Source organism: Bombina bombina, chromosome 1, assembly GCF_027579735.1.
Source record: "Bombina bombina isolate aBomBom1 chromosome 1, aBomBom1.pri, whole genome shotgun sequence".
NCBI classification, from domain to species: Eukaryota; Metazoa; Chordata; class Amphibia; order Anura; family Bombinatoridae; genus Bombina; species Bombina bombina.
In genome coordinates, this window is record NC_069499.1 from 607,907,261 (window position 1) to 607,968,208 (window position 60,948).

General features: G+C 41.2%; 1 protein-coding gene across 1 annotated transcript; it reads left to right on the forward strand.

The window, feature by feature from the left end:
* The first annotated feature begins 24,474 nt into the window (after positions 1–24,474).
* LOC128645757 (Krueppel-like factor 5) lies at positions 24,475–60,443 on the forward strand. The gene is made up of 4 exons (XM_053698981.1): positions 24,475–24,756; positions 36,420–37,302; positions 38,150–38,209; positions 56,229–60,443. The coding sequence occupies exons 1-4, from the start codon at positions 24,565–24,567 to the stop codon at positions 56,405–56,407; spliced, it is 1,314 nt and encodes a 437-aa protein (XP_053554956.1). The 5' UTR covers positions 24,475–24,564; the 3' UTR covers positions 56,408–60,443.
* The last annotated feature ends 505 nt before the right edge of the window (positions 60,444–60,948 follow it).

Below are 60,948 nucleotides of genomic sequence, written 5' to 3' on the forward strand. Positions count from 1 at the left end.
CAATTTGCTTAATCTTTTGCAGGGAGTACTAGGCGCAGTTGACTAAACATCAGCCAAGGCAGTCGACAGCGGTCCCCTCGAGTACACCTGTGGATACAGCCCCCCCCAAGCACATCCAGGGAGCAGCCAGAAACTTCCACAATGGTAGCAGTACCCCATCCTAAATCTCCACCGGATGCTGGTTTGTCAGGACAGAGCCATCCGGTTACCCACAGTGAGATTAATGTATTTACTCATGATCAGCAAGACTCTTCTGACTCCTCACCCACGGATACTGACACTGACAGTGACATGTCATTAGGTTTGCAAGGAAAGGGTCAAAAGAAAATGTTTCGCATGAACAAAAATTTTTGGAGAGTGGGCGCAGGCGGTTCAAAACAGAAAGTTAGTTTGGAACAGGCCCAACCCCCTCCCAGGGATAACTTGGTACATACTATGGTAGATTTTCCCCCTGCCAGAGCAATTTCAGAGAGAAGGGCAGCTTTATACAGCGATGCAAGCCCAGGAAAAATTTATTCTTTACACGCCCATTTGCGACATAAAATTGTTAAAAGAATACATCACGACAGACTAGGACCTCAGGTATAAAAACATTTATACCCCAAAAGCGCTCAGTGAGGGTCACACATCACACTAGATAACTAACATATTCACGACTAAATGAACGCAACCTAAGTATTCCTCCATACACGTACCCACACCCACTTACGCTGTAACCCACTGCTGAAACATTCCTATTAGTCCACTTCTTTTATAACATTTACTTTTCTGAATCTATCTCTAAAAGATACAGCTTAGGATCTCATTCCCCACAATTTTTTAATCACCACAAACACTGCTACAGATTAAGTCTGGTGACTGTGTTTAGAATATATGGTGATTGCGATACTCCCTGAGGGAGAACAATTAAATAAGAACAGATAGGAGAAGGGGGGCACACTACTGTGTTTCTCATACTGACAAATAACTTCCCCAATACCTTTTTTCCTCTTTTTTGTTTTTTTTTCTTGCTGACATCACGTTAGCTAGAACATTAGAAAGCCGGTGGCCGATTTAGACCCAGGTTAACACCCTCCCATTTCCCTTCACCCATCTTCCCCACCCCTCCTCCCAAGCCATACAGGAAAACAAACGCTATAACATGCAAATTAAATTCTTAGGGACGTGTCTTCTGGCTGGCATACTTATCATGCTCGGCGAGGGGTCAGCGCACCCTGTAACTTTTACCACGGTAAATGTGAAGGGCCTCAACTCCCCGCATAAACGAAACATCATTCTATCTGATCTGTATAAACTGAAAAGTGCTATAATACTGTTGCAAGAAACACATTTCAAGAAGGGTAGAGAATCTAAACAATTACACCACAAGTACCCCACAACTTTCCTCTCCTCAGGACCTACTAAAAAAAATGGAGTTTGCATACTCATCAGACATGACATACCATTTCAAACATTGCACATAGAAAAGGACTCTGAGGGCAGAATGCTTCTGGTATCGGGCTTAATGTATGGTAGACCAATAACCATAGTAAATGTCTACTTTCCAAACTTGGCACAGAAAAAATTTATGAGAGGTTTATCAAACACAATACTAGATCATAGAAAGGGAATATTGCTGTTGGGGGGAGACCTCAACTTACCATTAGACCCTAGAGTTGACACATATGGGGGATCGTCCTCAATCCCTAAAAGAGACATCAAAAATATTAACAAACAAATATCAGATTTGGCCTTGTTGGACGCCTGGCGCGTCATGCACCCTGATAAGTCTGACTTCACTTTCTATTCACACCCCCACAATACCTACTCGAGGATCGATTACATCCTGACAGATGCTATGTGCCTCTCCTTAATTAAAAACATAACCATACACCCCATTGTCTGGTCGGACCATGCACCCATCTCCTGTCTTATTAACTGGCCAGATATACCAATAACCCCATTTCAATGGAGATTAGATGACACACTATTGGACCAAATGACGGTAGGGACCGAAATAGAACAGGTTATAAAAGAATATTTCCACTTCAACGACAGCACTGATCCCAAATACACCAATATCTGGGAGGCACACAAGTGCGTGATTAGGGGGGAACTTTTAAAACATAAAGCTAAATTGGCTAAGCAATCTAGACTAACATATGACTCTCTTATTAAGGAGTTACAAACATTAGAACATGCCCATAAAGACACCCCTGACGACATGGCCCTACTAACAAAACTCAAAGACACTAGAAAAGAACTCAACAAATACTTACAATATAAACAACAAAAACAAGCTTTCTTTTTACAACAACGCTACTATGAGCAAGGGAATAAATCAGGTAGGCTTCTGGCTAGAGCACTTCGACGCAGACAACTCAAACAACATATTCACACAATCAGAACCAGATCAGGACAGACTAAGCGAGACAGTATATCTATAGCAAAAACCTTCCGAGCCTATTATGCCTCACTCTACAATCTACTGGGGACAACTGCCCAACCCAACAATAAAGACACTAGAATAAGAGACATTAATCAGTATTTAGACCAATTAGAGATCCCTAGCATAACTGATGAGCAGTCACAGAAACTAGACTCCCCCATTGAAAGTAAAGAGATCTTACAGGCAATTCAGGACCTGCCACCGGGCAAGAGCCCGGGGCCAGATAGTTATGGAGCCAAATATTACAAGAAATTTGTGCACATCCTAGTACCTAAGTTGACAAGGTTATTTCATTCACTAGAGGATTCAGGGGGGTTTAGCAGAGCAATGCTAGAGGCCTATATAGCTGTTCTGCCAAAACACCAGACGTTCCACAAAATTTTCGCCCCATATCCCTGCTAAACACGGACGTGAAAATATTTGCAAAAGTCCTCGCAGACAGGCTCAACCCTTTGATTGGCTTGGTAGTCTCCCCAGACCAACTGGGATTCATCCCTGGCAGGGAGGCCAGGGATAACACCCTAAAGGTCCTGCAGCTCATATCCTATACACAAAACAACAAAATTCCACTCTCCCTGATCTCCACAGATGCGGAGAAAGCCTTTGACAGGGTGGACTGGGATTTTCTCAGGGCCACGCTGTCGAGGCTGAATATAGGGCAGGCTTTTATAAACAAGATATTCGCACTATACTCAGATCCCACGGCTAAGGTCAGGGTGAACTCAATCCTGTCAGTCTTTTGAAATCAAGAATGGTACAAGGCAGGGTTGCCCACTGTCACCCATTCTTTTTGCTCTCACCATCGAAATACTGGCACAAAAAATTAGACTTCATCCACAGATTAAGGGCGTTAGGATAAACACATCGGAATATAAAGCGGCAATGTACGCCGATGATATCTTGCTCACAATCACTGATATAGAATCCTCACTACAACCAATTCTAGACACTTTCACAGAATATAGTAAACACTCGAATTTTCACTTGAACCTGAACTAAATCGGAGATCCCCTTATTGAATACACCTAGCCTAGTAGTAGAGAAGATCCAACGCATATGCCCCTTGAGAGTACAACCAACTCAATTAAAATACTTAGGGATAACCATGTCAGGCGACTTTGATCAAATGTACAGCAAGAACTATAAGACTTTACAAACCAACATCGTTAGGGACTTATCCTGCTGGAGAAGCAAGCCCATCTCATGGATAGGCAGGGTCCACGTGATTAAAAGGAATGTCCTACCCCGAATTCTTTATCTCCTCCAGACCCTGCCAATACCCATACCTAAAACTTACTTTAACCAGCTAAAACCGACTTTAGAGCAATATATATGGGGTGGGGTGAAGCCGAGAGTACCAAGACAGACGTTATATAGGCCCAGAGATAAAGGGGGCTTAAGAGTTCCAGACATCATAAGGTATAGATTGACGACCATTATACAGAGACAAATCGACTGGAGCCACAACTCTGCAGACAAAAGGTGGATACAACTGGATAGGGACATTTTTCAGGTACATAACTTGGGATGGTTGGGTTGGATGGGCCCGGCACACAGACCACCCTCTGTGCTGACCTACCCTCTTATTAACAAATTTCTCTCTCATTGGGACAAGCTACTGGCAACTAGCACACACATATCATCTAGACCCTCCCCTCTAACACCTCTGCAAAATAATCCAGAAATAACGTCTCTCCCCCCCCTAAAATTCACTTCAAACTACGCCCCAAAACTCCCCAAACACACCTGGAAAAATATCTTAGACCAGGGAAAGATAGTCTCGGCTCAGCAGATATTGGAGAGTGAGGATGGCCTTACAATTAATTGGCTCACACACATGCAATTATCCCACTACCTAGATAAGCACAGACTAAGCCGCCACATTACGAGACCACTCACAAAACTGGAGACACTATGTACGACACCTAAACCCCCCAGACACACAATCTCAGTAGTGTACGAGCTGTTACTAGATACAGGACCGGAGTCTCTCCCTTCTTTATGTCTCAAATGGCAATCGGAATTAGAAATATCTATCACTGACAAAGAATGGCAAAAAAATTTCAACCATCACAAAAAGGCCTCTATTTCAGCAAGGGTTCAGGAGATGAACTATAAGTTCCTCTCCCGTTGGTATTTAACCCCATTAAGACTCAAAAAAAATATATAAGCATGCCAACGACAAATGTTGGCGTGATTGTGATGAGGTAGCAGGACTGCTACACATCTGGTGGTCTTGCCCCAAGCTAGGAACATTCTGGGATGAGGTCATATTGCACATAAATAAAACGCTAGCCTCCCAACTTCCTAAATCTCCAGGTATCTTGCTCTTCCACAAAATTCCAAACCTTAAAGACGACACTAAGACTGCACTATTATACATTATGATTAATAGTGCTAAAATACTGATCCCACAAAGGTGGAAAACACAGGACACCCCTACATTGGCTAAGTGGAAAGAGCAGGTGGAAGAGATGCTAGACCTAGAAAGATATCATTTTTATAAAATCGGCTGGATAGATAAACACGAATACATGCTCATGAGATGGAATGCTGCCAAGATTTGAGGTCCTCTGCACCCCCTTTCCACTCGAATTGGCTAGGGCACCCACCCTCCCCCTTGCCTCCTCTACCCCATCCCTATCCCTCTTCACTTACCCCATATGCGCCTCACACCCCTGCCCCCCCCGGGTCTGTCGGCCACTGGCTGATGCTTTATGAAACTCTACAACAACCCATGGCATGGCATGACCTCCCTCGATACTATGCAACATGTGAAAACAGAATACTATTTCAAATTACCGCAGGTTATTGGTTGCCACGTATATATATATATATATATATATATATATATACATATACACACATCTGTATGTTTATTTCATGATTTTGTCTAATGATTTTACTATCTTTCCATGTATAAAAATACAGGAATTTAAAGGACTGTTATGTTTTATGCTTGGAATTGTACCGGAAAATGATGCACTGATTACCGTGTTGTCACACGGATTGGTTGGGGGATCTGTGTGTTATACCTTCTATGTTATTTTCAATAAAGCATTTGAAAAAAAAAAAAAAAAATACATCACGGAAAGTTTATTAAGATTTTTGATTTGTCTGTTGAGGCATATAGGCAAAAAGAAAAAAGTGCTGAGGGGACAGGACCCAAGAAATGTAAACACCCTGACTCCTTTGACAAGTGGCTACAGTGTTTTAGGGTTTTCTCTTCATGCTATCTTGAGAAGTACCCTTCTCAAAACATAGCTATATTGAAAGACACAGACACTATACACTGGATACAGCATAATCGTAGTGAGGGTGTTTGGAGGGAATACAACTCCGAGTTTCAGAGAAAAATGGCAGGTAATCCTACACTAACTTTTGACTCTACTGATAACCAGCTGTGGCAGCGTATGGACCACCATGGCGATGCCACCACTGCCTCCGCTACTTTAAATCCACAGCCCTTTCGTAACAATAGATTTAGAAAAAGGGGAGGCACATGTTGGGCATTCCAGGAAAAAAAGTGTAACAGAGGCATCACGTGCACAGAAACGCCGGTGAAGGTCCACGTGCTTGAACCCTGGTTGCTGGTCTATCCAGACCAGGACAGAGACAGAATGTTATGGGAGGGTTTTTCCTATGGTTTTAGAATTCCCATTTCTCAATCTATCAAGGGCGCGCACTTTAACAGAAACTTAATTTCAGCATACCAACACCCTGAAGCGGTATTGGATAAAATATGCAAGGAACTGTCCCTGGGCTGCATGGCTGGACCATTTTCTTCCCTTCCACTTCCAAATTTGGTAATTTCACCACTAGGGGTAGTTCCCAAGAAGGACTCTGGTAAATTTAGACTGATACAGCACCTCTCATACCCAAAAGGTAGCTCAGTTAATGACGCTATTGATCCTCAACTTAGCTCAGTGCGATACCAATAATTTGATAGTGCATTAGACCTGGTCTGATGGGCAGGGAGGGGTGCACTATTGGCAAAATTGGACATCGAGTCAGCTTTCCGGTTATTACCGCTTCATCAGTCAGTTTTCCCACTTATGGGGTGCAAATTTCAGGGAGTGTATTATGTGGATCGTTGTTTGCCTATGGGCTACTCCCTGTCATGCGCCCTCTTAGAGGCCTTTAGCACCTTTTTGCACTAGGCAGTGGCCAGTAGTGTCGGCAGCGATTCGGTAGCACACTGCCTTGATTATTTCCTACTGGTTGGGAGGGCTGAATCGGGAGAATGTTTACATTTAATGAACAGCATGCGCAGTATTATGTCCCATTTTGGGGTTCCCCTAGCAGAGGATTCTCCTAGCAGAGGGTCCCACTTCGTGCCTGTTTTTTCTAGGCATTGAACCCAGGGTCCCACTTTGTGCCTGGTTTTTCTAGGCATTGAAATTGACACTGTAGCAATGATTTGTAGATTGCCCGCCTACAAAATTCAGGCCATGTTGGAAGCGGTTCGAGCAGTTGTTTCCGCAAAGTTTCTGCTATTGAAGCAGTTAAAATCCCTTCTAGGGCTGCTCAATTTTGCCTGTAGAGTCATCCCCATGGGTAGAGTCTTTAACTGTAGGCTAGAAAGACAGCTCAGTGGCAGAGTTAAACCTACTCACATTATTATACTCACAGCAGATCTTCTTGCGGATCTGGCAGTTTGGGAGAATTTTCTTCGTCACTTTAATGGGGTGCGAGTCTGGCGCTCGGAACCAATCTCCAGTCAATTATTGCACCTCTTCACGGATGCTATGGGGTCACATGGCTATGGGGCTTACTTGCAGGGGGAGTGGAGTGCGGAGCGCTGGCCAGGTACTTGGGCCGAGTTGGGCCTTACCCGCAATGTAACCCTCCTTGAACTTTTTCCCATCATCCTGTCCATTGAACGCTGGGGTAACAAATTTTCAAACAAGACAGTTGTTTTCTGGACGAACAACACCAGTGTTATATATACAATTAATAACTTGTCAGCCACTTTCTGGGTGGTAGTGACTTTGCTGCGTCACTTGGTGCTGCACTGTCTAGAATTCAACATCCAGTTCCAAGCAAGGCATGTCCCTGGAGTTAATAATGTAGTGGCAGATGCTCTGTCAAGATCCGAGTGGGGGACTTTTTAGACGTGCATCCACAGTTGGTTTACATTGTCCTTATTTCCTTTGGAAGCTTGTCGTTCCTGGATAGCTTTGTTGCCATTGGTGCGCTCCTCCTTAGCCCCATCCAGGTGGCACACTTATGTAAGACTTTGGAACCAGTTCTGTCTGTCCAGGGGTGTGGAAGCTACTCGAGGGCATCAGGCAACCTTGTGCGACTGGTTGGTGAGTCTGCACACATTAGGCACACGTCAGGGAGCCATCCTAAATTGGCTGCTTTGTCATTCTTTTATTGGGCATTGGCCTTACCCGACCCCACAAACTAATTTTTCATTATGCTGGTGGTTAAAGGGTGGGGAAGAGCTCAGCCACGGAATGTTGACGCTCGCGAACCCATCACTGAAGAGCATCTTGACAAGCTGGTACAAGCACTTGATAGCACCTGCTCCTCCCCATTTGAGGCCCTTATGTTTTAAACCGTGTTTGTGCTGGCTTTTTCTGCAGCACTTCGAGTTAGTGAGCTAGTCACCCCCTCGAAACAGACAATAGGTTCGGGGGTTCAACTTGACCACGTTAGAGCCGCTGTCGATTCCCTATTTATTCCATGCTCAAAAATGGACCAGTCGGGTAAGGGCGCTTGGCTCTCCATTCTACCTAAGCCGGGCAGGCCTTCCTGTCCTATAGCCGTAGTCAACGCATACTTGTCTTGCAGGCCCCAGGTGTCAGGTCAGTTCTTAATACACGCTGATGGGAAATCCCTATCCAAATTCCAATTTAGCTGGGTATTGAAACAAGCAGCAATCAAGGCAGGCCTAGATAACAAAAAAAATGCACCACACTCATTTTGCATCAGGGCAGCTACGCAAGCGGCAATCATAGGCTCTTCAGGCGAGAATATTAAGCACCTGGGGCGGTGGCGTTCCAATTGCTTTAAAAAATATGTCTGCCCGCTTGTTTAATTTCACATGTGCTTGTCTCCAAATACTAAACTTTTTGTCTTCACAAAAGTTAACCCCGGAGTGAAGCGGATCTGGATTGGGTCACTCCTTCATTCACTGGGCCTCCATTTGATGCTCCTTCCTTCCGTCTGGCCAGAATTTAGGGTTCCCCTAACACAAAGCCTCCATTAGATGGTTAGGGAATAGGGGAATGTGCTGGCCTCAACTAGGTGATCTCTGGGGCCCTCTTAAGATGGGGGAAACCTCATTTCCTTATCCTTCATCTGGGGGGTAGCAATGTGAGGACTGTCCCGGTACTCCAATTGATTAAGATTATGCAGTCAGATATCTGCTGGCTCCACACGCGTATCCCTGGAGTAGTTATTTGGTGGTCCAACGTAGTCCCCCGCCTTCATTGGAGGCATATGTCAGCCCATACGGCGGCATATAGAATTAGTAAAAGAATGAATGCATCAGTTGCAGAAACCGTTACAGGGTCTGGTGGCTTCGTGGTACGGCACAAAGCCATCTCAGCCGACAGAATATAACTTTATAGGAAGGACAAGGTTCATTTATCAGATGTGGGGCTAGATTTGTTTATTAGCGACATTCAGAGAGCTATTTCCCCCTTCCTGTTAGTCAGGTTGTGGTGGTTGCGGCAAGAGCATTGGTAATGCTTCCTTGTGGAGGGAGGTCTCAGCCCTGTTGCGCAGGAAAAGGTCGCTAGGGGTGAGTGATGATCAGAAAGGGGAAGGGCGGTAGGCCTCATGTGCACGTGAGGTAACCCCCCTCTCTTCCCCTTGGGGATGGTCACGTGATCTCTGCAACCCCTCAGTGTCATTTCCTTTTGAGCAGAGACCCCTCTGCTGCTGTTTCCGTTTGGCCGTTGATCTCCTTGCTGTTCTTTATCTCTTTGTCGCCATATTGTTTCTGTTGGCTAAAAAAAGTAGTTAATAAAGTTAAAAGTTTAAAAAAAAAAATGACCCGTGACGGTCAAAATTTTACCCACTACGAAGTTGTCTGTCTTTATTTATTATTGCACATGTTTATAAGTTATAGTTATAGGTAAGTAAGTTAAGTTAAGAGTGTGTCCCCTTCTCTCCTGGACACATAAGCATTTAATCCCTTAAATTAGTGTAGGGCCCAGCATGGGCCTGGAGCAGGCTAAGGGTTAAGGCTGTAGGGAAGTGGGATAGGAGATAGAGGGTTGGTTCTAGGTGCAACAATGTTGCAGGTTTGGGAAGGCCCCTCCTTACCAGGTAAAAAGCTGATGCTTCCCTTCCAACTTCCTCTTCTCCATCGGATCCAGGCTGAGAAGTGTTTTCCCTCCCTCCCAACCCCCTTTTTGTCCTTGGTGGCTCACATGCGAATGGCAGGGCTATGGCTAATCAACCTAGGCCTGGATAAGTTCATAGCGGTAAGGTTTAGGATCTCCCATCTCCGACTATTCAGTTCAAGCGGCTTGGTAGCGGAGAATCCTTATCCCAGATGGAGATCAAATTACACCCTGGTGGTGGGAGAAAAGGTCGCTAGCTGTGAGTGATGACCAGAAAGGGGAGGGGCGGTAGGCCTCATGTGCACGTGAGGTAACTCCCCTCTCTCCCCCTTGGGGGATGGTCACGTGATCTCTGCAACCCCTTAGCGTTATTTCCTTTTGAGCAGAGACCCCTCTGCTGCTGTTTCTATTGGGCCATTGATCTCCTTGCTGTTCTGGGACTTATTAATCTCTTTGCAGCCATATTGTTTCTGTTGGCTAAAAAAAGTAGTTAATAAAGTTAAAAGTTTAATAAAAATTTGACCTGTGATGGTCAAAATTTTACCCACTACGAAGTTGTCTGTCTTTATTTATTATTGCACATGTTTATAAGTTATAGTTAAGTAGTATAGTTAAGAGTGTATCCCCTTCTCTCCTGGAAATGCCCCAGTAAGCATTTAATCCCTTATGTCCTGTGTATCCTGTGTATGCAGCTCCCTGTGCAGAATGTCCTGTGTGCAGCTCCCTGTGCAGAATGTCCTGTGTATACTGTGTGTGCAGCTCTCTGTGCAGAATGTCCTGTGTGCCCTGTGTGTGCAGCTCCCTGTGCAGAATGTCCTGTGTGCCCAGTGTGTGCAGCTCTCTGTGCAGAATGTCCTGTATATCCCTTGTGTGCAGCTTTCTGTGCAGAATGTCCTGTGTATCCTGTGTGTGCAGCTCTCTGTGCAGAATGTCCTGTATATCCCTTGTGTGCAGCTTTCTGTGCAGAATGTCCTGTGTATCCTGTGTGTGCAGCTCCCTGTGCAGAATGTCCTGTGTGCCCTGTGTGTGCAGCTCCCTGTTCAGAATGTCCTGTGTGCCCTGTGTGTGCAGCTCCCTGTGCAGAATGCCCTGTGTATCCTGTGTGTGCAGCTCTCTGTGCAGAATGTCTTGTGTATCCTGTTTGTGCAGCTCTCTGTGCAGAATGTCTTGTGTATCCTGTGTGTGCAGCTCTCTGTGCAGAATGTCCTGTGTATCCTGTGTGTGCAGCTCTCTGTGCAGAATGCCCTGTGTATCCTGTGTGTGCAGATCTCTGTGCAGAATGTCCTGTGTATCCTGTGTGTGCCGCTCTCTGTGCAGAATGCCCTGTGTATCCTGTGTGTGCAGCTCTCTGTGCAGAATGCCCTGTGTATCCTGTGTGTGCAGCTCTCTGTGCAGAATGTCCTGTGTATCCTGTGTGTGCAGCTCTCTGTGCAGAATGTCCTGTGTATCCTGTGTGTGCAGCTCTCTGTGCAGAATGTCCTGTGTATCCTGTGTGTGCAGCTCTCTGTGCAGAATGTCCTGTGTATCCTGTGTGCGCAGCTCTCTGTGCAGAATGTCCTGTGTATCCTGTGTGTGCAGCTCTCTGTGCAGAATGTCCTGTGTATCCTGTGTGTGCAGCTCCCTGTGCAGAATGTCCTGTGTATCCTGTGTGTGCAGCTCCCTGTGCAGAATGTCCTGTGTATCCTGTGTGTGCAGCTCCCTGTGCAGAATGTCCTGTGTATCCTGGGTGTGCAGCTCTCTGTGCAGAATGTCCTGTGTATCCTGTGTGTGCAGCTCTCTGTGCAGAATGTCCTGTGTATCCTGTGTGTGCAGCTCTCTGTGCAGAATGTCCTGTGTATCTTGTGTGTGCAGCTCTCTGTGCTGCTTGTCTTGTGTATCCTGTGAGTGCAGCTCTCTGTGCAGCTTGTCTTGTGTATCCTGTGAGTGCAGCTCTCTGTGCAGCTTGTCTTGTGTATCCTGTGAGTGCAGCTTGTCTTGTGTATCCTGTGAGTGCAGCTCTTTGTGCAGCTTGTCTTGTGTATCCTGTGAGTGCAGCTCTCTGTGCAGAATGTCCTGTGTATCCTGTGTGTGCAGCTCTCTGTGCAGAATGTCCTGTGTGTGCAGTTTCCTATGCAGAATGTCCTGTGTGTGTAGCTCCCTGCACATAATTAATTGTGTATCATGTGTGTGCATAAAACCATACATACAAAACCCTACATATCCTTCCTGCAATACCTTGTGCAAAATGCCCATCATGCGTGCACCTCTCCCTGTGTACATACTGTACATTATGTTCCACATAAGTGGTGTGTTCAGTCTGTGCAGAAAGCCCTGTGTATGATGTATGTACAGCTCTATGTGTACAGTATGTGCAGAATGTCCATTGTATGTTGTGTGTACAGTTCTCTGTGTACAATGTCCTGTGTTTGCTGTGTGTACAGCTCTATATGTACATTCTGTGCAGAATGTCCTGTATAATATGCTGTGTATACAGCTCTCTGTGTACAATGTCCTGTATAATATGCTGTGTATACAGCTCTCTGTGTACAATGTCCTGTATAATATGCTGTGTATACAGCTCTCTGTGTACAATGTCCTGTGTTTGCTGTGTGTACAGCTCTCTGTGTACAGTCCGTGCAGAATGTCCTGTGTATGCTGTGTGTACAGCTTTATGTGTACATTCTGTGCAGAATGTCCTGTATAATATGCTGTGTATACAGCTCTCTGTGTACAGTCTGTGCAGAATGTCCTTTGTATGCTGTGTGTACAGCTCTATGTGTACAGTATGTGCAGAATGTCCTGTGTATGCTGTGTGTACAGCTCTCTGTGTACGCTGTGTGTACAGCTCTATTTGTACATTCTGTGCAAAATGTCCTGTCTCGCCTTGTGCAAAATGCCCATCATGCATGCACCTCTCCCTGTGTACATTCTGTACATTATGTTCCACGCAAGCAGTGTGTACAGTTTGTGCAGAAAGCCATGTGTAAGATGTATGTACAGCAAAAAGCCTTGTGTATGCTGTGTGTAGCTTTCTGTGTACAGCCTGTGTACAATGCCCTGTGTATGCTGTGTGTACATTTCTGTGTACAATGCCCTGTGTATAGCTTTCTGTGTACAGCCTGTGTACAATGCCCTGTGTATGCTGTGTGAAGCTGTGTACACTGCCCTGTGTATGCTGTGTGTACATTTCTGTGTACAGCCTGTGTACAATGCCCTGTGTATGCTGTGTGTAGCTTTCTGTTTACAGCCCGTGTACAATGCCCTGTGTATGCTGTGTGAAGCTTTCTGTTTACAGCCCGTGTACAATGCCCTGTGTATGCTGTGTGAAGCTTTCTGTGTAAAGCATGTGCAGAATGCCCTGTGTATATGGCAGAATACCCTGTGCATGTTATGTGTATAGCTCTCTGTGTACAGTTTGTGCAGAATGGCCTATGTATGTGTGTGTGCAGCTCTCTGTGTACAGTGTGTCAGTGTGTGCTGTGTGTACAGCACTCTGTGTACAGTTTGTGCAGAATGTCCTGTGTATGCTCTATGTGTATATTCTGTGCAGAATTTCCTGTGTATGCTGTGTATACAGCTCTCTGTGTACAATGAAAGTGGAAGGCTGCCTGTCAGCCTGAAACAAATTAAGGGCCTGACCACTACAGGCAATGAGTGTTAGGTTGGGTAGTGCAACATTGTTGCAATGTTAGGGGTGGGGAATAAGCTTACCTATTTAAGCTGCGGTGGCCATTTTCTCTCCCTCTTTTCCTGGTGGCTGTCGTGGTGAAATTTTTTCCTGTGCAGCTATGAACCGGTCGCGTCGTTCATCTCTTCCTCCTCTCAGGTTCAGGGATGGTGTGGATGATGCTCCGCGGGAAGGGTTGCCTGCAAGAGAGCAGATAAGTATTGAGGATGCGGATTTTGTACCTTCTAGTCAGGAGGTGGTGTAGGGGCCTTTGCGGCAGGGCAGGTTAGGTCAGGCTTCCCCCCCCTGCTTGTCAGTCAGGGGAGCGGGTGGTAGTGGGGGGCCGGGAGGGTTTGAGGCCTATAGGGGAGTCTCCAGGGAGCAGCGCAGCGATGGCGGGTGTATCTTCAAAAAGAGGTTTCACTGCAAGGAAAACAGAAACAGAGGCGCCACATGTGTAGATCAATCAAAACAGACAATATCCAAGTTAGATGAGATACAGGATACTCACAAACGTGAAGGCACTCTCTTGTGCCTGTAGGAGCGGGCTGGTATTTAAACAGCAAACCAGCTAGCTGTACCAAGGGATCCCCGTCAGGATATCCTCGCAACAGTAATCCTTCACTAGATTGATTCCAGCAAAAAGGAAAAAATGTTCAGAGGGGAGGAAGGCTAAACAGCCTTATGGTTACTGGCAAGGGAAATGCCACACGAACACCAGATTTGTTTAAAAAGTATCAAGTATTTTATTTTACAAAAGATAAAAAATACCATCAATAACAAATTACAGCTTGGTGTATTTAATGGCAAATCTCCTTGTATATAGAGATAATAGCGACGCGTTTCTCAGGGAAGACCCTGTTTCATCAGGCTTGTATGGCGGGTGGTAGCGCTAGTGTGGATGCGGAGGTTAGGCGTGGGGAAGGGAGGCCTGGTGGGTCAAGGGATTTGGCTGGGGGTGGAGGCGGTGGGGCGACTGGTAGCCCAGAGGGAGTTTTGAACTTACTCCCACCCGAGGCCTTGGCGGCGATCCTCACGCTGGTAAGGACTTTCGCCGACAACCCCGGTATCATGGCCGCCGTCAGTGGTGGTTCCGGTGGTGTTGAAGGCCGGGAGGTGCGTTCGCGCCAAACTATAGCGCAGGCTGCACCGGATGCTGGGCCCTCAAGGATGGCGTCGGGCGGAGGCGTGGTGGTGCTTGGGGCTGCAGGTCCTCCGGGTGACGTCACTTCCGGTCCTCCGGGTGACGTCACTTCCGGTCCTCCGGGTGACGTCATTTCCGGTCCAGCGGCGAAAGGGGACGCAGCTGCGCAGAGAGGCAGGGAGCGTCAGAGGCAGGTCCAGGGTAGGAGCGGGCAGGAGCGCAGGGTCCTAGCGCGCAGACGTCCGGAGCAGGGAGGTGATTCACCGGCGGTGAAAAGGCCTGCAGGTGAGGTGGGGGCACCCAGGCAGGGTTCAGGTGCGGATCGGTCACGGCGGGTGGTGAGGGGGGCTGCTTTACTACTAAGGGGAAAAGGCAGGAAGCAGGCTAGTACCGGCAAAGTGCGAAAGTTAGCGGGAGGTAGCAGAGGAGAGGTGTTCAGGGAGGGGGCAAGTGGTAGCAGGCATGAGGCAAGGGGAAGGTCTGGGGAGGTTGGGAGAGCAACCGGGCAGGGGCCCAGTGGGGGGATTGGGGGTCACTATGATGGATATCAGAGCATACAAAGTCAGGACCCTCCAGGGGCAGTTAGCAAAAGGGGGGTTTGCAGTCATTGCAGATGCACAAGCAGTGGGGGTCCAGTGGCGCCGGTTTCAATGGCTGGTAGTCAGCAGAGGGATGTGACGGCTGCGGGTGCCAGCGGGTCCGGAGTGGGGGCAAGTGTGAGTGGTGTTGGGACTCGTGTTCTGGGTGCTCCCATCTCTTTTTTGTCTCCCTCGCAGGTTCGGGCAATGGAGTCAGCGGGCAGTGGGGTTCCTGCTGCTGGGAACTCGTTGGTGGCGGTGGCAGCATCGGATGCCCCGAGGAGTCAGCCTGGGCCATCGGGAAGTTCAGGGCCATCTGGGATTTCGGGCCAACCTGGGCCATCTGGGAATTCGGGGACATCTGGGATTTCGGGTGCAGGTGAGACAGCTCCTGGAGCGCTTCCACATGCATTGGCACGCACTACACACACTACACTGTTAGACAGTAGCGAGTCAGACTCAGACGGGGAGCGTGCTTTGGGGCTAAATAGTAAAGGGCAGCGTAAGATGTACAGGATGATGAGGCGCATGCTTGCGCTTCAGTCAGGGATGCCAGTGGCAGGCGTAGGCAGGAGCTGCAGCCCAGCAGTGGCTGGGGTGTTGCCGGTTACGCCCCAGGGGACACCTGGGGGGCTGAGGGGTGTCCAGTTAGATGGGGGAGTTGAGGCCGGAGTGTCAGCCAGGAAGGTGGCGGTGCATGGGGATACCTACCCATGCATTGTCCATTCGCTGCATGCACATCTGAAGCCAAAGACTGTAGCAAAAATTAGGGAAGGCAGGTATGTTAACGTCTTTGAGCTGTCTATGGAGGCTCATAGGGACAGGGAGAGGAGTGAGGACGGTACGGGCCCCAAAAACGTCAAGCGGCCCGAGACGTTTGATGAGTGGCGCCGGTGCTTTAAGGTCTTGGCGTCTTGCTATATTGAGCAGTGGCCGGATAGGGCGCTAGATGTCTTGAAGTATACAGACATAATCGAGCAAATTTTTAGGAAGTACCCGGAAGGGGCCTGGAGGTCTTATGACTCTGAGTTCCGTAGAAAGATGGCGGGGAATCCCATTCTGACGTTTGGGATGAAGGATGTGGATCTGTGGACGAGTCTGGATGCAGATAAGTCGAATCAAGGGGGCGCAGTGCAGAAAGGGGTTGGGCAGGCATCGTCCACTGGGTTTCGGAAGAAAGGGCGGGAATGTTGGCGGTTTAATGACCGTCAGTGCGACAAGGGAACGAATTGTTCCTTTCGGCACATCTGCCTTTACTGTGGGGGTCCCCACCCAGGGGTTGAATGTCAGAGGAAGAGGGATGGGGGAGCTGGCAGGGGCGCAGGAAGGGGCGCGGTTGCTGGAAAGGGCTCCCACGCCTCTGAACCTGGCCACCATGGGGCCATGGCTGGCGGCCTACCCGGATAGGGTGGCCGCTGGCACACTTCTCATGGGGGTCAGGGACGGGTTTAAGATTCCGGTTACATCTGTGGTGGTGGGGTCCGCCACTCACAGGAATCTTAAATCAGCATACCAGTTTCCCGAGGTGGTTAAGGAAAAGTTGGCCAAGGAGCTGGCTTTGGGAAGGATTGCGGGCCCCTTCCGGGTGCCCCCGGTTCCGGGATTGGCAGTGTCCCCTCTGGGGGTCGTGCCCAAGAAGGAACCGGGGAAGTTTCGGCTGATCCAACATTTGTCCTACCCTAAAGGGAGGTCCGTTAATGACGCTATCGATCCGGCAATCAGCTCGGTGAGATATCAGTCTTTTGAGGAGGCCTTAGACTTGGTCAGGGGGGCTGGGTTTGGGGCGATGTTGGCGAAGCTGGATATTGAATCAGCGTTTCGCCTCCTTCCTATTCATCAGGAATCCTTCAGGTTGATGGGTTTTCGTTTTGAGGAAGGGTTCTATGTGGATAAATGCCTTCCCATGGGCTGCTCCATATCGTGTGCCTATTTTGAACTGTTTAGTTCATTTTTGCACTGGGCAGTAGAAACAGCGGCCGGGGGCGGGCTGATAGCGCATTATCTCGATGATTTCCTGTTGGTGGGGAGGCAGGGGTCTGGGGAATGCGCAAGGCTGATGGCTGTTATGCGGTCTTTGCTGCGGGAGTTTGGGGTTCCGCTGGCGGAAGAGAAGACTGAGAGACCGTGCACGCGGCTGGTGTTCCTAGGTATTGAGATTGACACGGTCGAGCGGGTGTGCCGCTTGCCCAGGGACAAGGTGGCGCGTCTGCTTTTGGCAGTGCGGGAGGCTGCGGGGGTGGCTGAGCTTACCCTTACGCAGGTTCAATCGTTGCTGGGCCTCTTGAATTTTGCCTGTCGGGTGATACCCATGGGGAGGGTGTTTAACCGGCGGCTAGAGGGTCTCCTGCAAGGGGGATTAGCTCGCAGGAGGAGAGTTCGCATTACAAGAGTAATGAAGGATGATCTTGCGGTGTGGGAGAAGTTTCTATTGCACTTTAATGGAGTGCTACTGTGGAGAGAGCCAGTGGTTTCCAGCCAGGCCCTCCACTTGTTTACAGATGCGGCAGGAGCGTCGGGGTACGGGGCGTACTTGGAAGGGGCTTGGAGCGCGGAGCCCTGGCCGGTGTCGTGGGTCGAGGCAGGTCTAGTACGGAATCTCACATTGCTGGAGCTATTCCCAATAGTGGTGGCAGTGGAGTTGTGGGGTTCGAAGTTGCGGAATCGCTCTGTGCTCTTTTGGTAAGACAACCTTAGCGTAGTCTACGCAGTGAACCGGCTTTCAGCAGCTTCTCCAGTGGTGGTGTCCTATTTGAGACACCTGGTTTTGAGATGCATGCAGCTTAATTTGCAGTTTGAAGCTAGGCATGTGCCAGGGGTTAACAATGTGGTGGCCGACGCTTTGTCGCGCTTTCAGTGGGGTCAGTTTAGGCGTTTAGTGCCATCAGCGGATGTTGATGGTGTACCATGTCCGATCTTTCTTTGGCAGATAGCAGGCCTTTAGAGGCACTTCTTCCTCTGGTGCGGGCTTCGTTAGCTCCAAAGACGTGGCAGGCCTACAGTAGACATTGGAAGGAGTGGGAGGATTTCTGTCAGCTGCGCCGGCAGGCACCGGCCGAAGGTACACAGGTGTTAGTAGTTGAATGGCTGCTTAGCTTGCGTGCGCGGGGTGTGTCTGCTGGGGTTGCTCAGGGTAAGGTTGCAGCCTTGTCATTCTTTAACAAGCTGTATGGTTTTAATGATTTTGGTAGCTCCTTTTTAGTTAGAAAGTCGCTGAAAGGTTGGGGTAGATTGAAACCCCGTGGAACTGATCAGAGGGAGCCTGTTATGGCCCTGCGCTTGGGGGTTATAGTGGCAGGACTCGTTCAAGTGTGTGCCTCAGAATATGAGGTTGCATTGTTTAGTTGCGCCTTTGCGTTGGCTTTTTATGGGGCGCTAAGAGTAGGGGAATTGGTGGCTCCATCTCGTACGAAGGTGGGGTTTGGGCTAATGGCTAGACACGTGCGGATATCTGAGCAGTCTGTGTTGCTGTTCGTGTCGCGTTCCAAAACCGACCAAGAAGGAAGAGGGGCTTGGCTTTCCCTGTCGGCGGCGGGAGACGGAGCAGTTTGCCCGGTAGCGCTGACAAGGGCATATATGGCCATGCGCCCTGAGACAGCTATCCAGTTCCTGGTCCATAAGGACGGACTTTCGCTGTCTAGATTTCAATTTAGGAAGGTACTCGAGGGCGTGGCAAAAGCAGCTGGGCTAGATGCGGAAAAAATTGCACCTCATTCTTTTAGGATCGGCGCGGCGACCAGCGCAGCGGCGTTAGGCTGGTCGGGGGAGGCAATTAAGAGACTGGGTAGGTGGAAATCTAGGCGTTATCAATCCTATGTGCGCCCGGTGCTTAATGGCTAGTATGCGTGAGGCGCAGGTAGTAAAAGGGGGGGGGGAACAAAAGGGGCGCGTAAGTTAGGACAGTCGTTTATATTCAATTTATGTTTGTTTTCAGGGTTGGAGAGTCGCCCCAAGCGTCTATGGATCGTGGGGCACTCTTACGTGCATTGGGCCTTTCTTAGGGCCCTGGCAGTGCCTGGAGGTTCACAGCTGGGTTTTCGCCCGTCCCGGGTTTCGCTGCGATGGCTTGGGCGCAGAGGCATGACATGGCCAGAGCTGCCTTCAGTATTGGTGGACGCTTGTCACCGGTGGGGGAAGCCAGACATTATCCTTTTGCATTTAGGGGGTAATGATATGGGGCAGCTTCCGGCTTTGGACTTAATCAATGTTATGAAGTCTGACGTGCGGTGGTTGCACGCCTTACTGCCAGGCTTAAAACTAGGGTGGTCAAATTTGGTGGCGCGGCTTTGCTGGCGTTCATTTCCATCCCCGAGGGCAGCTTATAGAGTGCGCAAAAAGATTAACCGAGAGCTGGGGAAGGCGGTCATGGTTGCGGGAGGTTTTGTGGTGCGCCACGATGGCTTATCGGCTGATAAGCGTCATTTGTATCGCCCGGATGGGGTGCATCTGACAGAAGAGGGCCTTGATATATTCTTGACTGATGTTAAGGAGGCATTGGCTAAGCTGCTTTAGGGTGGCGGCAAGAGTCCTTTTCTGTTATAAGGTCTCTTGTGGCGGGAGGACGGGGCCTGTTTTGTTGGTGCAGAGTCCAGAGGGGGCTGGGGGTCGAGCTAATGGGTGTGGTGATGTCCCTGGGTCGTGACCTAGGGGTGCCACACCCCGCGGGCCTGCTGACCTTTCAGGCCCCTAGGGTGTCTGTAGCCGTTCCGCAGGGGCGGAGCCACCGATGGCTCCCCCACCTGAAAATCTTACCTTTTGGCCCCGCCCTCTCCCCGTTTGGGGTTTCTGTGTTTTAGGGACTCCATTGGCCGCCACCGTTCGAGGATGACTACTTAAAATGGTAGTCATGTTTAATTGTTATAAATAAACGCGACCATGTTGGTCTTAACCTCCAGTTCTCGTCTGGTCTCTTTATTTCTGTGGGTAAAGAATGTCTGTTTAGGGGTTTTAGCCCTTATGTCCTGTGTATACAGTCTGTGCAGAATGCCCTGTGTGTACATTATGTGCAGAATGTCCTGGGTATGCTGTGTGTATAGCTGTCTGTGTACAGTCTGTGCAGAATGTCCTCTGTATGCTGTGTGTAAAGCTCTCTGTGCACAATGTCCTGTGTATGCTGTGCGTACAGCATGTGTAGAATGTCCTGTGTATGCTGTGTGTAAAGCTCTCTGTGCACAATGTCCTGTGTATGCTGTTCGTACAGCATGTGCAGAATGTCCTGTGTATGCTGTGTGTACAGTTTTCTGTGTACAGTCTGTGCAGAATGTCCTGTGTATGCTGTGTGTAAAGCACTATGTACATTCTGTGCAGAATGTCCTGTGTATGCTGTGTGTAAAGCACTATGTACATTCTGTGCAGAATGTCCTGTGTATGCTGTGTGTGCAGCTCTATGTGTACATTATGTGTACAATGTCCCGTGTATGAGGTGTGTACAGCTCTCTGTGTACAGTCTGTGCAGCAGGCCCTGTGTATGCTGTGAGTACAGAATGGCTTGTGTGTACAGCTGTCTGTGTACAGTCTGTACAGAATTTCCTGTGTTTCCTTTATGTGTAGCATCCTGTGTGTGCAGCTCTCCATGCAGAATGTCTCATTTATCCTGTATGCACAGCTCTCTGTGTACAGTCCGTGCAGAATGTCCTGTGTATGCTTTGTGTACAGCTTTCTGTGTGCAATGTCCTGTGTATGATGTGTGTACAGCTCTCTGTGTACAGTCTGTGCAGAATTTCCTTTGTATGCTGTGTGTACAGCTCTCTGTTTACAGTCTGTTCAGAATGGCTTGTGTATTCTGTTTGTACAGCTGTCTGCGTACAGTCTGTGCAGAATTCCCTGTGTTTCCTGTATGTGTAGCATCCTGTGTGTGCAGCTCTCCATGCAGAATGTCTCATTTATCCTGTATGTGCAGCTCTATGTGCTTTATGCCCTGTGTATCCTGTGTGTGCAGCTCTCTGTGCGTTATGCCCTGTGTATCCTGTGTGTGCAGCTCTCTGTGCAGAATGTCCTGTGTATCCTGTGTGTGCAGCTCCTTATGCAGAATGTCCTGTGTATCCTGTGTGTGCAGCTCTCTGTGCAGAATGTCCTGTGTATCCTGTGTGTGCAGCTCCTTATGCAGAATGTCCTGTGTATCCTGTGTGTGCAGCTCTCTGTGCAGAATGCCCTGTGTATCCTGTATGTGCAGCTCCTTATGCAGAATGTCCTGTGCATCCTGTGTGTGCAGCTCTCTGTGCAGAATGCCCTGTGTATCCTGTATGTGCAGCTCCTTATGCAGAATGTCCTGTGCATCCTGTGTGTGCAGCTCTCTGTAAAGAATGCCCTGTATATCCTGTGGGTGCAGCTGTGTGCTTTATGCCCTGTGTATCCTGTATCTGCAGCTCTCTGTGCAGAATGAACTGTGTATCCTGTATGTGCAGCTTCTTATGCAGAATGCCCTGTGTATCCTGTGTGTGCAGCTCTCTGTGCAGAATGTCCTATGTATCCTGTGTGCGCAGCTCTCTGTGCAGAATGCCCTGTGTATCCTGTGTGCGCAGCTCTCTGTGCAGAATGTCCTGTGTATCCTGTGTGTACAGCTCTCTGTGCAGAATGTCCTATGTATCCTGTGTGCGCAGCTCTCTGTGCAGAATGTCCTGTGTGTGTAGCTCCCTGTACAGAATTCATTGTGTATCATGTGTGTGCAGCTCGCTGTGCATAAAACCCTCATATCCTTACTGCAATGCCTTGTGCAAAATGCCCATCATGTGTGCACCTCTCCCTGTGTACATTCTGTACATTATGTTCAATGTAAGCGGTGTGTACAGTTTGTGCAGAAAGCCCTGCGTATGATGTACAGCAAAATGCCTTTTGTATGCTGTGTGTTGCTTTCTGTGTACTGCCTGTGTTCAATGCCCTGTGTAGCTTTCTGTTTACCGCCTGTGTACAATGCTCTGTGTAGCTTTCTATGTACAATGCCCTGTGTATGCTGTGTGTAGCTTTCTGTGTACAGCCTGTGTACAATGCCCTGTGTATGCTGTGTGTAGCTTTCTGTGTACAGCCCGCGTACAATGCCCTGTGTATGCAGCTTTCTGTGTACAGCCTGTGTAAAATGCCCTGTGTATGCTGTGTGTAGCTTTCTGTGTACAGCCTGTGTACAGTGCCCTGTGTATAGCTTTCTGTGTACAATGCCCTGTGTATGCTGTGTGTAGCTTTCTGTGTGCAATGCCCTGTGTATGCTGTGTGTAGCTTTCTGTGTACAATGCCCTGTGTATGCTGTGTGTAGCTTTCTGTGTACAATGCCCTGTGTATAGCTTTCTGTGTACAATGCCCTGTGTATGCTGTGTGTAGCTTTCTGTGTACAATGCCCTGTGTATGCTGTGTGTAGCTTTCTGTGTACAATGCCCTGTGTATGCTGTGTGTAGCTTTCTGTGTACAATGCCCTGTGTGTGCTGTGTGTAGCTTTCTGTGTACAATGCCCTGTGTATGCTGTGTGTAGCTTTCTGTGTACAATGCCCTGTGTATGCTGTGTGTAGCTTTCTGTGTACAATGCCCTGTGTATGCTGTGAGTAGCTTTCTGTGTACAATGCCCTGTGTATGCTGTGTGTAGCTTTCTGTGTACAATGCCCTGTGTATGCTGTGAGTAGCTTTCTGTGTACAATGCCCTGTGTATGCTGTGAGTAGCTTTCTGTGTACAATGCCCTGTGTATGCTTTGTGTGTAAAGCCTGTGCAGAATGCCCTGTGTATATGACAGAATACCCTGTGCATGTTATATGTACAGCTATCTGTGTACAGTTTGTGCAGAATGGCCTATGTATGTGTGTGTGCAGCTTTCTGTGTATCTTGTCAGTAAAGCTTCCTGTGTATATTCTATGCAGAATTCTCTGTGTATCTTGTGTGTACAGCTCTCTGTGTACAGTTGGTGCAGAATGCCCTGTGTATGCCGTGTGTACAACTGTCTGTGTATAGTCAGGGCATCCTGTCAGTATTATATGCAGAATGTTCTGTGTATCCTATGTGTATAGCTCACTGTGTACAGTATGTGCAGGATTCCCTGTGTAATATGTATGCACAGCTCTCTGTGTATTTCTGTGCAGGATTCCCTGTGTAACATGTATACACAGCTCTCTGTGTATTTCTGTGCAGGATTCCCTGTGTAACATGTATGCACAGCTCTCTGTGTATTTCTGTGCAGGATTCCCTGTGTAACATGTATACACAGCTCTCTGTGTATTTCTGTGCAGGATTCCCTGTGTAACATGTATGCACAGCTCTCTGTGTATTTCTGTGCAGGATTCCCTGTGTAACATGTATACACAGCTCTCTGTGTATTTCTGTGCCGGATTCCCTGTGTAACATGTATGCACAGCTGTCTGAGTATTTCTGTGCCGGATTCCCTGTGTAACGTGTATGCACTGCTCTCTGTATTTCTGTGCAGGATTCCCTGTGTAACATGTATGCACAGCTCTCTGTATTTCTGTGCAGGATTCTCTGTGTAACATGTATGCACAGCTCTCTGTGTATTTCTGTGCAGGATTCCCTGTGTAAAGTGCATGCACAGCTCTCTGTGTATTTCTGTGCAGGATTTCCTGTGTAACGTGTATGCACAGCTATCTGTGTATTTCTGTGCAGGATTCCCTGTGTAACATGTATGCACTGCTCTCTGTATTTCTGTGCAGGATTCCCTGTGTAACATGTATGCACTGCTCTCTGTATTTCTGTGCAGGATTCCCTGTGTAACGTGTATGCACAGCTCTCTGTGTATTTCTGTGCCGGATTCCCTGTGTAACATACATTGAGGGCTCCCTGTGTATTTCTGTGCAGGATTCCCTGTGTAACATGTATGCACAGCTATCTGTGTATTTCTGTGCAGGATTCCCTGTGTAACGTGTATTCAGAGTTCTCTGTGTATTTCTGTGCCGGATTCCCTGTGTAACATACATTCAGGGCTCCCTGTGCATTTCTGTGCAGGATTCCCTGTGTAACATGTATGCACAGCTCTCTGTGTATTTCTGTGCAGGATTCCCTGTGTAACGTGTATTCAGAGTTCTCTGTGTATTTCTGTGCCGGATTCCCTGTGTAACATACATTCAGGGCTCCCCGTGTATTTCTGTGCAGGATTCCCTGTGTAACGTGTATTCAGAGTTCTCTGTGTATTTCTGTGCCGGATTCCCTGTGTAACATACATTCAGGGCTCCCTGTGTATTTCTGTGCAGGATTCCCTGTCTATCGTCCCTGCAAAGCTTGCCCATCAGGTTTCTGAAGCTCTCTCCTCAGACAGGTATAACTGCTTTATCCATAACTAAACTAGACTGTCTCTTAATTGGCTAGAGATAACCTAATCCACTAGCTTCTATTGGCTAGGTACACCTGTCAGTTAAGCCCATCCTACCTTCAGCTGTGCCCCTCCCTGCAGGTAAAGGACAGAGACCCTACAGGAACCTGAATCCTACAGTAACATACAGCCAAGGGAGACACTAACTGCATAAGGGGGGAGCAAGGGTCAAGTATGACCCTCCAGACCAGCCTAAGTGTCAGTCAGTGCTCTCGGGGGGAGCCAGGGTCCAACATGATTGAAAACGCAGTATACTCCCAACTAAAACCAGTAAACATGTCTGTGGAGTGCACGGAGGACAGCGCTGTGTTTGAGGATATCAAACCTGCCATACGACTGCTGGAGATCCAACCGGAACTCAATGAGGTACTAAAAATCTAAAGGGACACCCAAAAATCAGAGGGCACCCATCTATCAAAGCAACTGGGCTCAGTGTTTCTGTCTCCTTTTCTCTCTCCACTCAGCATGGCATTCATTTCTACATTTTCTCTAACACATTTGTCTTCTTGTTTTCTTGTAGTCTTTGGTTTATTTTATGGATCATAAAAAAGTTCATAAGAAAAAAATGTAGAGCTCTTTTAAAACCATAAAATTAGCTTTTTTTCAAGCATTTTCTCTTCCCCACCTCAGTTCTCTGTGGCTATATGTTTCTCCCCTAAGCACTCATAGGTATACACACATTTAACATGATAATAAATACGACTATAAACCTCCATTTGCAGACACAGTAGCTGTTCAAACAAGCAGTGCTCCTGAGGCCGGGGTGGGTGCCTAAACTTGCTCTGTGTATAAAGGGATTCTCACATGTGCCCCCTCTCTCTGTACACATTTATCTTGTTATTAGTTAGGTAACACAGCTTATACGCATGCAACAAACAAGCATACAACCCCCACACACACACAAATTTGTACAACAATGCGCTTTCACAACTTCTATCCATTAACTCTGTACCTTGCAGCAAGAAACATTATACTGCACAAATATGTCTTTAAAAGTGCATTTATTTAAATAAGTGTATGTGCTTTATTTTTATGAATGTTTGGGAATGTGCTGTGCAAATATTTGATATGTGCACTTAGCTTACGTGTGTGTATGTACATATATACACATACATACATACATACACACACACATACACACACACACACACACACACACAGGGGGGGGGGGAGAAATACCACTATTGTTTACTAGTCAGGGGTTAAAAGCTACTAGCCCAGAGGGAAAAAGTTACTAGTCCACTCAATGTTAAAGATAGGAAAAAGTCAAATTTCTATGTCGTCTGCTGCAATTTCTAAGTCGTCCGGTACTAGTGGACTCCAGGAAATTTCAAGCCATATATTATATTATATATACACACACACACACACACACACATATACACACACACTTACACTCCGTTACAGAAACATATCCAGACACACACATTCTATGTATTCAAAAGGTATTTAATCGAAGTGTACAAGCTACAAACATACATTTGTGCACATGTACGCATAACAAATGTTCCTATACCTATCAGTGCACACAAACAAATAAGATTCTGTTTCTAGTAGATAATAGATACTTGAGTAATAACACACACAACAGTTAACATGCATACATACTATTCTGCATATTGACACACTGCATAGACATACTCTGTTCAGCATATTATACACCTAAATACATTAATCTGCATGACTACACTAATTCCAAAGCCAGGTTATTATACAGTCTACTTCTATGTGAGACAAGGTAAGGGATGCCACGCATAAGGGAGAGGCATGTTAATCATTAAACCTGATCCTTTTGTACTATCGTATAATTACCTCATCCCATAAACTTGTATATAGGAGATAAGAATTATTATACTCTATATACAGGGCATATATAAATGCCCACACGTACACTGAACACACAAATACTCATACAAATGTATACACATACAGTGCGCCCACAAACTGTACATATAAAACCACTAAATGTATAGCTCACAATTAAATGCTCCCACACACAGGGCATATATAGGTACCTACATTTTGCTGATAGAGATATCTAATCGGAGTAGAAATGTGACAGAATTACAGTAACATCTATAATGGGTTAAAGCAGGACCCACAGGCCACAGATAAAGGTTTCAACTTTTTTAATTGAACTAACTAAAGTTCTGTATTGGTATGTGGCATTCAGATATCTTGAAAAACAGAGAATGGATTTTATTCATTGTTAATGTATCTGGCTGTAAAGTGTTTGAGTCTAACAAATCACCACACACGCAAACAAAAAGATGTAGAGCACTGGGCTAAAATGTCAGCTTAATGACAGTGATATGTTTAATGGGTTAAAGTCCCCTGTAGGAACAATGTGATCAATGGCAGTAAGATGTTTAATAAGTTACAAGTTGATTCTATACCATAATATAAAAGTTATGCAATGCATTAGAGATGCTAAGTGCTCTACTCATTAAACATGGCTTTTCATGATTACTTGACAATGTCTCAGAGCAGATTACAGTTAGTGCCTGCGTTGTAATGTTGCTCAGGGGCACATACCTGAGATCTGACGTTTCTCACTGAAGGTTACCCAATTGTTAGTGTAAACTTGCAAAACCTAATCCCTAAATCTCTATATGTTGCAATGTCTCCCATCTCTTCTCTGGAATTAATGTTTTTTTTTTTTTAAATGTAAATACCATGTTTGTGCACTGCAAATGTACTCAGTTCTCACTCACACATCATACCAGGATACCAGAGTTGAAAGGTATTGTGTATCTTTCCAATGACCAACACCTTCTAATGTAAAATTACTTAAAGGGACACTGAACCCAAATTTTTTCTTTCGTGAGTCAGATAGAGCATGCAATGTTAAACAACTTTCTAATTTACTCCTATTATCAATTTTTCTTTGTTCTCTTGCTATCTTTTTTTTTTTTTTTTAAAAAGAAGGCATCTAAGCTTTTTTGGTTTTGAACTCTGGACAGCATTTTTTTTATTGGTGGATGCATTTATCCACCAATCAGCAAGGACAACCCAGATTGTTCACCAAAAATGGGCCGGCATCTGAACTTACATTCTCGCATTTCAAATAAAGATACTAAAAGAAGGAAGAAAATTTGATAATAGGAGTAAATTAGAAAGTTGCTTAAAATTTCATGCTGTATCTGAATCAAAAAAGAAAAAACATTGGGTTCAGTGTCCCTTTAAAAATGTATAGGTGTTGCATATATCAGAGGTGCTGTTGTCATCAAATGTCTGTTTTTAAAGGAACAGTCTACTTGAACATTTGTATAGTTTACGTAGATAATCTCTTTATTACCCATTCCCCAGTTTTGCATAAACAACAGCTATATTAATATACTTTTTACCTCTGTGATTACCTTGTATCTAAGCCTTTGCAGACTGTCCCCTTATCTCAGTTCTTTTGCTTTACTCGGCAAAGATACATCTTAAACTATGATACCTTTAAAAAAAAAATTTTTTATGTAAAACATGAGGAAAAAAATAAGAACAACGTCCTTTTTAAGAAGTAATGTGTATACCCTGAGATGTTAACCAGTGTGTGACTTTTGTAAATAAATATGTATGGTCATTAAATAGGTTTTAAAGCAACTGAAAAAATACTCAGATTAGTGAAACTGAGTTCTGGCATTGTCATTTTACCCTTCAATAGGAGGTGAGAGAGTTTATTGCCTCATGTTGCATGTTCAATCTCGACTTGACAAGAGTGCTTTAGATACACCAGGGATTCAATTCTGCAAATATTTGTAGCAACATGCATTGTGGGCCAATTGACTTTAATTAAACAACCATTTAACAGCATTACAATTGAATCTGTAATCACAATTACAAGCTTTAATGATCCTGTTCATTTTACATTTTTATACTGAAACAATACTAAGAAAAAAAAAATCTTAAAACATTTATTATGTTACATATTGGAATCTTAGAGGAAGATTTGTATACTCCACAATGTAAAAATGTAGGTGTTTAAAAATACATTTTTGCATTGTGTGTCGTTACAAATTTAAATTGAAATTAATATGTTTATAGTTTGCTAAGAAAACCTGCAATATACCTTTTAATAACTGACTTTTTTTTTTTTTTTTTACTTTGTTGCTTGTAAATGAGTGTGTTTTAAAATGTAGCTTGTACCCTTTGTTGTAAAATGGGTGTTCCTGTGCTGAAAATAAGTGTTTTGTTTTTATTCTTTTTGGGTAAGTCATTATACACCAATATTTCGGGGAATTTCTTTAGTGTACAAACTTTTTTTTTTTTCCTTTTAATCAAAATAAACTGCTTAACCTTTGGTTTTCTTGCAAAAAAACATTTTAACTTGTTTACATTTTTACGTGCAAGATTTAACAAATTATGACTTTAATTGCTTCATTAAAATATTTATATGCAGCAATCAGAGGCAGCACATGCTCCCAGGCTAGGGTTGCCACCTTAGACATGTTTTCCTGGACACTTATGAGTTACACACGCTGCAGGGTGTGCAGAGGGAAACATGCATTGTGCTGTTGGACAGCACACGGATAGTGACCCTGGACAGCACTATTCATGTTCCTCCCTGCACACCCAGCAGAATGTGTAACTCATAAGTGTCAAGGAAAACATGGCCGAGTGGCAACCCTATCCCAGACTGACACTATGAACACCAGAATAGTTTTCTATAGAATCTTCCTTTAAAAAAAAAATAGCCTAATTTTAAACCAAAATAAGCTTTTTGACTTACCATACCGTTATTTCCCCATTGTAAAAAGTGTTCTAGGAAAAAAGAGTGCAAAAAGCCCCCCTTTGCAAGGTTTCTGAACTTATCCCACGGATTCCTATGCACAGGAAGGATTCTCTATTTTTGTGAAATCTGTTCAGGAAGTTAAAGGTATTTGAAACCCACATTTGTTCTTTCATAATTTAGATAGATCATGCAAATTTAAGCAACTTTCTATTTTTTTCTTCATTCTCTTGGTATCTTTATTTGAGAAAGCAGGAATGTAAGCTTAGGAGTCAGCCCATTTTTGGTTCAGCACCTGGGTAGCGCTTGTTGATTGGAGGCTAAATGAAGTTGTTAGAAGTTGAACTTAAATTAATTTTGCTATAGAAAAATAGTTGTTTCACCTCCATCAGACATTCACAGCTAATCAGATCATGGCAGCCAGATCTTGCATGAGACTACATTAACCATTCCCCTTCTGCTTTTGCACACAAATACTTTAAAGGGACAGTATACATCAATTTTCATTGGACTGCATGTAATAATATGCACCGATACTGATATCAAAATCCAGTATAAAAACTTATCTTGAAGCTCTCAGTTTAGTGGTCCTATAACAAAAAAAAAAAAGAAGCAGACACTCCCCCTTCCTCTGCATATGAAAAGACCCTTAACACAAACAGGAGCAAGCTGGAGTAGGTATACGTCAGTATTCTCCTAAAACTTTGGGGCTTGGTTAGGAGTCTAAAAATCAGCGCAATCTTATTTAAAAAAACAAAACTATACATTAAAAAAAAAGCTGTATAGGATATATAAATTGATCATCTACAAAACATTTATGCAAAGAAAAAAATAAAATAAAATGAAATAAATTTACTGTAAATACCAAAATTTACAGTAAAAAATAACAGGAAGTACATAATTGCGTATGATTGGATCCTTAGACTCTACCACTAACTGGCAGGTAGTGTCAATTCCCAGAGAAAAAAAATACATTTGGAAAGAAAAAAAAAAAAAAGGGGGGGGTTGGAATCCTTAATACATTTTGAAACAGTTAAAGTTAAACTTTCATGATTTAGAGTATGCAATTTTAAGAAACTTTTAATTTTGCTTCTGTTATCAAACTTGCTTTATAACGTGATTTTTTTTGCATTGTCTGTGTGAATCATGAAAGCTTAATTTTGTCCCTTGTATTTCGCATAAAATATTAAATGACCCAATGAAAAAGAAAATGTTTTGCAATTTAGATAATGCAGTTAATTATCTAACATGCCTTTCATGCAGTTTACCTCTGAAAATTGAGAGGTTTCCAGTTCAGATATCTTCAAAATGTGGCCTGTTAGGAAGGCTCGATGACAGGTTTTACAACCAGTGCTGTAGACTGAGCACAGCAAAGCAAACAGGATAAACATGCATAGGCATAGATTTATCATTAGCCGAACGTAGTGATCAGCTGCAGGTGCACTCATTGGAGCTTGCAACTGATATTTGTGAAGCAGCGGTTTTCATTCTACTGGGGTGATTGACAAGCCCTACCCTCATGCAATTGGTTGTACGAGGGCAGTTGGGCGACACTGCATGAGCATTCACTTGTGCAATAGTAAGTATGGGGAACATCATTATTGTTGTTTAATCTAAGTGTCTTTTTCAAGGGTATGCACAATGATTCAAAAACAATGTACAGTTTTAGTTCATTTATTTTATAAATAGAAATGTTTTGCTATGCAGCACTTGTTTGCTTATATATAATCATCATTATAATCATCGACCACTAGTTTTAAAACTTTCCTTGGGCCTCCCCAACAGGCCAGGTTTTCAGGATTACCTTAGGTAAGAGCAGGTAAAATAACGTGGTTACTAATCAGCTGATTATTTCACCTGTGCTTCAGTGCAGATATCTTTAAAATGGGGCCTATTAGAGAGGCCTGAGAACAGGTTTGAAAACCAGTGTCATTGACCTTATAATTCTTGGGTGATAACAGAAAAGTAGCTAAAATAATAAAAATGAAATTTTGCCTCTTTGCTGCCAACTCCCCCCCCCAAACCCCTATCTTTTCCACTCAGTTTTGCTTCGGCCTTTGCATCTTATTTCAGCTTTAGGTCACTGAGTTTCTGGTCACATGGTTTAGGAACCAGGACTATGCACTGTGAGCTAAGCAGAGAGGGAGAAAAGGGTCTGTTTGTTGAATCCCAGGCAGTTGGCACCATTGACTGCTGGGGATTTACAAGAAAGATTAGTGGTACTACAATACCCACTAGAAATGCCACTAATAATAGTGCCAATAAATTACAAAACCTAATAAAACTAATGAAATGTGTATATTCACTGAAACGTTAAATAACTCTGAACATTTTTAGAGAGTTGTCTTATTTAGCATTAAAGTATGCTTTGTGCATTTTATTTTCGATTATTCACTAATGTTTTTTTATACCTGTACTTACTTTAAAAAAGAATATTTGCAATAAATAATGCTTGTCTTGGCAAGGGCCTCCAGGCAAGACAGAGCAAGTATATGTTAGACGTGGAAAACCACATCCACATGCAAACGCGTTTGAAAAAAAACCAAAGCATAACATTGCTGAATATGACTGGATGTTAATATGACGGCTTCAATGGAAAAATATACAAAAAGAAAGTAACTTTATTTTTTTTCCATTGATAATATGGATTATAGGTTTTGTTTCTAAACCATCTGAAAGTTGTGTTATTATTTGTTATGAGTCTGCGCTAGAGAAATGTAAAGCTTAGTTTATCAAAAAGCTTAATAAAACAACATCTTAAGGTGTTTTGCTCTATTGAAATTCTTTGTGTGTGTGTTTAAGTATATCTTAATAATAATATAATATGTATTAACTTTAGGCACTATAGATGTGTTCCCAGCTGTGCACATGTGGTCTGGTTATACGCACATAACGCTTTATAGTTTGTATTTTCCTGATATTTAAAAAAAAAAACTTCTTTTGCTTGTTTGAATTGAATGTATTTTTCTTCTTTCTTCCTCGGATAGTGTAAATCTGGTATTTTTATTTTTCTCTCGTTACTGTAGTGTAGTAAGTTATTTAACTTCATTTGACATAGTTTAATGGGATAAAACATAGGTGTGTAGTAGCCAAGTAAATTAACGGAGATGCGTTTATGGTTAAAAGGGCAGGAATCATTCTATATGTTTTAATTTGGGGTTGCCAACAAAGGGGGCCAGTAAACTAGATATCAATATAATTGTACTGGATGTGCCTACTATTTCGGCAATTTACACCTGAAAAGTGTGATATTAACACTTTTATATATTTTATTGTAGGTGTCTTTCCTTCACATCTAGAGCGCTGAATAGTGAGATAAACAACTCGCAAGCTAAAATTTGCCTCTCTAAAATTCTTTGATGGATCTCCCTGTACTGAAGAGACTTGTTAGATAATCTTGCCAGAGTGGAGAGTTTTATCTCCTCAGGCCCTTTAGCTAAGTAGTATTGTGCAGCAATAGTCAGTCAGATGGATAAAAATAGCATTGCACAAGATAAAAGACGCATGCCTAGCAAACTAAAGTTTTTGTTTAGAACCCATTGAAAGGGGCTTTCTCAGATGATTTATTTACAAAAGTCCCATATTTTGTAGAAAAAGACGATTAATCTTAGTAAATGATTACACCTTGTGGATGGCAAAAGTAACATCAGTGAAACGTATGATTTAACAAAAATAAATTCCTTCATTTCTGAAGTCATTTCTGCTGCTCTGTTTCTAAGAGCTTGCAGTTATTTCAGTGTAATTTATCAGAGCCTTTGGTGCTTTAAAAGAGAGAAACAAAGGACTTTTGAGAAGTATTCCTTTTAGCTTTAAAGTACTCACATTTTTAGTCCGCTATTTTTAAAATCCATTTCTGTCTCTCAGGGCGTTTGCAGCAATAGTATTTGGGGTGTGTAATAAGTAACCCCATAGAAATGCCGCTGTGTATTGCAGCAAAATTAGAAGATACAAACAAAAAGTGTGATATATTTAAAGGGACAGTAAAGTAAAAATTTAACTTTTATGATTCTGGCAGATCATGCAATTTTTAAACAACTTTCCAATTAATTTATTTTATCTAATTTATTATTTTTTATATTCTTTGTTGCTTAGAATACCTAGGTAGTCTAAGGAGCAGCAGTGCACTACTAGGAGCTAGGTGGTGATTGGTGCAGACAAATATATGACTATTGTCATTGGCTCACCAGATGTGTTCAACTAGTTACCAGTAGGGATTAGCTTCTCCTTTTACAAAAGATAGCAAGAGAATAAAGGAAAATGTCATAATAGAAATACATTGGAAAGTTGTTTAAAATTGTAAATTCTATCTGAACCATAAAAGAAAGATTTTGGGGTTTATGTCCTTTTAATGACTTTAAGGGCTAGTCCCATGTAAGATTAAAGTAACTTTGTGACGTTGAAATGCTCCTTTATTTTTCTTTATTTTGAATGTCATTGTTAAATCTCTAGCTGTTTGCAGCTGTCCTGGGATATTGAGAAAAGTATTATTATCCAAATAAAAAAGCTAATCTGCTTTAGCTTATCCCCTGAAATATGTAACAGCACAGATATACAGAGCAGGTTTATGGCAGGAACCTTCTATCAATTTCTCGTGTAGCAGGTGACATTCGTACAAAGGTCACTTAGAGGCTTGTAAATTGGGCGCCTACAAACTAATAAACACGTACTGAGACAGGCGATGCTTATCGTACTGATGAGCAGATCAGCTAACAGCAGAAGCAGTAAAAATATATCTCTTACTTCATTTTAGTTCTGTGTTTCCCACAGCCCATCTAAGATTACCCTATAGTGCTGAAAATAAGTGTGAAACTAAGTGTTCCATGTTTCCCTTTCTTACTATGGGGTTGACCATAATCCTATAGAAAAGTTTATCTAAACTGAAGTTTATGGGGATTTTTGTAGAAAAATAATTTGATTAGCTTTTTTAAAGTATTATTATTGACACCTATGTGTTACATATATGGTCAAATTTGTACTCCTATCCTGGAGCACACTCATGCCAATACAAATGAGGATGCGGCCAGTGTTTGGTGCACTTATTAATTCACTGGCCATATCCTTACTTGGTACTCCATCTGTGCAACTTTGGCTAGAAAACCACATAGTAAAAAGATGGGAATTTGCTTAAACATAAGGTGTCATGAAGCACTTGAATGTTCATTTAACAAATATAAGGAAAGGTATGCTATAACTGTAAAAAGAATGTGAACATAGGCAAAGCTGGAAAAAAACAAACTCCCTCCCCCCACAGATTTTCAAGGATATAAAGTCTTATTTCTAAATGCACAAACAGTACTTGTCAGAACGTTGAGAAGCTGTAGGCTGAATTCATGATTTCTACTTTCAATATTGCTACTTGTGCAATTCCCCCACCCAAAATGTGCTCTACATGAGACTCTCTTACTCAAGGGTAGAAGACAGCTGCCTGCTAACGTACAACTCACTTATAGGAGATCCTTCCTAGGTGGTCACATGATGCAGCACTGCAATAGCTTTGCTCTTTTTTGTTTTGTATTCTTTGTGCTATAAACATGGTTGCCTGGTGAGAGCAATAAGAGGTTACACAAGGAGATTTATGTATCTTAAGTTTTGGGCAGTTGGGCCAATGCATAAAAATAATCATTAACTCTACTTTACAGAAGTGAATGCAATAGAACTATGGGTAATCTTTGGACCTATTCATGAGAGCACAAACTGTGTAAATCAAATCACTGTATTTTATATGTTCTTCTGCTCTCTGTATTACAATGGCTGTTCTCACCTCAAGGTTTATCACCTCACTGTTCTCCGTTCTTCTAACTCTATACACTACTTACACATATGTTTCTATTCCTGAACCCCAATGCCATTTTCCCTAACCTTGCCCTTAGCCTTTTGGCTTTCTGGACACTTTTAGCTTCAGTTGCCAAATATTCTTTTTACCCATGGTTCTTTGTTATTTGTGTGTTGTGCATATGCATAGTTCAATTTTATCTCATGTTTTGTTATTTCTTGTTTATTTTATGGAAAAAAAAGCTGCCCATCCTAATTAAAGGGCTATAACAGGAAAAAAAAGTTACATGCTTTAATCCGTTAATCCGAGCAGATCATTTTTCAACCAACTATAGGCCAGATTACAAGTGGAGCACTAATTAACGCTCCCGCTCAAGCGTTAACTGTGCTAGAAATAGGGGTTTTTGCGAGCATCGGATTACGCTCGTATTATGAGTTGAAAGTAAACTTTTGCTTGCATGCTAACCTAATGAGTGCAAAAAGCCGAAATTAGAATATTGCGTGAGCGTTCACGTATAGATATATACAGATATATCGGAATATCTATTTATAAATACATAGAACATATTCTGCTATGTGCAGAAAATTGTGGGGAAAAAATGTGAAATATTTACAGTAGAAACACAGTATAACACTTTATTAAAAATGAGTATTGCATAAATATGCTTTTACATGTTTTCATCTACATAACTGCAAAGGGCTCCAATGCACTTATATATGTCTATATGTGTGTACATATGTATTTATGTGTTTATATGTGTGTATATATGTATTTAAATACACATTAATACATATGTACACAAATATAGACATATATACATATACATCTCTAGATATGTATATGTATGTATCTCTATGTAAAAACCCTTTGCCTGCTTTTTTCTTTTTTTTCTTATAACTTTTTTTGTGCAATATTTTTTGTGTAATTTTTATTAGATGGTGTTATTATGAGTGTAACTGTACTTTGTAATGTACTTTTGATGTGTTTTGTGCAACTTTTTTGTTTTGCAAAACAGTTAACCAGATCTCTGAGGACACAGTAATCATTCTAGCATAAATCATGATTGCGCTCAATCGATCGCATTTACTTTCAACTTGTAATACCAGCGGTAAACCCAACGAGCGCAAACACCCACGATAAACCCCTTATCACTCGTGCCCAAATGTTTGGGCTCTACTCGTAAACTGGCCCTTTTTTAGCCCTTTAAATTCCACACCCGAAAAACATCCAGTGTAATTTGCTTCCATACTTTCCTTGATCATAGATGGCTGTTGTAGGAGCCATCTGGTGACAAAATGCATTCAACGTTTTTCCTGTTTATTCATATTCATTACGCTTGAATAAAAAAGTGTAATACCTCAGTAAAAAAAACTATTTTAATTATGAATCTATATTGCTCAGTATATCAGTAATTGAACAGGTAATGCCACTTTCTTTCACTGAAATCATTTGTTACTTTACCCATAATCTATCTCATGGATTTCCAATTTTAAGGATAAAATATTTTTTAATAAACATCTGCCTCTTATTTTTCAACAGACAAGGCTAGAAATGGACAAATATCTGCTGGGCCAGATGCCTCCATTGCAGATTCTTTCAGATAAGAAGTATCGAAGAGAGAGTGCCTCAGTGGTAGATGAGTTCTTTGAAGCAGAAAAGCCTCCTCAAACCCCATACAGTGTCAACATCAACGTCATTCTTCCGGACACTGCTCATCTCCGCACAGGTCTTTATCGACCTTCAAAAACTTTCACCGTCCTCCCACCAGTCAAGACAGAGCCAGGTACTGGCTTCCCTCAGTCATGTTCTACCTCCATGACACAAACTCTACCAGATTTTACCAGTGTCTTCAGCTTGCCCCACTCAGTGGCAGGAAACAATATCTTAATCAAACAAGAGAGACCTTCAGAAGTACCTCTCTCAACATCTGTCCCACAACATCCACTTTTCTATCATATGTCTTTGGCCAATGATGCTCTAAGCTTAGCTCAGTCTTCTCAAACCACATCTGTTGTCAACTCAAGCAATGGAGTTGCCAATACTAACAATGTGAGTTCCAATACTTTGCCTCAGTCTCCAAGGCCTCATCAAGTCAAGGAATTTCAGGTTTTGGAGCAAGCTGGTGTCCAGGTTTCTGGGCAATTTTACCAATCTCCAATTGTCACATTACCACCTTCCCCTCCTAACTCACAGCCGGGTAGTCCTGAAAATCAACCAGAATTAATCAACACAATTTCCCCACCTCCATCTTATGAGGCCACATTTGGACTAAAGCTTGTTCAGACATCACAAATCCATTCTGTCCCCAACAGCTTGAGTTCTGTAGTGTCACAAGGGCAAGTGATCATGACAATTCCCAAATTCAACAGGCGAAACAATCCAGAACTGGAGAAGAGGAGGATCCATCACTGCGATTACCCAGGTAATAAAATGGTCTGTGTGGAAGTTTGTAATAAAATGTTCAAACATGTTTTGCACCTGGGGATGAAAAGATTCTTTGTCTCTTAGTTTCCATAAATTTTTCCTATTTTTTTTCTCTCACTGTAGTGAAGAAACAGAATATTTACTATAGTTTCTCCCATCTTTATTCTTGTGGATTATGAAGACAGAGTAGTAGATTCAATCCTGAGTTTCCTTATCTTCTCATCAAGTTAACACTGCAGTTGGAAGTGACATGCTTCATGTTCCATAGCTTCCTTTTAAACAAGTCACTATGTGTCCCTGCAACAGGAAGAGCATACTCCATATCCCATAACTACTTCCTCTCTGCATTACGTGGTTGGGAATAGTTTTTATGTTTCATAGCTCCCACTGATGCATCATTTGCAGAAGGAAATAGCAGACTACATTTACCACATTCTTTCATTTAGTCATCTTTTGTCCCAGTCACTACGTTACCCTGAAGGACCAGGGACAAACTCAACATCTCATAGCTCATCCCTTAAGGTTTTAGAATTTTTGAGGGGGGAGAGCAAAACATATTAGTAATATCAGTGGTAAAATTCACAATAGGAAAGAGTTGTTTGTTGTACACAAATGTGATAACTATTTTTAAAAATGGTGGCTCATTGACTTCAAAAGAACGATTCAAGTGGGGTTAGATATAAGAATTTCAATTCCAAATCATCTCTTGTTACTCATGTTATTGTTTTACCATACAAGACTATTTCTTGCTTGTCTGCTTAATTCACGTATAAAAATATAAATGAACTAATTACAAGCGGGTTCCAGGATTATGAAAATAAACTTGGTTTGTGGTTCTTTTTCAGGTTGCACAAAAGTCTACACTAAAAGTTCACATCTCAAGGCGCACCAACGGACACACACAGGTAACTCTTTATTTCCATGTACAGATGGGGAAAAAAAATATTTGTTTATGCAGACATCTATTGTTCTCAGTGTATATATAATGATGGATTTATATTTGCCAAACATACAGCTAGATTACTAGTTTTGCGTTATGAGTAAAAAAGCAGCGTTAAGACTCATAACGCTGCTTTTTTACTACCGCTGCTATTACGAGTCTAGTAGGTACAGCTGTCCCGCACACTTTTTTTGGCAGTACCGCAAATTAACTTACGCAATTTTCGTACAGTCTTTTTTCAGTGGGATTTTCATTGCGCCGGTATTACAAGCTTTTTTTTTTTTTTTTAGGACAAAAAGTGAGCGGTATAGCCTATCACGCAAGATTCGTAACGCATTCTAAAGTCAGTAGTTATGAGTTTTACACTACAAAGCTGTAGCATAAAACTCATAACTAAAGTGCTAAAAAGTACACTAACGCCCATAAACTACCTATTAACCCCTAAACCGAGGCCCTCCCGCATTGCAAACACTAAAATAAAATATTAACCCCTAATCTGCCGCTCTGGACATCGCTGCCACTAGAATAAACATATTAACCCCTAAATCGCCGCACTCCCGCCTCGAAAACACTAGTTAAATATTATTAACCCCTAATCTGCTGTCCCCAACATCGCCGCCACCTACCTACATTTATTAACCCCTAATCTGCCGCCCCCAACGTCGCCACCACTATACTAAATTTATTAACCCCTAAACCTAAGTCTAACCCTAACACCCCTAACTTAAATATAATTAAAATAAATCTAAAGAAAACCTACTATCATTACCTAAATAATTCATATTTAAAACTAAATACCTATAAAATAAACCCTAAACTAGCTACAATATAACTAATAGTTACATTGTATCTAGCTTAGGGTTTATTTTTATTTTACAGGCAAGTTTGTATTTATGTTAACTAGGTAGAATAGTTACTAAATAGTTATTAACTATTTAATAACTACCTAGCTAAAATAAATACAAATTTACCTGTAAAATAAAACCTAACCTGTCTTACGCTAACACCTAACCTTACACTACAGTTAAATACATTTCCTAAATTAAATACAATTACCTAAATTAAATACAAATACCTAAATTACAAAAACAAACAAACGCTAAATTACGCAAAATAAAAAACAAATTACAAGATATTTAAACTAATTACACCTAATTTAATAGCCCTATCAAAATAACCCCCCCCCCCCCAAATAAAAAAACCCTAGCCTAAACTAAACTACCAATAGCCCTTAAAAGAGCCTTTTGCGGGGCATTGCCCCAAATAAATCAGCTCATTTACCTGTAAAAAAAAAAAATACCCCAACACCCCAAATAAAACCCTAACTAAAAAAACCTAAGCTCCCCATTGCCCTGAAAAGGGCATTTGTATGGGCATTGCCCTTAAAAGGGCATTTAGCTCTATTGCTGCTCAAACCCTAATCTAAAACTAAAACCCACCAAATAAACTCTTCAAAAAAACTAACACTAACCCCTGAAGATCCATTTACAGTTTTGAAGAGCCGACATCCATCCTCAACAAAGCCGGGAGAAGTCCTCAACGAAGCCGGGAGAAGTTTCATCAAAGCCGGGAGAAGTGGTCCTCCAGACGGGCAGAAGTCTTCATCCAGACGGCATCTTCTATCTTCATCCATCCGGCGCGGAGCGGGTCCATCTTCAAGATATCCGGCACGGAGCATCCTCTTTTCAGACGACTCCCGACGAATGAAGGTTCCTTTAAGTGATGTCATCCAAGATGGCGTCCCTTAGATTCCAATTGGCTGATAGAATTCTATCAGTCAATCGGAATTAAGGCTGAAAAAATCCTATTGGCTGATGCAATCAGCCAATAGGATTGAACTTCAATCCTATTGGCTGATCCAATCAGCCAATAGAATTGAGCTTGCATTCTATTGGCTGTTCCAGTCAGCCAATAGAATGCGAGCTGAATCCTATTGGCTTATTGGATCAGCCAATAGGATTGAAGTTCAATCCTATTGGCTGATTGCATCAGCCAATAGGATTTTTTCAACCTTAATTCTGGTTGGCTGATAGAATTCTATCAGCCAATCGGAATCTAAGGAACGCCATCTTGGATGACGTCACTTAAAGGAACCTTCATTCGTCGGGAGTCGTCGGAAGAAGTGGATGCTCCGCGCCGGATGTCTTGAAGATGGACCCGCTCCGCGCCGGATGGATGAAGATAGAAGATGCTGTCTGGATGAAGACTTCTGCCCGCCTGGAGGACCACTTTTCCCGGCTTCGATGAAGACTTCTCCAGGCTTCGTTGAGGACTTCTTGCCGCTTCGCTGAGGACTTCTCCCGGCTTCGTTGAGGATGGATGTCGGCTCTTCAAAACTGTAAGTGGATGTTCAGGGGTTAGTGTTTAGGTTTTTTAAGGGTTTATTGGGTGGGTTTTAGATTAGGGTTTGGGCAGCAATAGAGCTAAATGCTCTTTTAAGGTCAATGCCCATACAAATGCCCTTTTCAGGGCAATGGGGAACTTAGGTTTTTTTATTTAGGGTTTTATTTAGGGGGTTGGTTGTGTGGGTGGTGGGTTTTACTGTTGGCGTTGTTGTTTGTATTTTTTTTTAAAGGTGAAAGAGCTGATTTCTTTGGGGCAATGCCCCGCAAAAGGGCCCTTTTAAGGGCTATTGGTAGTTTAGATTAGGCTAGGTTTTTTTTATTTTGGGGGGCTTTTTTATTTTGATAGTGCTATTAGATTAGGTGTAATTAGTTTAAATATCTTGTAATTTGTTTTTTATTTTGTGTATTTTAGTGTTTTTATTTTTTGTAATTTAGGTATTTGTATTTAATTTAGGTAATTGTATTTAATTTAGGTAATTTATTTAACTGTAGTGTAAGGTTAGGTGTTAGTGTAAGACAGGTTAGGTTTTATTTTACAGGTAAATTTGTATTTATTTTAGCTAGGTAGTTATTAAATAGTTAATAACTCTTTAGTCACTATTGTACCTAGTTAAAATAAATACAAACTTGCCTGTAAAATAAAAATAAACCTTAAGCTAGATACAATGTAACTATTAGTTATATTGTAGCTATCTTAGGGTTTATTTTACAGGTAAGTATTTAGTTTTAAATAGGAATTATTTAGTTATTAATAGTAATTTGTATTTAGATTTATTTTAATTATATTTAAGTTAGTGGGTGTAAGGGTTAGACTTAGGTTTAGGGGTTAATAAATTTAGTATAGTGGCGGCAACGTTGGGGGTGGCAGATTAGGGGTTAATAAATGTAGATAGGTGGCGGCGATGTTAGGGGCGGCAGATTAGGGGTTAATAATATTTAACTAATATTTGTGATGCAGGAGTGTGGCAGTTTAGAGGTTAATATGTTTATTATAGTGGCGGCGATGTCCAGAGCGGCAGATTAGGGGTTAATAAGTATAATGTAGGTGTCGGCGATGTCGGGGCGGCAGATTAGGGGTTAATAAGTGTAATATTAGTGGTGTTTAGACTCTGGGTTCATGTTAGGGTGTTAGGTGTAAACATAAAATGTGTTTCCCCATAGGAATCAATGGGGCTGCGTTACGGAGCTTTACGCTTCTTTTTTGCAGGTGTTAGGCTTTTTTTCAACTGGCCCTCCCCATTGATGTCTATGGGGAAATCGTGCATGAGCACGTATAACCAGCTCACCGCTGACTTAAGCAGCGCTGGTATTGGAGTGCGGTACGGAGCACAATTTTGCTCTATGCTCACTTCTTGTCTTTTAACGCCGGATTTATGAAAACCTGTAATACCAGTGCTGTAGGTAAGTGAGCGGTGACAATAGCGCGCAAGTTAGTACCGCACCCCTCTTACCACAAAACTCGTAATCTAGCTGATAGTTTTGTTAGCCTGGATGGTTCCTTTAACAGACTGTTTCAGTGATAGCTTTTACTGTGCTTGGAACATATCGACATATGCTCTTTACACATGCATTCAGACACAGATAGCCCAAAAATAAATACCACTACCAGCTGTCTGAGCAAACATGGTGTTTGAATAATGGCGAATAGGGCTCCATGCGTAACAAAACTTATCAGAAAACAGTGCTAGAAGATTTTTTGCTGATATATGTTTATTGGAAAAAAAAATATTTTTTAAAAATAGAATTTCTTCATGTGCATTTCAGTTTTGAGTTTTATGCCCTTTTTACAAAGTTTTACAAATAGATGTTCTTAAATGAGCAACAGTTTTAAATCTATAATATATATTTTCCAAGTTTTTCTGGATTCCTTTCCTGTAATTGGCCCACTGCTCCAATGGAAAGGCTTTTTCACATATCTTCACTGTTTTTGTATTGTGTTAGCAAATTATTACTGCAGCCATGGACAGAGCCAGAATAGTCCTGTGGTGTTTCTGAGAGGTGCAGGTTTAGAGTCTTGGTGGTCCAAGGGTCGTCTGTTGGTGTAGTTAGTTAACCTGAATTGCTGGGGTAATTAAGGTAATCTGTGGTTGGGGCTACAGTAGAAGCATTTCTTTGTTGGGTTAAGATGTCCCCAGTTAATCTGGGACATTATTGTAAGTAAAGCAGCGGAAGTGCCAACCATCATTTACAAACCATGACAAACCTGTAAAATTCAGGGTGGTTGGGAGCCCTGGGAAAAAATCACTATACCTTAACCTTAAAGGGACAGTCTACACTTTAGTCATCTTAAAGTCTTACCTTAGATTAAGCTGCAAATATCCTCCTGCACCCTTCCTATATCATGCAGCAGTAACAGTATAAAAGTTATTTTAGAATGAATATATTTTCTGGTCACATTAAAATGGCTGCCAAGCTCTGGCCACTGATGATATCACAATCTGAATTGCATTAAAGGCTTCACTAGTTACTGAACACTCACAAATTGGATTTGACGACTGTCAAAGCTATTCAGCAGAGTGCATAGATGCAGCCCAGATCGTGATGTCATCAGTAGGGGGAGCTTGGCAGCCATTTCAAAGTGATCAGAAACCATAGTCATTTAAAAAAAAACTTTTTTTTACTGTTACTGCTGTATAATATAGAAAGGGGTGCAGGAGGATATTTGCAGCTTAATCTAAAGAAAGTCTTTAAGATGACTAAGGTGTAGGCTGTTCCTTTAAAACCATGAAGTGGTTCTTTCTAAAGTATTGCTATTCTAAATGGGATACAATTATGCAATGGGCAGCATAATGAACATTTATATGTATTTGACATAACTAATAATCTTCTTTAAAATAGCATTAATTCTAATTTTCTGTATAAATGTTGCTTTCTATACAATAAAGCATCCTGATGCATTCTCTCAGATCTTTACTTTATGTGTGTGTGTCTATATATATATATATATATATATATATATATATATATGAGGAGTGGCTCGCTGCACAGCGCTAATCAGATGTTCCAAAAAAAGTAAAAGACCTAAGATGTGATAGTACCGTGATATAACCTATTACAAATACACACAGTAAATAATCTGACCGTTCTAAACTAGTAAGCGGTCACTACTGTAATAGAGTATTGGCAGTATCAATTGAGTTAAAGAACTGCTATAAATAGACACAAAGTAAAATAAGTAACAACATAAAACAGAAATGAAATCAAAGGTATACGAAAAACATGTAGCAATGTGGCTAAAGGTCTTCTTAGCACTGAGTTCAAAGGCTACTATAATACAATAATACAGTCTTATACAGGATCTGCAGTACAGATATTTAGTCCAGACTTGTAATACTTCTAGACAGTGAACGACAATCCTTGTAGGGGCTCACAGCCTACTTACTTTCGTGGACCTCAATCACATGAGGTAAGATACAGGTATAGTCGACGGTAGTCTGCTCCACCGTTCCCCAGATGGTTTGCCTCAATTCCCGTGTGAAATCCCAAAAGGTTGTGGCCTTCTATGGGTTTGCGAGGCTCCGTGGGATGTTCGTGACCTGTTCGCCTCCCCAGACTTATCTCCCTTCACCGGGAGAGATGGTGACCTTCCTCTTACGGTTCCGGTGTCAATGATTTGAACATCCGTAGAGCCGATAACCAGTATTAACAGCTGTGAAGTGTACCGATGACGTCAGACGCCAAGACACATGCGGCGCACTGATTCGGTTTGGAACTTGGAGCTGAACAGACGATATCGGTCTCACACAAGAGGTGAAGTGAGTAAAAAGAACCTTACAAGGCAACGATATTTTCCAAACAGTTGATAGGTTCTGAGCATAAAGCAAGTGCAGGGCAATTATAGCCTGGAATAAAACTAAGAGATAAGGTCTGGTAGAGTGAGTACTGGGGAAAAGCAGTCTCTTTGTCATACAGCAACTGTTTGGAAAATATCGTTGCCTTGTAAGGTTCTTTTTACTCACTTCACCTCTTGTGTGAGACCGATATCGTCTGTTCAGCTCCAAGTTCCAAACCGAATCAGTGCGCCGCATGTGTCTTGGCGTCTGACGTCATCGGTACACTTCACAGCTGTTAATACTGGTTATCGGCTCTACGGATGTTCAAATCATTGACACCGGAACCGTAAGAGGAAGGTCACCATCTCTCCCGGTGAAGGGAGATAAGTCTGGGGAGGCGAACAGGTCACGAACATCCCACGGAGCCTCGCAAACCCATAGAAGGCCACAACCTTTTGGGATTTCACACGGGAATTGAGGCAAACCATCTGGGGAACGGTGGAGCAGACTACCGTCGACTATACCTGTATCTTACCTCATGTGATTGAGGTCCACGAAAGTAAGTAGGCTGTGAGCCCCTACAAGGATTGTCGTTCACTGTCTAGAAGTATTACAAGTCTGGACTAAATATCTGTACTGCAGATCCTGTATAAGACTGTATTATTGTATTATAGTAGCCTTTGAACTCAGTGCTAAGAAGACCTTTAGCCACATTGCTACATGTTTTTCGTATACCTTTGATTTCATTTCTGTTTTATGTTGTTACTTATTTTACTTTGTGTCTATTTATAGCAGTTCTTTAACTCAATTGATACTGCCAATACTCTATTACAGTAGTGACCGCTTACTAGTTTAGAACGGTCAGATTATTTACTGTGTGTATTTGTAACAGGTTATATCACGGTACTATCACATCTTAGGTCTTTTACTTTTTTTGGAACATCTGATTAGCGCTGTGCAGCGAGCCACTCCTTGTTTTCTCTTTAATTATTACAGTGTGATTACACGTAAGGGTAGTGTGAACACACCTATAGGCCCACTCCAGCAGCTTTTCATCAATAAGTGTTTGCTTTAGCGCCTCCAGTGTGACCTAAACCTAGGTTTAGTTCACATCAAAGAAAATCCTTTTTTTACACATATATATATATATATAAAAAATAGCTGAAATAAAAATAATGTGCAATATATTACTAAAATCATTTCACATAAAACAGACCCCAACTAACCTTCGACCTCTTCATTTTTTCGAAGACATTTTTATCTTACAAGTAAGAGGGCAGCAGGTCTACATGAATCTGGTTTGAGATTAATCACTTCCATATTTACATATTAAATATATGGAAGTCAAAATTTAAACTTTCATGAGTCAGATACAACAAAACTAATCTAATTTACTTCTGTCATCCATTTACCTCATTCTCTTGGAATCCTTTATTGAAGAACATACATAGCCCGAGGAGTGTCCATGTGCCTTGACCATTATATGACCGCAGTGTTTGCAATGCTATATATTGTTGAAAATTAGCCTACCAAGATATACTCTTTAATTCAAGATACAAATGGAAGTAAATTTGATGATACAAATAAATTGGATTTTTTTCTAAATTGCATCTGATTCATGAAAGTTAAATTATCGTGTAGCTTTAAACTTGTTCAGACACTATAAGCAACATAGAAGCAGAAGTCACTAACTTAAAGGCTTGGGTTTGTTTGCTGGAATAATCCTTTCTTTTGTTCAGTACAAAACCTTTCACAAACCTGATAAGAGCTCAGGGATAGCAATTCTCCCTATAGCCCAATGTCACTCAAAAATGAAATCACAACTCACAGAAATAGAATCAAAAGACCACAAGGAACATGCACTATAATCACTGGCTAAAATGCCATACCAGATTTCTATAATCTAATTTGTTTTGTTATCTTGGTATCCTTTCTTGAAAAGTATACATAGGTAGGCTCAGGAGCAGCAGGGCTTTGCTGGGAGCTAGCTGCTGATTGGTGGCTCCATATATTTCGCTCTTGTTATTGCCTCACCTGCTGCATTCAGTAGTGCATTGCTGCTCCTTCAACAAAAAATACCAAGAGAATTAAGCAAATTGCGTAATAGGAGAAAATAGGAAATGGTATGTTCTATCTGAATTACAAAAGAAAATTGTTTGTTTTTATGTCCCTTTAAGGAGAGCTGGAAAACGCAAGATATTCCCTCCTAATAAATAATGAAGGTTTTGCAATTGTTTATGGGCAGATTATAGGACAGATGGGTCTCTAACTTCTCTACTAACTGTTCAAATAGACTAAATCCTAATTTGAATGTAAATGTGAAAGTAATGTTGGAGAACTTATGTCAGTGCTTCAAATGCCCCTATCCCTAAGATCCTGATATTAAAAACATCAACAGACGGTCGAGAAACTGCCTGCTTGGGTTCGCCAGGCTCGCAGTCCTTCGGTCTGTTGATATATTAAAAAAAGGGTCTGATCAGCAAAGAGCAGACGAGTGGCGATGTGTCTCCCCATAGGATATAATAGCGATCACAGCTTCTGCAAAACTTAGCTGACATCGCCACTCGTCGGTGCTATCAACAGAGGGGGAAGGGGGGCTATATTTAAAGTGTTCCTACCCAGCATAGATAGTGACCTTGCTGAAACAAAAATAGGTTTATTTGTAAGAACTTCAAATAATACCTAACCTAACTAAACCTACACTACCTGCCTTATACTGGAAAATCTCGCCACTGAAAAGGTGGCGAGATAAATATGGTAAAAACCCTGTACCTAACCTGCAGGGCAGCGCAGGGCCATCTTTAACACAGGGCAAAAGGTGCAGCTGCCCAGGGCTCAGTCTTTGTTGAGGGACCCAAGAGTCCTAAAAAAAAAAAAAATGTCATGTGACATGAGGGACACACACAGTCAGTCCTGATATTGTCAAAGTCAAAAGTTCTCTGCTTATATTTATTTGTGAGAAACTGTGCCAGACCGTGCCGATGTCATGTGACATTCCAAGCCAGTGCCATGTTCTGTTTTAGATGTGCACTGGATGCTAAGCTCTAACTTGGCATCCAGCCAATCCCACTGCATAAGAAAATGTCCTGCTGGGGTTATCACTGTTACCAGGTAACTGCTCTGGTGGTGGGGATTGTTTCTGGGTAGGACTGACTATAGGCGCATGCAGCAGAAAGCTGGAGTGGCAGGCACGTGAGGATTTGAGCATATGTGCAGCTGCACACACTGCTCTCTTCAGTCTTGAGGCTGTGTGACTCGTCTGTATCCATGCAGCCTTGGGCAGACAGCATCCAATCTGCTGGTCCCCTTAGCCCTGCTCTTTCTGCTGTGGCTCTAAGATCAACTAACTGAAGTTTGTTAGGGGAACAGTGCTTTGTAGAAAGGTGTCAGTGGGAAGAATAAGTGAGTGTACACATGCCCCTCCCCATGCAGCATTGTCTAGTGCAGGATGAGAGGGAACTTGTTCCTAGCAAAGAAGTGACATGTGCCATTTTTATTTCTCTCTGTCTCAGATTTTACAGCTTCCCATAGTAGTTCTACTATTCCAGTCAGTAAACTTATATTTGTCTGCACCTCCATGCTTCCGCCTCAGTCTTTATCTTGCTTTGCTCCTGTTGGGTGCCCTAAATCTCTTTAACCAGCTAACCTCACACCAGAATCACATTCAAAAGCATATTAAATTAATCCAGAGTGGAGGAATTTATATATTTATTTACTTATTAGTACTGCTTAGGTCCAGTTTCCCATATTGCAATTTTTTTAATTTTTTTTTAATGATTAGCCGAGCAGTGGATGATAATTTAAAAAATAAATAAATAAATTGATTCAGTTGGTTTTTGTGATATTGGGGTGGAGAGTGAAATTGCATGGGGGGCCCAAGAAAATGTTTGCCCAGGGTCCAGTCAATATTAAAGACGGCCCTGGGGCAGTGCTTTGAATATATCGCAATACTGGCGATGCTAGCCCATTTATTATTCCCCTGGAACGCCCAGCAAGCTACAACAAAACATCTATCTCTATGTCATGTCTGCAATCTAGCTTACTAATAAAGAAAAGAAAAAAAAACCTTCCTATTTTAACTATAGATGTATATACAATGTATCAATAATATGTATCGTATTGTACAATGAGACTTTTTTTTAAGTATTGTAATAATTTTAAACAGCTGTTTTTTGTGTGTTCTTTTTTCATTTTAACCATTAATATTTATTTTTCTAAATATAATTATGTTATAAAAGACAGTAGCCTCAATTTTATAGTGTTACATAACTGCATAATGTTTTATTTTGCAAAGTTATACAAATGTTGTTATGTAAAAAATTAAAAGTTGTGACTACTGACAATTATCAATAGAAAAATAAATATTAGTGTTTAAAATAAAAAAAGGATACAGGAAAAAAAGAAAATGATTTTTAAAATCTATACAATACTTTAAATAATATGCATTGTACAAGAAAATGCATATAATTTTAAACGTATATACATATAAAGCTCCTTTAAACTATTAACCCCTTACATGCCCTCACCTGCAGCACATCCTAACACCACTACACTATTAACCCATAATTTGCCATAACCTATTCACTTAATCACCACCTAACCTATTAAACCCTAAACCTCCAAAAAAATTGCAATAAACCCCCTAATTTATTAGCCCATAAACTGCCACAACCTTCCATCAAAATAAACCACCTAACCTATTAACCCCTTAACTGCCACAACCCCCCATTGCAAACTTCCCCTACACTATTTAACTTCCTAATTCCCCCTAAGTTAAAAAAATAAAAAAAATACTGGCATCACAACAAATAACAAACCCTACCACCCCCCCAAACAGTAAGGCCTATCCTAAAACTAAAGTCCCCTTTTTTAAAAATAAAGAACCCTATACTTACACAAAAACACCTCTAGGCGATGCTGCCTTTAAACAGTAATGTCGGCACTTATGAATATTTTGTTGGCTTTCTCAGCATGGCAACAGATCACTTTTGAATGTCTCGCCCCCTCGTGGCACTTTCAATCATTGGGGCCCAAATTAGAATATTTGTAACTTTCGGCTTTGTTTTCTGAGCCATTCCAATTCTTTAGAAAATCCACAGTTTGATTTGTTAAACCACTTGAATTACGTAAATTATATAACAGGAACATCTAAAACCTTACAGCCAAAAATGTTTTTTGAATTGACATGAATGTGTTTCAGTTTTGACAAGAAGCATTTTCCTAATACATATTTAATAGTGAAAAGGCTTAAAGGGACACTGAACCCAAACATTTTCTTTTGTGATTCAGATAGAGCATGAATTTTTAAGCAAATTTCTAATTTACTCCTATTATCAAATTTTTCTTTATTCTCTTGGTATCTTTATTTGAAATGCAAGAATCTAACTTTAGATGCCGGCCCATTTTGGTGAACAACCTGGGTTGTCCTTGCTGATTGGTGGAAAAAATCCATCCACCAATCAAAAGGTGCTGTCCAGAGTTCTTAACCCAAAAAAGCTTAGATGGCTTTTATTTCAAATAAAGATAGCAAGTGAACGAAGAAAAATTGATAACAGGAGTAAATTAGAAAGTTGATGAAAATTGCATGCTCTATCTGAATCACAAAAGAAAAAAATTGGGTTTAGTGTCCCTTTAAGTAATATTTATTGTTGTTTGTGTGCACTGAGCATATGTATATATGCCCTTGTTCCAACACCCTGTTTGTTCTGAGAGCTGGTGGTTGCATATATTTATTGGCAATGATGCAATATATGCTCTCTAAGCAAGCACTGTGTTTATTCATATGCTCTGTGCACAGTAAAAGCTATCACTGAAACTTATTTTACAAGAAGCATTTTAATAAGACATACAAACTACAAAAAAAGGCTTCTATTACAAGTTGAAATACATTTATGTGCATTTTAAATTTTCATGTTCCTTTAATTATTTGCGTATTGAATATTTTCCAAACATTCTTTATGTTCATCTCACATATCACCTCCTGACTTGATTATTTGTGACTCCCTCAGACTGATGCTGTGTCACAAAACTTGTACTCAGTATTCTTATTCAGTACAATCTACGTTTAATAAGTTTATAAATACTCTGCTATTAAATATATATTATACGGTGGAGTGTTTTTAATTATCAGTACATTGATTTGCTTTAATGATACACTTATTAACATGCTACCCAAAATCATTATATATATATATATATATATATATATATATATATATATATATATATATATATATATATATATAATGCATTAATATGCAAAGCATCTTGCTGTTATCATTATACAGTAGGTGTACTCAGTATATAGATGTCTGTGTCTCATACATTTCATCCCCCTCCCCTTTTGTCCTCTGGTAGCTGGCGCAGACCCATTGTTTGGGGTAGTCCTGCCGTGGTGTCCCAAGCCACATGCCAGCTCCTCACACAATGGCTGCTGCCCCAGAGATCATTATGCACTATTGTTCTCTTGCTGGCTCTGACCTTTATACTGGCTAGGAGACAATGGCTTGGCAAGCCCTCCCACCTCCTGCTGCCCCCTCGTTCCTGGGCTCTCGATCCTTGCTGGGGGCATTACAGGTGAGGAGATAGCATTCTTTTAATTAACCCCTTTAACTGTAGCTTTGCTATGAAACACATCCACTGTAAAACTGCTAGTATATATTTATACACTAATAAACACACTAATATGAAGTATGTATACACGGCTAGTACGCAAAACCCCTGTCTGCATTGTTATGTAGGATGATACTTAGTATCTATACTGTGTATTAAATTCAGTGATCTATATAAGGATGCTGTTTGCATATACTATACACAGGTGCCTATACAATGATAACAAATGTTATAGTTTTACTCAGGATCTCTCTTAAGAACAGAAATACTACTGATCAAATCAAAGTAAAATAATATACTTATGGTGCCAGGTTTTCTTTAGGACACTGCCCTGCTACTATATTTGTCAAACATACACATTCTGGTACACAGTGAGCCAGGTTTTGCAGGAAATGGGCCAGTCATGATGCAGACAGTGCCCAAGCACCACCGGGCTCTTATGTATGGGGTTGCTGTATTGATGCTGAAAATTAAGATTCTTTTGAAATATACATATGTCAGGGTTCTTATAAAGGAACATTTTCAAACCATTTTTTAAAAGGCCGCTGACATATTAAAGGGACATTGCAGATAAAATTAAAATGCAAAGAAAGCCGCTTCAAGAGTGTATTTGCTCTGTGGAATATTGGTTTACACACAGCACTTGCCCAGTGAGCCTAATGTACTTGTATCATCTGGTAATGACTCAATAATTTCTGACATGATACCTCCCCACTGGTGCTCTGAGCAGCTGCAGTACTTAAAATGCTGGTGCACTGTGAATATCTAGCTATGCTTCACATGCACATGCAGAGAAAAATGCTAACACTTAAACAGTGATGCATTTCAATAGAAGCATTTTAGACAATATATCTATAATGTAAATATGTTTCTATTCAAAGGTCTAATTCATCTATGTGCATTTCAACTTTGAACAGAATGTCCGTTTAATATATGTCAGTGGCCTTTTAAATAATAGTTTCCAAATGTTCTGTGAGCTTCTGCTGTAGGAAACACACTAGACATGTGCACGCCAGAAAATTTAGTTTAGTTTAGTTTCGTTACGATTCTGTATTTTTTAATTTAGTTTTGGAATGAAATTGGATCTATTCGTTATATCATTCATTCGTTTCGGATGCATTCGGATTGATTCATTATAGCAGTCATTCGTTTTGGATGCATTCGGAAGTTCAGTAATGTTCGGATTCATTCATTATGTTATGTTACGTTGATTCGGATGGTTCCAACCAACACAAAAGGAATCATTTCACTGTTCTATCTCACTATATTTAATTGTAATATATCTCTATTAGTTTTTTTTTTATAATAAATATGGAACGGCAAAGGAATTGGGGTTAGTCCAGAGAGTCAGACTATCACGCCATGGCCATTCGAATAAAACGAATGAATCCGAACTAATTCAGATTCTTCGTTACAAATTGATTCAGATTAGTTTAGTTTTGTTACTAGGGTGATTCAGTGATACAGATACATCCTAACCTCCAAATCACCTGATTTTCACCTAATTTTTATTCGGAACGAAATGAATTGCACATATCTACTATTGACTGAAGGGCCCCCTAGATGTGTGCCCGGTCTAAATTGAAACCTCAGACACCAACTGCAGTTACGCCCTTGTTGCTGATATAAGATGAATGCTGCTTTTATTAAATACTAAAAAAGTTCTACCTGCTTACATCTGTGGTGTTTAGTTTGGTAAAGAGAAGTACATGACTAATATACTCTGGAGGACTGTATAGTGGCCCCTGGCCATTTCTTTGCTTAATTTATAGCATTATCAATAGACTGAGAAATATGTACTGAGTTTTCTTCAGCCTCTGCAGTCTCAGCATATTCTTTGTAATACTATGCAGCTTATTCAATAAAGCAACATCCTCTCTCTCTATTTAGTGACTCAGCTGCATAGAATAAAACCATACGAATTAGTGAAAAGGGAGAGACCAGAGAGCTGAAAAAGAATTTTTAAAATCACTTCGCAACCATGGAGAGATTTGTTGCCGGAGAAAACAATGCCCTGAACTCTTACTGGGAGACGTGGTCTGACTGGTTTGAGCTCCGATAAATGAGACCTACCAGCAGTGCGATCTACTCCCGAATCGTGAGGAGGGAGTCTATGCGGCCCCTTCCCCACTCCACTTCCTTCCCATCCCCCCCCCCCCCTTTTTTTTTTTTTCTCTCTCTCTTTCTCTCTCCTCTCTCTCTTTCTCCTCTTCCCCTCTTTTCTCTTTATCTCTTTCTTTACCCTCTCTATGAGGGAGATGTGTATAATCTCTAATCATCAAGTTGTCTGGAAAATTAGTATGTGTGCCCTGTTGGCTCACATCCTATTTGCTCCCCTCCTAGGGCCAATTAATGCCCGGTATCTGATTTTTTCTTTATATTAGCTATTATGTGAATGTACACTGCCGACACACAAGTTCTAATGTTTCTGATTATTTCAGCAAGTGAAATGTATGTTTCTGTTAACCACACCTATTGCTATAATTTTGTTCAGGATATGCTTTGCTGTAATGTTACTTCAATATTACTGTACGGTGCATTTCTATTTAATAAAGAAAAATATTTAATAGAAAAAGAATTTTAGTGAATCATGTAAAACGGTAATTACAGGCTCGTCGGAAATAGGAATTAGAAAGCAGCGCTCTTAAGACCGCTGCTCCTTAACTCTTCCGCAGCCTCTGAAACTGTGGACATCAATCCGCCCGATTGGCCGAGAATATGCAGGGGGCGGCATTGCACAAGCAGTTCACCAGAACTGCTTGTGCAATGATAAATGCCAACAGAGTATGCTGTCAGCATTTATCGATGTGCGGTGGACATGATAGCTACAGTGGATCATGTCCGTCCGCACTTTCATCAATTGGTCCCTTAATATCTATATGCAGTATCTTATAAAAGTGAGTACACCCTCACATTTTTGTAAATATTTTATTATATCTTTTCATGTGACAACACTGAAGAAATTCTACTTTGCTACAATGTAAAGTAGTGAGTGTACAGCCTGTATAACAGTGTAAATTTGCTGTCCTCTCAAAATAACTCAACACACAGCCATTAATGTCTAAACCATTGGCAAAAAAGTGAGTACACCCCTAAGTGGAAATGTCCAAATTGGGCCCAAAGTGTCACCATTATTTTCCAGCACTGCCTTAACCCTCTTGGGCATGGAGTTCACCAGAGCTTCCCAGGTTGCCACTGGAGTCCTCTTCCACTCCTCCATGATGACATCACAGAGCTGTTGGATGTTAGAGACCTTGCGCTCCCCCATCTTCCATTTGAGGATGCCCCACTGATGCTTTATAGGGTTTAGGTCTGGAGACATGCTAGGCCAGTCCATCACCTTTTCCCCTTAGCTTTTTTAGCAAGGCAGTGGTCGTCTTGGAGGTGTGTTTGGGGTCGTTATCATGTTGGAATACTGCCCTGCGGCCCAGTGTCTGAAGGGAGGGGATCATGCTCTGCTTCAGTATGTCACAGTACAGGTTGGCATTCATAGTTCCCTCAATGAACTGTAGCTCCCCAGTGCCGGCAGCTCTCATGCAGGCCCAGACCATGACACTCCCATCACCATGCTTGATTTTAGGCAAGACACACTTGTCTTTGTACTCCTCACCTGGTTGCCGCCACACACGCTTGACACCATCTGAACCAAATAAGTTTATCTTGGTCTCATCGGACCACAGAACATGGTTCCAGTAATCCATGACCTTAGTCTGCTTGTCTTCAGCACACTGTTTGCAGGCTTTCTTGTGCATCATCTTTAGAAGAATCTTCCTTCTGGGACGACAGCCTTGCAGACCAATTTGATGCAGTGTGCGGCGTATGGTCTGAGCACTGACAGGCTTACCCCCACCCATTCAACCTCTGCAGCAATGCTGGCAGCACTCATGCGTATATTTCCCAAAGACAACCTCTGGATATGACGCTGAGCACGTGCACTTTTTTGGTCGACCATGGCGAGGCCTGTTCTGAGTGGAACCTGTCCTGTGAAACCGCTGTATGGTCTTGCCCACCGTGCTGCAGCTCAGTTTCAGGGTCTTGGCAATCTTCTTATAGCCTAACCCATCTTTATGTAGCGCAACAGTTCTTTTTTTCAGATCCTCAGAGAGCTCTTTGGCATGAGGTACCATGTTGAACTTCCAGTGACCAGTATGAGAGAGTGTGAGAGCGATAACACCAAATATAACACACCTGCTCCCAATTAACACCTGAGACCTTGTAACACTAACGAGTCACATGACACCGGAAAGGGAAAATGGCTAATTGGGCCCAATTTAGACGTTTCCACTTAGGGGTGTACTCAATTTTGTTGCCAACAGTTTTAGACATTAATGGCTGTGTGTTGAGTTATTTTGAGGGGACAGCAAATTTACACTGTTATACAGGCTGTACACTCACTACTTTACATTGTAGCAAAGTGTCATTTCTTCAGTGTTGCCACATGAAAAGATATAATAAAAGATTTAAAAAAATATAAGGGGTGTACTCACTTTTGTGATATACTGTAATTGTATTGAAAAGGTATTACCGGTAGTATTTATTAATGTAGTCAACAATATTAAAGAGTATTTATAGAGCCATAGAATTATTGTTTAGTGCTGAGTATGATTGAGTGTTCTGCTTCTTTTATGTTTTTCTAACACATAGAGGCCATTGCAGAGTGAATTTCTATGACATATTGTCACACAGGGTGTGTCAGCTCAAATATTAGCAGTAACCACTGAATGGGAGAATGGGCATTCACAGCTTAGGGAATTCCTGCATTTACTGCACAAATATTTGCTCTTATTAAATTAGGCAATATGGGAAAATTCAAGGTTCGAAGGAGAAGCACATAATCCTGCACGTACACAAATATACAGAAATTATTTTTTATATAGCCTTGTGAAAAATTGTGATATGGTGTCCATGAGTAGAAATTCTTGCAGGTATAAAACAAAATGGAACATATGTAATATCAGTGACATATTATTTAATGGGATATTTTAGGGTTGGTCTTATCTTAGTGACCTAATGAAAATTACAAGTTTTTAGAGTTAAATGGTCAGTTTCAACATTTTTTTAGTTTTTTTTTATTGACAATTAATACTATTATCATACCATTATTTATTATTATGAAGTGGAGGTTGGGATATAAAGGAGGATGTTGGCATATAAAGGGTTAGTCTTCAAACATATGAAGCAATTCAAGGATCTTGTTATTGCCGGAGTAATTACAGTAATTGTATTAATTGTAAACATCTTATTCCTCTGGCAGGTGAGAAGCCATATAAATGTGCCTGGGAGGGCTGTGATTGGCGCTTTGCCCGTTCTGATGAGTTGACGAGACATTACCGCAAACACACAGGTGCCAAACCCTTCAAGTGTGCCGCCTGCGGACGCTGCTTCTCCCGCTCAGACCACCTCGCCTTACATATGAAGAGACACCAGAACTAGTGCTCAGGCTTTCAATATATGCATCATACTGCATTTCTGTACATAGAACAAAGAGACTCTTAGGGAAATATTCCATGGATCTTCTTGGCTACTTTAAGGACAGCTTTGATCAAGGAAACTAAGAATTCTGGAAGTTGACCATTCACAGGTTCTACATTTTAATATTTTATTTGTAGCATAAGTATTTAAGTACAAGCCTTAAGACTGTTTTCATATTAATGAGGCTGTCCAGAAGAACTGATTTTCTCCATAAATCTGATGTTTCATCGTTAAAGATTTGCCCTTTAAATAATTTCTTCTGGAGGTATGAGACCTAGAACTCTTCCACTGACTTTAAGCCAAAACTATAACCATTTTATAAATGGCTTAGAAGTTTCATGAGCATCACCTACTAAAGGGAGACATACAATTGTAACCTCAAAATGGATTTAATTCCAAAATCAACAATGTTTAAAAAGGTAAAAATATCTTTATAGAGAAGACTTTGACATCAACACGCTGGGCCTTCTTCCAAAGATATGTAAGCAGACACATGATTGACATCCTAACCTGATTCCCCACAAACTCATTTCAATTTAAATAAAATGTATAAAGAGGAATGAAAGTCTCTTGACAAGTTATACCAGTTCTTTGTCTTTCCATACACTGGGCCTTTGCACTGGGATTTCTTCATTACCCTGCACCTATCTTACATAATGGATGACCTCTGGAGGGCGACCTCTATAAAGCACTTCCGGTTTTAAGGGAGAACTGTGACAATATATTTTATCTTCTGCACAATGAACAAAATGTCTCTTTATTATTCACAAATGATGAATTTTTTTTATTCCAATTAAATAAGCATACATTTCTATATTTGTCAGAAATGTTGAATGTTCTTGAGTTCTGGACATAAATAGAAAGTGTTGTATATATCTGCACACTTCTAAATGACTGCTTGCAAGTTTGAATAATACAGTGGAACAAATTAGAAAGTATTGACAGAATAAACACAGATTGCAGTGATTTTTGTGTGTAAAATGTAATTTTACATTCTTCTTTTGTTTTGAAGTGGTAGTTTTTTTTTGTAGACATAAAAGCAGAGCATTATATTGAAAATGATTGTAGTTAAAATAAGATTAGTAGTGCTTGCTTTTTTAAATTAGGTTTGTCACCTGGACTTTCAAATGTATTTTTTAACATTCTCCTCTTTATGGATGAGTACACTGCTTACCTAAAATGAGGCCTCTTCAGTTTTTTTGCATAATCTCTGGCAAAACTTTAGTACAACCATTCTAAAATCTGTACACATTAGTAAGAACTAACCTTAAAGAGGCATTGTACTCAATATTTTTTATCATTCACATAAAAGAGCATAATTTAAGCATGTTGTTTTTATTATTATTATTATTATTATTATTATTTTTGTCTTCACAGAGGTAAAAGATATTTACATTACATAAAACGAATACAGCAGCATCATTATTGTACTTCCTACCTAATGCTCATTGGGTGATAGGTATTTCCTACATAGGGCCAGATTACAAGTGGAACTTTTTTTGCACTTCCGCTACAGCGATAACTCCGCTAGAATTAGGATTTTTGCTCTAGTCAGATTGCGCTCATATTACAAGTAAACAGTTTTTTCTAAAGCGGTAACCCAACCAGTGCAAAAATCAGAAAAAGTGGAAAAAAACACCCCACTCTTGCACAAACACCATCACATATTCTCATTAGGGCTAACCCGACATGAAAATATGAATATTTCATATTCTAATGTTCTTTTACGTAATGGAATATGTTCTAATTATTTATAAATATATAATTCTACATATATATGATTTTTATTAAACAAATATATATATATATACACGATTATATATAGGTATAGATATAGACAGATATATATACTATATATATATATATATATATATATATATATATATGAATATCTATTTAAAGATACATAGAACATATTCTGCTATGTACAGAACATTAAAATGTGAAATATTTACAGTAATACATAGTTAAAACTTTTAATAAATATGAATATTGCATAAATATAAATGTTTTTACATGTTTTCATCTACTTAACGGCAAAAGACTCTACTGCACTTATATATATGTCTGTATATGTATACATATATATTTATGTGTTTATATGTCTATATATGTCTGTAAATACATATATACATATGTACACACACACACATATATATATATATATATATATATAGTTATTATAAGTGTAACTGTACTTTATAATGTATTTTTTAAGTGTTTTGTGCAACAAACAATTAACCAGAGCTCTGAAATTGCGGCAATGATTCTAGCGTAAATCTCGCAATCGCGTTTACTTTCAACTTGTAGTACAAGCAGGAAACCCGATAAGTGCAAACCCTCACGATATACCTCTTATTGCCATGGCTCAAATTATGCAATGTTTTATTTTCACACAAACAAAGAAGTTTTTAGTTATTGGTTGTCCTTATCTGCCAATGAGGATTAGTAGGAAGCACAAAACCAATAATGTAGCATTAGTTTTAATTTTATTTTTAACAGCTTCTACTTAACAAAAAACAACAACAAAAATACACCATGTGCAAATGCTTTTATTTCATATGATGATATCAATGTATTGAGTTTATTGTCCCTTTACTTAATATCGTACTATCTGAAGCATTGACCACAGTCACATTTGTACTTGAAGAACCAGTAAATACAGTAGATTTGCATAATCAACAAAGCAAGATAACAATACATTGCAATAGCACTTAGTCTGAACTTCAAATGAGTAGTAAATGTTTTTCTGACAATTTTAAACGTTATGTCTATTTTTACCCCCCCTGTACCACGTGACAGCCATCAGCCCATCACAAATGCATATACGCTTATTCTGTGAATTCTTGCACATGCTCAGTGGGATGCTTGTGACTCAAAAAGTTTAAATATAAAAAGACTGCACTTTTTTAATGGAAGTAAATTGGAAAGTTGTTTAAAATTGCTGCTCTCTCTGAATAATGAAAGTTTAATTTTGACTTGAGTGTCCCTTTAAAGGGACATGGAAGTGATGCATCAGGTGTAACTTGTCACCTCCAGTGTCCTTGTTGTTATTACCATGCATGCTTTTCTTTTGCAAGTTTTAAATTAAGCATTGGCTTTTCCTGCCAGTCCTAGATGGCTCCAAATCTGTGGCATCTTTTTTTAAAGTGCATGGGGGCTACACAGCCAATGAAGTAAAATAACATCTAAACATTTATCCTCAGTGGAAGTGAAGTGTTGGGTGCTGTGCTTGTTCCTACTGTTGAGGGAGAAAGAGAAGAAACTGCATGTGCTAAGTTTTTCTCCAGTCTCTCTTCCCTGTCAAAATGAACATGCAAGGAGTAAACTACCACTTAGGTTAATGGATTTAACAAAAAGATATCTTATTGGCTGCATCTCCCAGAATTAAAAAAAGAAAATGCTCAGTGAGGGGGTGATGAGATGCTGCAGAATTCTACTGGGATTGAAATAACTTCCTACACGGACATTATTTTATGCTTTTTCACCAACATTGCAGAAAATCACTTTCTCACAAGCTACACTTCACTTCTCTTAGCATTAGCACTGTGGTACAGTCTCCTGTATCTGACAATCCCAGACTTACTGAAGAGAACCAGCATGCAGATTTCCACCAAACCAGTATGTGTGTGAATGTGAATAACTGATATCTCAGAAGGAAAAACTTTCAGAATTCTTGAAACTGAGTTGTAATGAATGTGCAATTTTATTATGAAGCTAGCCTCTCTTTGGTACACCAGAATGGTACTTTAAAAACAACATAGACATGCAGTTATCATCTTCTTCTTATATTTCTCTGTTAGACAAAAATATAGTGTTTTACCTTATGTACAATATAGTGACATGCATCAATGTTTACTCTTAATTCTCTACAATCTTACTGATGCTTCATATTCAGTAGGTATATAGCAAAATACACATTCTGTTCATCTATTTTGTTAACAATTGTAAACATTTTTTTAAACGTTGAATAAATCTTTTTTGTTTTTCTTATTCATACAGATAGTTTGTGCTTATTGTTCTAGCATCAATAACTATTTTCATTTATAACACAAGGGACTGGGTTATTAAATGCATTCTTTCCTATGGAATATATACACTTTACGTACTTTGTATGTGAGCAGTTCATATATTGGAATAATGATTAAAAAATCTGAGCGTGACCTCATCAGATCAGAAATAATGGAGCTATTTATCAAAGTAGGAATTAGTCAAATAAGCTCTAATTTATAACTTGTATGTGTATAAATGTACAGATATACCTCACTTTACAGAGCTTCGCTAATACAGCGCTTTGTGGAGCTGAAGTACAACCTCCAAGGATTTTGAAACAGTGCTGTAATCATCGTGCGATTGTGAGAAAAGTGACTGGCACCATTTTTTATGCTTACTTCACTCTGTTTACAGCATTACAGTGCAATCTGTGTCTCAGTGCTATAGTCTGGCAAATTTTACTACAGTAATTGTCACTTTTTTTACAGGTTCAGTTTTTATTGAATACT

Bases quoted from the DNA above. Each gene is read 5' to 3' on its own strand.
- LOC128645757 (XM_053698981.1), top strand. From the start codon at position 24,565: ATGACCCTCCAGACCAGCCTAAGTGTCAGTCAGTGCTCTCGGGGGGAG. The intron at 37,303-38,149 runs GTAATAAAATGG...GTTCTTTTTCAG, and splicing joins CCATCACTGCGATTACCCAG to GTTGCACAAAAGTCTACACT. The intron at 38,210-56,228 runs GTAACTCTTTAT...TTCCTCTGGCAG, and splicing joins GCACCAACGGACACACACAG to GTGAGAAGCCATATAAATGT.